The 71,573-nt window shown below is 42.1% G+C and overlaps 2 protein-coding genes across 11 annotated transcripts; one reads left to right on the top strand and one right to left on the bottom strand.

Moving 5' to 3' along the window:
* Positions 1–44,514: 44,514 nt before the first annotated feature.
* On the bottom strand, positions 44,515–60,074 carry HNRNPA2B1 (heterogeneous nuclear ribonucleoprotein A2/B1). 5 transcript variants are annotated; one of them, XR_007245767.1, is made up of 12 exons: positions 59,931–60,063; positions 54,719–54,829; positions 53,359–53,505; positions 52,415–52,625; positions 51,997–52,098; positions 51,603–51,683; positions 51,092–51,154; positions 50,489–50,608; positions 49,973–50,095; positions 49,025–49,108; positions 47,601–47,704; positions 44,515–45,334 (listed from the first exon to the last, which is right to left on the bottom strand). XR_007245767.1 is itself a non-coding variant. In XM_048511054.1 (11 exons), the coding sequence occupies exons 1-10, from the start codon at positions 59,967–59,969 to the stop codon at positions 49,047–49,049; spliced, it is 1,050 nt and encodes a 349-aa protein (XP_048367011.1). In that variant the 5' UTR covers positions 59,970–60,074; the 3' UTR covers positions 48,383–48,866; positions 49,025–49,046. The 5 variants fall into 5 exon arrangements, 3 of the variants coding, with proteins under 3 accessions (XP_048367011.1, XP_048367010.1, XP_048367012.1); XR_007245766.1 differs by lacking the exon at positions 44,515–45,334 and adding an exon at positions 46,696–46,979; XM_048511054.1 differs by lacking the exons at positions 44,515–45,334; positions 47,601–47,704 and adding an exon at positions 48,383–48,866 and having other exon boundaries at positions 59,940–60,074.
* CBX3 (chromobox 3) lies at positions 59,894–71,213 on the top strand. Of its 6 annotated transcripts, none has more exons than XM_048511057.1 (6): positions 60,172–60,310; positions 61,941–61,990; positions 64,907–65,049; positions 68,275–68,440; positions 69,130–69,224; positions 70,518–71,213. In XM_048511057.1, the coding sequence occupies exons 2-6, from the start codon at positions 61,967–61,969 to the stop codon at positions 70,642–70,644; spliced, it is 555 nt and encodes a 184-aa protein (XP_048367014.1). In that variant the 5' UTR covers positions 60,172–60,310; positions 61,941–61,966; the 3' UTR covers positions 70,645–71,213. The 6 variants fall into 6 exon arrangements, with proteins under 6 accessions (XP_048367013.1, XP_048367014.1, XP_048367017.1 ...); XM_048511060.1 differs by lacking the exon at positions 60,172–60,310 and adding an exon at positions 60,317–60,557; XM_048511059.1 differs by lacking the exon at positions 60,172–60,310 and adding an exon at positions 60,564–60,699.
* Positions 71,214–71,573: the final 360 nt, after the last annotated feature.

The following is a 71,573-nucleotide window of genomic DNA, read 5'->3' as shown; positions in this document are numbered from 1 at the left end:
AAAAAAGGAAGCAGGTAGCTTGTCTGGACTACGACTTGTTTGAGAGACACCAGATCTCCTGTGATCAATGGTCTACTCATATGTTTACATTGTTCAGACTCTGTAAATTATTTCTTGTGTTTAAATTGCACTTGTTTGCACTGAGATAGTAAATAGCCATAACACTTGCTGCACTATATTTAAGGTCATATTGAGTATTGTTGGTGTCCCGGTATAGTCGTTTTGAAATTTTCAGCTGCTGATCTTACTTATTTGTAGGAAGGAATCTTCAGCAAGCTTTGCTCAGATAAGCACAATTGTCAGTCCTGAACTGGGAAGGGCAGGATATAAATCGAAGTAAATAAATGGCAAAAAAGAGCAGTCCAGCTAGTTTGTGGGCCCCAGGTTATAAAGGGCTTTGTAAGTGATAATCAGTACTTTGAACTGTGCCTGATCAGTGAAGTGACTGCAGGATGGATGGGACACACATGTTCTGCCTGGTGCCTGCTAGTAACTAGGTTGTCATGTTCTGAGCCAACAGGAGTTTCTGAGTAGACTGTAAGAGGAGACCCATATAGAGTGCATTACAGTAATCTAGTCTCAAAGTAACAATAGCATGGATCCATGTGATCAGACAAGGTGGGGGACCATCAAGGTGGGGGACCATTTTCCAGGCTAAATGAAACTAGTAGAATGGGTTCCCCCCCACCCCAGAGTTGAAGTGTTTTCTAAATATGAATACTACTGAGTCTTATACTGAGATATTTGCTGCACACAATATATGTCCAGATCTTGATCACTTTAACCAAACTTAGTAACTGCACAAGTCTTTTAAGAACTTGAGTTATTAAACTGCAAAATTGCAATTCAGATTCACAGTCCGGCTAGCATAAATTTTATCAACAACTTTTCTTACTGTCATGCAAAGGTTCTTTCTTGATAGCATGTCTATCGGCTCCTCATAATTGTTCCAACCAAATATAACAAACTTCTAAATTGTGACTGCATAACAGTTCTATCATGACAAAAATTTACTTATTGGCCATTTGTGTGCTGTGGTCTGCTCCTCAGCAAAGGTACATTACCTTCAGATCTGGTTCTTGATTGTGCATGCTCCCTACTCCCAAACTCCCTGCACCACATATTAGAGAATCCACGTGGTTTCCAAAAGCAGAGGAAGTGTGACTTTTCCCCCTGCCTTCACAGGAAAAGTGGAGTAGATAATGTGTGTTACACTATCTTCTAGTGTGTGCTATACCATCGTCTGGTTTTCTCACTCCTCCTTGCCCTCCCCCACCCTAGTTCCACTATTTGAGATAGTTCAGAAGGGCTCCTTGTATTTTTTTTCAAGTCTAAAAGTCTATCAGTGCAGCAAATAACTGTGCCAGCAAAGTAATAAAGAAATTATTAAAAAGCAAAAATTAATCAGCAAACAAAAAGAAAAACAGAACATATGAGAAAAACAAGGAAGCCACACAGGCAGTAGTTCCACACTAAACATTATCAGTAAAGATCTGTCAATCTATCTTTAATCCAGGGAAATAATACTAGATCAAAGTTGGGAGGCATAAAAAGTGCCAAAAAGAGATTGCAAAAAAGCAAGCAAGATAGAGGCAGACAGGTAAAATGGTAGATTGACTCAGCTTGTCTAGGACGAATCCCAGCAGGAGACTTCCCTTTTGAATGGAAAACCATGAAGAAACCCCACAATAACCCTCTTCCCTGTCTGTGCTTTTATTGTTTCTATTTTGTGTGTTTCTATTTTTTGTTTGTTTTAAATATTTTATATTTTTGTATTTGAAATGTGTTTTAATGTCTGCGATATTTTTAATGGTCATTGCCTTGGCATAGAAATGTTTTCAATAAGTAATAAATATATCCTCATAATCTGCTAATGTTAAATCATTAGTCCAAATTTATATTTTTTTCACTTTTGTGGTTGCAGAATGTATATATCTCTGGAAATGCACTCTATACAACATGTAACATGAACATGATGATGTATCTGTGGTAAAGTTGCCTCAAGTGTCCTAGGCAACAGGGATGTGTAGCCTGTTTTGATCAGGACAAAAAGGAGGCCATAGAAGCTACACACTAGGCTTACTTGCTACACTAGTACTGTTCCAGCCCATTAGAAGGACTATAGGAAGAACACCTCAAGATGTTGGGGTTCAGTTTCCACTAATGAATGTTACAGGAACACTACAGGAACAGGAACACTTTGTACATGATTGGTATTGTTCTCGCAAAAATAAATTGGCCACAGATGTTATTATTTATTTGTTTGTTTGTTTGTTTATTTGATTGTTATCCTGCTCTCCCCCTCCACAGTGGGCTGAGAGTAGGTTGCAATAGTATAAAAACAATAAAATTATAATACATAAAATTGTAAGAATAATACACTAAAATATATAAAACATATAAAGATGGCATTTAGAAGATATTGGTCATTAATTTGTACTTCATGTTGGAGGTTTTTTTGTAATGCGCTGTAACTGTACAGTTTAGAAGACCTGTGAACACTGAACTCTCATATCCTGCCTCCTTTGGAAATGTTCAAGTATGCTGTTAAATAGCATGAAATACTGCCTCTAATTTTAACAATTTACTAGCTTCTCTGCATTCCCAGCTTTTTTTAAAAAAAAAAAGTGCAATAGCATTTACTATTAATATTTTACTGCATGTTAAAATGTGCTACAACATTCTGGCTGTGAAACTGTTATTCAAATAATTGTGCTTAAAATAGTTTTGTACAATCTGCTTTTTGGATGTTAATATGTAATACTGAGAACTTCAATAACAGTAGCAATCCTAAACAACTGGGTGCAGTACAAGAAGACAGGCCCTGTGCCCATGCTTACAATGTACATTTGCTCATTATATTTCCCCATGATATGGGCATGAATGATGACTGTGTCTGAAGCATAATCTTTTCCTTAAGCAGCCCTACATCTATGATAGGCTTTGCAAAAAGGCCTGACAGGAAAGGACAAGACTGTTTCCACCAGAGCTTACAAAACTGCTCCATATATATATTGTTAGAAGTGAAGGGCTTTGCACTCTCTCTTAGCCTCAGACTTTAGAGAGGATCTTGACTAGAGGGTAAGAGTGATGGAGGGGTCAAGGCACTGGGCATCCTTTCTCTACTGCTCTGACACTGTCCCTTTGATGTCCAGATTACTATTCTTCTCCTTGCTTCCTTCTTTTCACAACTCCACTCACATGCACACTCTTCTTCTCCATTTTGCAGCCATGAGGGCAAGACAAAGGTTTTGTATCTCCTTCCATCCTAGTAAGACTAGATTAGGCAACTATATTTATCTGATCCAGAAGTGGAGTTCCTATTAAAAAATACCCCAATATATGAGTTGGAATAAATAAAAGGTTCTGAGTAATATTGTACCTGGCACGTACACAGAGACTAGATGGGTTTTGCTGTGCACAATAGACTTTGTGAACTCTGCTAAATTATCATACAAATACATACACACACACACACACACAAATCTAACATCAATCAATAAAGTGTGGGAATAATCAAGGAATGTCCAGAGTGTCGACTCTTCAGCTTATTAGCTTCTGCAATGCTCAGTATGCCGGCACAGGAAGTATTCTTAGGAAAAATTCCACGCCTTTTGTCTGAAATGGAGGGAAGGGGCATCTTAATTGGGTTTTTTCCTCCAGTTTTTCCAGATGGTAGGCACCACATTGAGAACCACTGCACTATATCCACACTGTTGTGGACACTGGCATGTCTCAAACATTTTTGAGAAGATACAAGAAAAAACCCTCTCTCACTAAGGTCTTGGATAGACCCCTTGGTTCCCTGTCCCTGAATGTATCCTTCTAGACCAAGCCCTAGAGGAGAGGATTGGAACCCATGCAATAGGGGGGGCCTTGTGAATACCCAGCCAACTGTCAACTCTGCTGCACAAAAATTAAAAACTCTGCCCTCTTTAGGTGCCATTCTGATTACCAGGTTCAAATTCCCCATGTATTTCATGTATTCATGTCAGAGTTGAGTGTTAGAGTAAAATGTAAAATAACCATCCAAAATTCTTTGCCCTGTCATTACAAGGCTGCATTATAATGGATGAATATGTCATTAAGAATGCTGTACAATTAGAAAACAGCCCAGACTATCAATTCTCTGCTACAGATTCTGTAAAACTGTTGCAAAATTGATGCCTTCATCTGCTGTGGGGGTTTGCATTTAAGGCTTTATTTTACAGAAAGTTCTGCTTTTGCAGTCATGCCCTCTTTATTTGAGACAAAGGGTTGAATGGTCATTTGAAGTTCTCCTTTCTTCTTCACTGCACCCTGTGCCAAAGTTTCTGCCTTCTCAGCTGAAAAGAAAGGATATTATAATTTCTTTCAAAAACTATACTTGACATCAGGATTTAATATAGTGCTGTATTAAAATTGTATGCTTCAAAGCTTGAAAGAAAAATACTAAAAAAGACACAATACTTCTTTTCCAAATGTGATTCTCCCATTATTTAGTGACTTTGGGATTTTAAGTTACTGGGATTCTGGAAGAAGATAACTGGTAAAACTGCCTTTCACAAACTTGAGAGTGATGGTGGTGGTGGAAAGTGCCATCAAGTCATGGGCCCTTTCATACAGGATGGAATAAACATGGGGCAGCAAAAACACACCGTCTCTGGGGAAATGTTCACCAAATGTCCTGGCCACCCCAGGCGTGAGAGCTTTTAAAAGCTGTCTTCCCTCTGGAGTGAGTGCAGAACTTAGCACAGCTGGAGAAACATGTTCCCCTTCCCTCACTGTCATCCAGCGTCACTCACTGGAGGCTGGGGGGCTGTGCACCCACACTGCCCTCCTGACCTCAGGGGTCAGGTGTGACATCCCCTCAAACGAATGCCCTGAGACAGGACTGACAGTGGAGGCTGTGAAATTGCTTTCCATCTGAGGAGAAAGTTGGGGCTGCTCGCATGCACAATTCATGCCGGTGGAGGGGCGTTTCCGTGTGTGTGCGGAAACAGCCATGGACAACTAATGACAACCTTGTAGGATTGTCAAGGTAAGAGACAAACATAGATGGTTTGCCATTGACTGCCTCTGCATAGCAACCTTGGATTTCTTTGGTGGTCTCAATATTAACCAGAGCTACCCAGCTTAGCTTCCAAGATCTAACAAGATCCAGTTTCTTTAAGAATTTTTGAACCCAACTAACTTATGCCTAGCCAGTAAGTATTCTTTGCTGCTATTGGATGAAATGATAGGCCCATAATTGAGAAAGGAGCAGCAGTGGACAAGGCATCTGGGCCAGGAAGAACAGAGTGACTCTGGTGTTCATTTTGGAGGGCTTTTCTCAAAGCCACATCTTTTAAAACAGGTATGTGGGGTTTGCAGGGGTTATCTCTTTTTTTTCGCCCTTAAAAGGCTACTAGGAGCTGAGACTGCTGGAGGGTGGAGGCTTAATAGAAGAGTTGTGAGTTTTTCTTTGTCCTGGAGCTCTGCCAAAGGGTGGGGCTCCTGGGGTGAGTCATTCAGTCTTTGTAGTTCAGTCTCTGGAATAACTGTTCTTTCTTTTTCTTTTTTAAAATAAATAAATAAATTAATTAGTATGGGACATTTCTTGAGGGATAGTAGGTACAAGATAGCTCCAAGGGCACTGACTAAAAGTTTAATATCTAAATATCTAAACAAAGCAAGATATATGAAGTGGGAAGCCAGCAGAGGTGGGGGCTTGCCAGTGTTTTACACTGAGTGTCACATGTGTGACTATCTGCCATGGGCCAGAGTGGTGTGCCTGGCACCACTGACTCCCTGGCACTCAAGGAGGCGTGTCCGTTCTCTTGAAGCCAAGGTGTGAACCTGGAGAAACTGAGAGGCCAGGGGCAACAAAACAAGGCTTTCAGGGACCTAGCAGCGAGGTCCCACTCAGAGTGACATCTCTTCAATTACTGTGGAGAATGAGAGTCTGGGTGACAGGGTGCCAGTCTGAGGTGGGGAAGATGCTCCCTTAGATGGGATCCCCTTCCTTAACTGGTGATCAGCTATCCTCTGCAGCACTGAGGATACCCCTCGGGGAGGTGGGGGGGAGCTCCTTGTGAGTGGGTGATTAGATCATCAGAATATAGAGAGTTGGGTTTGTGACAGAGCGTGATGACATGACTTGCCTGCCTGGTGGGGATTCACCCGGATGTCCTTCACGTCTAGATAGGCTGTTGAACAGTGCTGGGGTGGAGTCAGTTGTGGGGTCCCACATTATGGTACCAATGACATTGGGAAATGCTTGGCAGGAGGGTTCTGGAAGCTAGAATTTAGGCTGCTAGGAAAAAGGTTAAAATCAGGACCCCAAAGGTGGCATTCTCTGAAATGCTACCTGTTCCTGCCAACAGAGCCGAGCTAGACAGCCCGAGATACAGGGTCTCAATGCGTGGATGAGAAGGTGGTGCAAGGCAGAGGGTTTCAAGATTTGTCAGGAACTGGGGAACCTTTTGGGATAAGGCAGGCCTGTACAAAGACGAGGCTTCATCTTAACCAAGGAGACAAGGCTGCTGGCTCAACATTAAAAAGGTGGCAGAATGGCTTTTAAACTTCCTGGGGAAGCAGACAGGAGCTGAGGTGACAGGTTGAATACAGAGTCCATGGGATGCAGACAGAGAAGGAGGTTTTTTTTAAATCAACCACATACAAGTGAGAAACATAGCAATGTGATAAGTGATAGTGTCTACAAAGGTAGAGACTAAAACATAAATCCCAGGTTAGGGACAGAGACAGAGTGCCACAAGTGTCTCTATGCTAATAGTAAGCTACGTTAGACCCTGGAAATGCAGGAGCTGGAGTACAAGAGTTTTGAAAGGGAGGACATTGATATAGTGGGCATCACAGAGACATGGTGGAATAGAGGAGAACCAGTGGGATGCTGTTATCCCAGGTTACAGAGCTCTACAGGAAGGATGGGACCCAGAGGCGTATTGGGGTGGGGTGGCCCTCTACATCAAAGAGAGCATAGTGTCACATAAAATAGACAATGCAGGAGCTGATTCCTCTTAGAAGCACTGTGGATATCAATACCAGGGGTGAAGCATAGTTTAACATTAGGAATATATTATCCCCTGACCAAAGCACAAGAGGATTCTGAGATGGAAAAAAAGAAATTAGAGAGACCAACAAAAGAAATAAAAAGTACTAAATTGGTAATGGGCGATTTTAACTATCCCCATATAAACTGGAAAAATGCATGTTCAGGTCATAGTAGGGAAAATTTATTCCTGGATATACTACAAATGACTGTGGCTTAGAGCAGATGGTTGTAGAACCAACCAGGAGATGTGATCTAGATCTAATTCTATGTGGGACCCAGGGCCTGAATGCTGAGGGAAGTCAGTGTTGTTGTTGTGATAGGGAACAGTGACCCTGTCTGTCAGATTGAGAGTATCTCTGCATGTGAACAAGTGACAACTACTAAGGGTGTTACATTAAGCCTTCAGAAAGGGGAAATTTCTCAAGATGGGGGATAGTCTTAAGGAAGCTGAAGAGGGAAAATCAAAGGAGTCAAAAATGTCAGATGCTTGGAGGTTATTTAAAACACAGTCTTAAAGCTCAACTGGAATGTGTTCCCACCCAATTTGGGAAAGGCAGCTGATCCAAAAGCCACCATGGTTAACAAAGGGCGTTGAGGAAATTATTAGGGAAAAAAAAGATGTCTTTTAGAAAATGGAAGTCCAACAACGTGCAAGAATACAGAGAACACAATGGTGTAAAGAAGCAAGTTAGCTGTAAGGGGAGGCAAAAAAAAGGATTATGAGACATGGCTGTGAACATCAAAACCAGCAACAAAACAGTTCTTCAAGTACATCCAAAAGCAGGAAGCAGCAAAGGGAAGCGGTAGGCCCGTTGGATGACAAGACAAGGGTGTGCTAAAGATGACAAGGAGTGCAAGAAAGCTGAATGAATTCTTTGCATCTGTCTTCACCCAAGAGGAGGTGAGGAAAATTCCTGCACACCTGAACCAAGCTTCTTGGGAGGCGAGATCGAGGAACTACTTGAAGATAGTGGTAAGACAAGGAAAGAAGTTCTGGCAGCCATTGATAAACTAAATGCTACCAATCCTAGCCCAGATTGCATTCACCCAAGAGTTCTTAAAGAGCTCAAACTGTAGAGAGTACTGATGTTCTCACTTTAATATACAACTTATCCTTGAAATCAGGCTCCATCCCTGAAGACAGGAGAGATGTGTCACACCAATCTTTAAGAAAGGATCTAGGGGGGACCCGGAAATTACAGAGCCAGTCAGTTTGACATCTGTTCCTGAGTAAATTAGTAGAATCTGTCATTAAAAGATAAGAATTATAAAACATGTAGAAAAAAGCTAAGACCTGCTGAGAAAGAGTCAGCATGGCTTTTTTGCAGAGGCAAATCCTGTCTTACAGCTTTACTAGAGTCCTTTGAGGGATGTAAATAGGCATGTGGATAGGGGAGACCAGTGGACATTGTCTACTTAGATTTCCAAAAAAGGCTTTTGACAAAGAGTTCCTCACCAGAGACTACCAAGATTGAAAACTCAACTTAATGAAGGGAATAGAGGGAGATCCTCCTATGGATTAAAAACTGGTTGAGAAACAGGAAGCAAGGAGGTGGGTGTAAATGGGGAAATTCTCACAATGGAGATGTGGGAGTGGTGTCCCCCCAAGGATCCCGTTTTGGGACCAGTGCTCTTTAACCTATTCATAAATGACCTGGAGGTAGGGGTGCTGGGTGGCGTGTGGTGTGGGATTTGCAGATGATACCAAATTATGTAGGGTGTAATTTGAGAACCACAAAGGATTGTGAAGGAGCTCCAAAGCGGACCTTGATAAGTGGAGTGAGTGGGCTAAGAAATGGCTGTGATACGGTTCAATGTAGCAAAATGCAAAGAGTGCACATAGGGGCAAAATTGGAAAGCTTCACATGCAAGCTACAGGGGTCCAGTGCTATCAGTCCACTGAACCAGGAAGGGGATTTGAAGTCTTAGTTGATAGTTCCATGCAATGTCAACTCAATGTATAACTTAGCTATTGAAAAGGCAAGAGCTCTATGCTGGGGATAATCAGGAAGGAATTGATAATAAGAACTGCAAAGATTGTCATGCCCTTATATAAAAGCCGTGGATGCGACCACACTTGAAGTACTGTGTTTCAGTTCTGGTCACCACATCAAAAAGGATATTGAAGAGATAGAAAAAGTGCAGAGAAGGCAACGAGGGATGATTGAGGGACTGGAGCACCTTCCCTTATGAGGAGGAAAGGTTGCAGCGTTTGGGACTTTCTTTAGTTTAGGAGAGGAGGCGTCTGAGGGGGGGGGGATATGATTGAAGTCCTATAAAATTATGCATGGGGTAGAAAATGTTGACAGAGAATTTTTCTCTCTTTCTCACAATACACACTAGAACCAGGGGCATTCATTGAAAATGCTGGGGAAGAATTAGAACTAATGAAAGGAAACACTTCTTCCATAGCACGTGTGATTGGTGTTTGGAATATGCTGCCACAGGAGGTGGTTGATGGCCCACTAACCTGGATAGCTTTAAAAGGGGCTTGGACAGATTTATGGGGAAAAGTCAATTTATGGCTACCAATCTTGATCCTCTTTGATCTGAGATTGCAAATGCCTTAACAGTCCAGGTGCTTGGGAGCAACAGCCGCAGAAGGCCATTGCTTTCACATCCTACATGTGAACTCCCAAAGGCACCTGGTGGGCCACTGCGAGTAGCAGAGAGCTGGACTAGATGGACTCTGGTCTGATCCAGCTGGCTTGTTCTTATGTTCTTATGTTCTTAATAACCCCACCCTCCAGTTAGGTTATGGTCTGCCTTGTTGTGTCAGGGTGAAGAGAAGATTTATGGGGTTATCTGATGTTTACATTTGCAGATTGATCATGACTGTAAAAGCAGATTACTGCAATGAAATCAGTGGAGCATGGGGGAAACCTAAAGGACTGACTCAGACAATATTTTCACCGTCCAGCATTACTGCCTTGAAAGGATATGGATCTCATCATTTCAAACTATGTTGTCAATGTTGATGTGGCCTTCACATGCAAAGCCTGTGGCAATTGCTTTCCCCTGCATTTCCTTCTAGACCAGACAATGGTAAATGGAAAGTATATAAGAGGTATCATTATAAATAGCTCTTATCAGCGTTCCACAAAAATTCTTTCTTCTTTCTCTGTGTCTACCTATAACCTATTAATTATTTTTTTTCATAGTCCTTGGTTAGCCACGTTTTGGGCAGGAATACATTGCTCCTCAAAAATTGTACTGCCTTCTGATTTGTCTGCATGTACAGGCCAAAGTCAGAGGTAAAACAATGTTGTTCACAGCTGCTATATGACCATGGGGAAAGTGAATCAGGTCTGGAAACACCATGTTAAACATATTGTATTGTTTGTTCCATAGCATTAGATCAACCAATAGCATTCTGGTTTGCCTCAAACAAAGAAGGCGCAGGATGGAATGGTGAGAGGAGGGATTTACAACCTTCACAAAGTGGTGGGGCAGGAAGTGAGGGAAAGGAATAAAGGTATCATCAAATGGCATAAGATTGCTATGGGTGAAAAGCTACACAAATGCCTCCAACACCAAAATAGTAGAGTAGGAATGCAGTGTACCTATAAAGGCATTTAGTTGTTTTTAAAAAAATATCATATTGTGTGTTTTGTATTGTATTTCAAGGTTTGTAGCCCACATGCACAGGCACTGCTGGGAAATAGAGCCTAAATAAAATAATGTGCATGAAAGGAAATGTCATTTATCTCTAGCAATGTCACAAATACCATTCAGATCATAGCTCCTAAATATCTAAAAATTACTATGGTGAGGGATTGGGAAATGGTGAGGGATTGGGAAATACTATTCAGAGGTGATCTTCTACAGCTACTAAATATCTAAACATTATAATGGTGAGGGATTGGGAAAGAAATGGCTTTTTCCAAATGTTTGAGTGCTGTGGTATCACTTCAAATAAAGGGCATTTGGATTGTTTTAACAAATGGAGATCTCCATGTTCCTATGAAGCTATTAATGGATCATCTAGAAAAACCATTAGATGATTGTAAAAATTATTTTCCCCTTTCACAGAGTAGAATTTGCAGTCTGAAGGCTCAGTGTTGCTTCATGTGTGAGAGGTAGTCAGCTTCTATGAAACGTTGATCAGTTCTTCATGTGTTAACCACTTTTAACAGGATATGATTTAAAAGCAGAGAATCTCCAGCAGAAGAGCCTTCTTTGATCTGCAGTTTAGGTTCTATTTCCATTAGATGGCAGTATTGCTAGGATTATGGGACACGTGGCAGTCACTCAGTGCTGAAAAGACTGGGTATGCAAGGGTTAACTACTGACTTCAAAAAGCTAATTTGGCATTCAGCTGAAGCCTTGATGTTTAGCCTATCATAGTTTGGGTTTAATCAAGATAACAAAAAATAGGGGGGGAAAGCAGAGTGCAATTTACCCGAGGGTCCCCCTCCACTGCACAAACTTCTATAACACCAAGTTGTAATACAAATGGGTACCTTGAAAATATACTTATTTTGAACTCACAGTTCTTCAGGCTTGGCTATTGCTGTGATACTGAAGATAAGCACCATTCAGATTTGTGTACAAATTTGTCCTGCTGTAGGCCAAAAGAAAGAATGCAACACATAGTGGAAAACAGGAGTGAGATTGCAGGTTTGAAGGTTGCAGAGTGATCTCTGCTTTTGTTCCTGTAAAGATAGCCTTTGTCTCAAATCTAGATAGCATCTTCCTGTTTGACCTTCACCCCATGCTTCAGGCATTGGATTGCCAGCTGTTGGGCAGGGAGGGGGGCGGGGGGGATAGCCTGTCTCTTTAATGGAGACTTAACATGTGGAAATAAGCAACTGTACTTTTTATGATATGGAGACAAATCACCTAGGAAATAACATAGAGAGCGACTGTGGTTTTGAGGTTAAGATGTCAGGCTAGGAACTGGGAAACCCAGTTTGAATCCCCACTTGTGCCATGGAAGCCGGCTGGATGACCTTGGTCTAGTCCAGGGGTCTGCAACCTGCGGCTCTCCAGATGTTCATGGACTACAATTCCCATCAGCCCCTGCCACCATGGTGGCAAGGGGCTGATGGGAATTGTAGTTCATGAACATCTGGAGAGCTGCAGGTTGCAGACCCCTGATCTAGTCACACACTCTCAGTCCTGTCACTGGCTAGTATTTGGATGGGAAATGTCCAAGGAATACCCGGGTAATGCTGAGGCAGGCAATGGTAAACCACCTTTGAAGGTCTCTTGCCTTGAGAACCCTATGGGATTGCCATGAGTCAGCTATGACTTGATGACAAAAAAGTAAATAATATTCTCCTATCATGTAGTTATTGAAGGGAGAGGGCTTTTTTTTTTCTCCTCCCAGGCAGTTAGCAGCTCAGCAGACCGGCTGCCACTTAGGGGCTGTAGTTGTTTTGTTTTTCCTTTCAAGTACTTGGTGCTGTCATGAGTCGCTCTCCAGTTCTCATGATTCCCTGTGTTAATTAAGCTCCCCAATTAGACTGGGAACAGACCAGCCAATAACAAAGCTCCACAGAAAGGGATAAGGGTTATCCTCCTCCAAGAGGGTTCACTTGATTCGCTTGATACCATTTGAAACTGGAAAACAGCACCTACCTGTATAAGGGGGTAGGACCATTAAGAATGATAAAACCTTGACGGAAACATTGGAGGAGGAAACTCTTTACAAAGAAGGCCAACATGGGCCAGGATCTGTAAGACTGCAAGCCAGGGAACCAGTTTATTCAGGATCTATTAACTTTTTGCAGTGCTTTATTTGTTCTGTTTTCTCCTATGTGTATGAAATCTTGCCATTGAATTTATTTCTCCCCTGCAAGTAGCTGCATTCACCTTCCATTTTTATTCTGTTTTCCCCAAATAAAATCCAAGTTCATTATTTAAATGAGCCTGTATTGTCCAAATCACTCAAGTGTAAAAAATAAATAAATCAGGTTCTATATCAACCAGCTCTTAAGTGAGCCAGGGTGAATGTATAAATGAATGAGGGTGTGTGTGATAGTGGGAGGCAGAAGTAGGCCTATCAGATTTTGTCTCAGATTTCAAACTCTACACAGAAAGGAAGCTGCACCAATATTGCTTGGCGTACACCAGTGTTGTTATTCAGACCATCATACATGCAGTTTTAGATAAGCACAAAGTTTCCAAAAAGTATAATTCTCCAATAGCTGGCAAACACAAACTGAATATGAAGTCTCCAACAAGAACTGAAACCAAATATACAGTATCAAGAACAAAGTAAGGGATTAAGCGAATGCTTAAAGGATGCTTCAAGGAGCCATGCTCACAGAATCCCAGTTTACAAGGCTATGAATAGTTAGCATTTTAAACAAGCTATCATTCTCCAGTGTAGAATGATTTTGTGCACACCTTCATACTGGCCTGAGTGAATTATTGTAAAAATAGCAAACTACAGAGAATCTTGCAGTGGTTCAAAATAAAAGGTTACTTACATTTCCCCATTTGGGTTGCAATTACACTTCCGGAACACACCTGCGGGTGCTGTTCCCGCTTTCCTACAAAGTGATATACTCATAAATACAACTGAAACAAGAAAGAAGTATAAACACCAATGGCACTCCTGTTATTAGTAATATACAGGCAAATAAGCCTCAAGGTCAGTTTATATACTGGGACTAATTCTCTCCAACAGGCTTCTCCACTCTGATCTAGTTCTCAAAGAAAGTGCCCACTAGCACTTTCTCCTCCAATGTATTCCTTACTGTGCCATGGATGAATTAGCACAATTGTACATTCAGGTGAGATTTCAAGCAGCAGTCCACATTTCTTATAAGAATCCAGAGGGGTCCAAGCTGGAACAGAGTCCATGAGGTATTAAGGAAATTAAGTCTGAATACCAATCTTGATTGCATCTGCAATGATTTCATTTAATATCACCAATCACCTCCTTGGGCTTCAATGACACTAATACTGTTACTTTGAAGGAATCCAGTTTGTGTTGGTTGGCTATGAAGTGCTCTACCCAGGATGCTTCCATCACTTGGTTCTTGATTCGAGAGATATGTTCCAAAACTCTGATCCGGAGCTTGCGTGAGGTTTGCCCAGTGTACAGTTTCCCACATTTACATATGACAAGGTAAGCCACATAACAGAAGTTACAACTGGTAAAACATGTAAGTTTTGTTGCAAAGCCAACAGAATCTATCCTGATCTCTTTGCACTCTAGTCACAAATGGAACAGTTGCCATATCTGTAGTGCCCCACAATGTTTGTTGTCTTTTGTACAGGTTTTTTTAATGTCTGTCTTGATCAAGCTTTTACCCAACGACCTGGTTTTCCTTAAGCCTAATAATGGGAGCAGTTGTCAGTCAGGTAACTTCTGTATTATGGGCCAACATTTAAAAATGATATTTCTGATTTTATCACTAATGCCAGAATATTTGAGGGACCCAAGGATTTGCTTCTGTGATGTGGGTCACTTGGGGATCAGTAATTGGGATCTATCAGCTAATTCCATCTTAGCTCTAGTTTTTAATTAATCCCCAAGGGCACCGGCGATTGAGTAAATTTACTTCCATCTTTCTGCCTGCCCTTTTAAAATCTTTTTTTGGATGTAGAATTCCTTTTGGCACCTAATAGAATGCCATAAGGCGAATTGCTCCTTAGATGGTAGGGATGAAAGGACTGAAAATGCAAATAGGAATTTCCAGTAGTGGGTTTGCTATACAGAACTATGTCAGTGGTGGTGTTGTGTTTGTGGATTTTCATCATTAGATTAAAAAAAAAAGAATCTGTTCATCACTCATATTGCTGGAAAATGTAAAACTCAGATCTCCAACTGGCAGGTGGTGGCAGTTTCCTGGTGAGTGTGGAGAGCCATTGTTTCAGGGACAAGTAATAGCCAAATGGACTTCAAGGAGGCTAGAGGTAGAGGGCTAACCACCTCTGAGATAATATTCCAAATATAGTGAATATCTGGTACTTTGGTCATTTCTACCTTTGAGCTTAATAGTATTCCTTACAAGTAAGCTAAATGAACAAATGGGGCCACTATCCTTTTCCTAACAACTAACTTGACACACAGTACAACTGATACAATGGATGCTAACATCTTAGATCAGTTTTTTCTAGTGCTCAGAACTTCCCAAAGCAAATTGACAAGCCAAGCTGATACTTACATTCAGAAATGGCTACTAATTCTGTCTGCCTGAATAAATAATAATCTTATGTATAATCTGAATTGGCTTGTCACCAGAGACGGAGCTACAAGGGGGCTGGTGTGTGTGCGTTGCACCGGGCACGCACCTGGGGGGCAGCAAAAATTTCAGGTTTGTTTTTTTGTATTTTTAAGTGTTTTTCCGTTTTTGGCCTACAGGGGGCACAGTTTTTAGGCTAGAAGCACCAGGGAGTTTTCGGGAGACTCTCCTGATAATACCTCCCAAGTTTGGTGCAGTTTGGTTCAGGGGGTCCAAAGTTATGGACTCCCAAAGGGGGTGCCCCATTCCCCCATTGTTTCCAATGGGAGCTAATAGGAAATGGGGGTATCGCAGTCAAAGCTGCGTGATTCAGTGGTGCTTTGCCCAGGGACCCAACATCCTCAAGAAGCAGATGTTTTGTACAGAAAGACTTGCTGCAATCAAGCTTGCCAAACACTCTTCATTTTAGCCATTGCTTATTTCCATAAATCTGCGGTATGGATTCTAAATCAGATTGCATCTCATTGGCATGAATGAAATAAATAACATTTATTTCTTGAGCCAAAATAAAACTGGCCATAGTGGCAGTCTGGGCTGTAACTTTATAGTCGATTATCAGCATTCTTGGCTAGACTGCAGTTAAATATTCTCAGCCTGTATTTATGACCAAGGACACTTCAGCATAATATATATAAAGGGACTTTTATTGATCAGGGAACATCTGCTGGCACTTAAGCATGGAGGCAACTAAACATGAACATAAGCTTTGCAAATCTGCAATTTTTTAATACTCATAAAATTAGAATTTATAATCAAGTACACCGGGTACTGTTTTCTTTATCACCTTCATAAAGATAAAGTAATGCAAGTGCAATTAAAAGACTGCAAAATCTTCTAATGCAATTAGAAGGCTGCAAAATCTGAAGACTTTTAAATAATTTATGGAAGAACAACTTCATTATTCTCCCCTTAAGCCTGATCCTTGTTAATTGATTTTGCCTGCTTAGATAGAATGGATTTGGGGAGCATGAGTTATTAAATCAGAAATGAAAATGGTATAAAACAGTGTGCATGATACAGCCCAAGGTGAGGGCCGTCCAGTTCCACAGATTTCAGTGGGACAAGTAAGCACGTGCTGAAACCTTGCCTGTTGGAATCAATTGGCCTTCAAAAGGATTACATTTAACTGTATCGTGCCCATTCCATGATATTCATTGTCAATAAGGTGATGATGCAGTTTTGACTTGATTTTATACAGATTTCAAACAATCCACCTTAAACTGAGCAGCCATCAATCAACTGCCACAGGTTTAGTGGTCTATTATTCCCCTTCCCTACCTATCTGCTCTTCTGTTTAGACAATGTCTGCTGATACACAGATGCGCATGTGATGCCTTAGTTGTGGTCAATGTTTCACTCCAAGAAAGTTCAAGTCCTACCTATTTACTTCTGTAATGATTACATTCAAATAGGGGCATATTGAATATGAATATTTTGAAGTTGATTAAATGTCCTGAAGCTGGCTGTTTTAGTTGTCAGACTACTCCCATGATCCTAAGGGGAAGTTATATAAGAGTGTCAACACCCCTCTACGTCTGTGGACAGTGCACACAATTCAACCCTTTGGTTCAACAAGGCACCAGCAGGGACAAAATTGAGTCTATATAGAAGAAAGATGGCATCTAAGGAAGGCTGACTCAGTTCTAATCTCATCATTCCTCCCTAGACCCTTAATAGAACGCAGCCTATAGAACAATGAGTCTTCTGCCAGACACAGTGCTGATGTCATCTTTCCCCTCTGAAAATAATGCTTAAATAGGGCTATTACTTAACATTCCTCAACCTCACCCATCCCTCAATAGGGAAGGCCATCAATATTTTGCCTCACCTTAAAACTATTTCCTAGGGAATTAGATCCACACCCAGTTGCTTAATGTGTCTTTTTGTTAAGACCAGAGACTACCATTCAGAATTCTCTGGGAACGCACTTTGATAATCTCATCAACACATTGTTCTCATGAGAAATGCTTATCTCCATTGCCTCAGGATACATTTCACCTAACACATTAGAAAGTAAATGGCACCTGCAAATGTGGTGGTTTTATCCATGCACCCAGAAGCATCTTTTTTCTCTTCACTCTGTTTATGAATTGCTAGTTGGACCTTGGTCTTCTGGTCAGCTAATGTATCACCCCGAACCAATTCCCTTTCTGCAACCCCCACACCACCCTTTATTTTCTTAGGCTCTGTATGATTGAAATTCCCTTGCTTGCTTGTAATATTTCCCTCTTTTCAATATAAAATCCTTTCTTTAGTCAAAGATGTCCTCATTATTTCTGGGTCTAGTCTCCTTAAGAAGAATCCTGGTAAAAACTGGTAGATAATGCCACTGTTACCTGCCTCTTGCTAAGCTGCCTTCTATCATCAAATTCTCCTAATTATTAGAAGACAGACTACTTATTTGGGCAACAGCAGACAGTGAGGGATGGAGGCACAAATCATAGGTCAGAAGCAGTCCAATATCAAGCACAATTCAGTCAGAGCCCAAGGCATCAACACGGGGGAGGACAGTCCAAGTCATGAGTCAAAGTCAGTCCAAGAAGTCAGGATACCTGGAATCCAAGATCTAACAAAGATATCAGGCCAATACATGGGGGTTGGGGAAAGATGAGTTGCTTCCACAACAGCCAAACATAACTGAAGGCTTCAATAAACTCTTAATCTTGCTGGGGTAGTATGCATCAACTCTGTAGTCACTGCTATAAGAAAGTGCTATATGCTGGGCTTGTTACCTGGCATTCTGGTTCCTTGAAGCATTTCTCATCAAACCTGACACTCCTCTGTTCCAGAGACTTTGGTGAGCCCTCCAGAGATGCTGTTTGTTGTGAGGTGTCAGGCCCAGCTGGAGTTCTTGATCCAGAAGGCTGCAGACATGGTGAGGCATCTGCTGGCATTGGTTGTTCCTCTGTTCTCAAATTTATACCTTCCATTTCTTCTTCATCTGAGGAGATCTCAGCAGGCTGACCAGTGACATTAAATGTGTTTTTCTTGCACCCTTTCTTGTGTTCCTTTTCTTCACTTTACCAAGCAGGAGACTTCCATCATCACAGACTGCATCTCAGAGGAATCTGATCAAGGCATGATCAGATCCAGCAGAAAGATTCTTGAGCTCTTATGACTCTTAACAGTAGCTATACAAACCCAAATATAAACATTTGTAGATTAATGTTAAGGCAAGTATGGAAAGTTTTAATTTGTCAAATGAAGTTTATATGGCGTCCCTCCACTTGCGCCTTCCTCCAGCGGCGGCTGTTTGACCTGTCAGGTATCCACCCCCCCCCCCCGGTCCCACTCTGCTTGGGGCCAGGACTGGGGCCCAGCGGCTGCCCTTCCGCATCTTGCCGGCTCACTTCCACGTTCTGCCCCCCTGTTTGCGCCTTCCTCCAGCGCCGGCCCCCTGGCTGTTTCGAGCGGCTCCGAGGTTTGGGGCATGCGCAGTGGACCCCAACCCTTCCGAGCATTTTTACCTGGCTCAGGTGAGTTTCCTGAGCCTTTTCAGTATGGGCAAACACGCTCAGATGGATGAGCAGCGTTCCCTGAAAATTTCAGGGCGTTTGCTCCAGCAGTTCCTGAGTTAGACCGTGACTAACAAAGTCATGGTTAGCTTTTTATATAGAGAGATGATAATGGTGTTGGCTCTTGTTCTGGTTTTTAGAAAGCATAACGCCACCAAATGGAAAACTCACAAGAAATGACCGTTCCTCAAGAGCACTGAGTATAGCCCATGGAAGCCTGGTCTTGGAAGCTAAACACAGTCAGCCCTGGTTAGTATTTGGATGGGAGACTACCAAAGAAGTCCAGGGTTGCTATGCAGAAGCAGGCCATGGCAAGCCACCTCTGAATGTCTCTTGCCATAAGTCAGTGGCGACTTGATGGGGAGGAAAAGAACATTGAGTCATTATTTATGTTAGTCCCAGTCTGATCCTAACCATGAAGCGGATTACATGGATCTGTCCCATCAGAAAAGTGGAACCATCAGATCCAACCCAATTGCTACCAGTCTCATAAACTTCAGGCCTATTTCCAAGTAAGTAAAGACTGCATCCTGCAGAGTTTTCACACTATTATACATTCATTTCTCCCTTTGTTTTCAGTGTCTGGTTATTTCTATTAGCATTTTCTGGTACTGCCAGCAAAAGCACACCCACTTCTTGTTTGAGAACAGGGTGTGCTAAGAAAACCAGATTTTCTACCATGTGGCTGAAATTGCATTTTTGAAAAACCTATGATTTACAGGAAAGGAGAGTTTGATTTGTAATGAGCTGATCTCTAAATGAACTAAAATCAAGTCCATTCAGTTACTGAAAATTATTTTTGCACATTTTACATTTCTCTAAAAGATTAACATAATTAGTATACATATTAATTTGTGCTTGTAACTATCAACATTCAGCCATGACGTTAACCTGAACTAGTAATTAAATGAATTGTTCTAGATCATAGGAGAATTGGATGGCAGTGCTTGAATATACAGAGCTGGTCTGCTTAACAGATGTTGAGGACTTTCAGTTTAAGCAGTTTTGTTATGCATGCTAATATTTTCAGGAATGGAACTGTATCTGGCAAAACTAAATGGACAAATCACAGGTTATGCACTTGTTCCAGACAATGTAGGGTGCTATTTATTAATTTATTAGACATACTAGCGAGTCCTTTCCCAACCAAAGGCTGAGCTCAGGGCATCTAATGCACATTATTAAATGAACAACAAAACATTATCATATTCAAGCAAATATCAACCATACCAAGCAATAAAACACTAAACAACAATTTCATCAATAATGGGGACTAATACATTTAGATCACTAATAGGGTATCAATAAGGGCCCTAACATAGCTTTAAAATTCTTTTATTCCCCACCACATTTTAATTTAATTTATAGCAACTGGTGGGGAAAGAGGGGGGTCAGATCAGGAGGCCAGCAAGTTGGAAAGGAGCATGGTTGCCTCAACTGAAGACCTGGTGGAACATCTGCAGGCCCTGGGGAACTAAGATCCTGAAGGATCCTGATGTCAGATGATAGGGAGTTCCACCAGGCTGGGGCCAGGGCAAAAAGGATTCTGGCCCTGGCTGAAGCTAGCAGGACATCATTGGAGCCAGGACTGGAGCCAGGACTACCAGGAAGTTATTACAGTGGAGCAAAATGCCCTCCTGGGTCAATATGAGGAGATGCGGTCCTAAAGATACAAAGGTTTAGACTGCTCATGGCCTTGAAGTTTAATACCAAAACCTTGAGCATGATCTAGAATTCAACTGGAAGCCAGTGCAGTTTGTGGAGCACAGGTCAAATCCTGGTAAGAACCCTCATAATTGCATTCTGGACCAGAGGCGTTCCTCCCATTGGGCAAAGTGGGCAGTTGCCCTGGGCGCCGCCTGGTGGTGGGCGCAAAAACTGCAGGTTCGTCTGTGGGATTTTTGGCCTGCAGATGGCGCAATTTTTAGGCTAGCAGCACCAAAATTTCAGGGATTTTTTGGGAGACTATCCAGATGATGTCACCCAAGTTTGGTGAGGTTTGGTTTAGGGAGTCCAAAGTTATGGACTCCCAAAGGGAGTGCCTCATCCCCCATTGTTTCCAATGGGAGCTAATAGAAGATGGGGGCTACACCTTTGAGGGTCGATAACTTTGGACCCCCTGAACCAAACTTCACCAAACCTGGTTGGTATCATGAGTAGGGTCTCATGAAGATACTTGGAAATTTTGGTGCTGCTATCTTAATAATTTCACCCCTGACAGCAGGCACCCCCTGACAGCAGGCATTTCCCCAGATTTTCCTTTTAAATCCACCCCCTTTCTGCCAATGCTTGTTTTCTTTATTTCTTTTATTCTCTCAATGCCTAATAAAGGTTATTATTACTATTTTGAAAGCATTTTGAAAATGCTTTCAAAAATATTTCTGCTGTGTTCAGATTTGTGAGTTGGGGCATGTTCTATAATGTGATGGTGACTTTGAAACGACCTGGTGGTAAAAAAAATTTTGTTTGGTCACGGTGGGGAAGGGTGGCTGCCCATGGGGGGTGGGGGCATCAAACGCAGGCTTTGCCCAGGGCTCCAGTTTGCCTAGGTACGCCACTGTTCTGGACCAGTTGTAATTTCTGAAGCAGTCCCAAGTGGAGTTACAATAATCCAGCCTGGAGATCACCGTTGCATAGATCACTGTGGCAAGGTCCAAACAGGATACCATAGGGGCCAACTGACTGGCCTGGAAGAGATGGAAAAAGGACATCATGGCCATATGCATGACCTGGACTTCCATAGAAAGGGAGGACTCCAGAACCATACCTAGGCTTTTGACAGAGGAGCCAGATGTTAAAGCCATTCCATCCAATTTTGGTAGTTAGACCCCTCCCCCCACTCCAGCCACTCCAAGATCTCCAACTTTGATTGATTAAGCTTCAGTGTGCTCTTTTTCAACCACACTGCTATGGCCTCTAGACACTTAGCCAAAGTATCAGGGACAGGGGCCAGCTCCATCAGCAGAAAAAGCTAGGTGTCATCAGCCCAAAGCTCCAGAGTAGCTGTGCCAGGAGTCACATATAGATTGTTAAATAACATTGGAGAGAGGATTGTCCCTTGTCGCACCCCACAAAGCAAACAGGTTTTCCAGTATTCATATGTGAGTGTTGTTGACATTCATTCAGCTTCAGCTTGTAATGTAGCTACCATGACATGGTAGGGCGGGACGGGGGCTCAATTCCATAATTAAAGTTGGGAATGTGATAAATTTAATACAGGTACATTCAGGATCTTTGGATAAGCCCTGTATTTGTTTGATTCAGCATAATGTGCCTAAATAACGTAATTCAATTCTTGCTCTTTTTAATGTTATTTGGGCTCTTTAACATAATTTGGTGGGCTATTACATTTGTTATGGCTGCTAGTTTTGCCCTCAATACTGATTCCACTTATGACCTTAGTCAGAACAAGATTTAAAATCTGAGATGATGTAAGTGAGTAAGGTTTATTAGATTTATTCATGGGGCAATTTAAATAAGAAACTGCCTGGCTTAGAGTAAGATCCAAATGAAAATGCATGTGATTTATGGACGTGTCTGTTTTAAAGATTTATACATAGTGTAGGATGATTAAGTAAGAGACAGACCTGATTATATGAAATATGTAATTTTTGTAATGCAATATTGGAAGCAAACTGCTAAACAGCACCTGCATAACAATGATTGGCCAAATATTTTTATTACAATATAATTGCACAGCTGGAATGCAGAGTTGTTTAAGTGCTGAGCGCAGGAGTCTCTGATCATTTTATTTCCCACTTCTAACAAATATAGAAGAATGCATTCATAGGGGAAACCCCACTTCACACAATAAGGTCTGTCTGTTGTCTCTCTCCAGGAGCCACAATAATTTATTTTTTATGTTTATTCCACTGTGCATAAATATACCTCAGTATAAAACCACATTTTTATATATGAATATTCAAAGTTTTATGCAATACATCTCCCAAACTGTAAACATACTCACACCGTTTGCACATAAATCCTTTTTAATTAATATTTTCTTCTTTAAAGGCAACTGGTATTCAATGTTCTGACCTTTACATTCTCAGTTAAAAGGGTGAGTGTCTATTTTATTGATGTCTACCGTGCAGTGACGTAGGTATAGATTTTTTATGGGGAGGGTTTGGGGGCGGGGCCACGCCCCCACCTGCCCCTGGACACAGACTCCTCCGCCCCCCCTCACTGACTGGGTTTCAAGCCAGCAGCAGGCAGTCCCTTCTGCCCTTCCCTCTGGGCAGAGGCGTAATTAAGGAAAACGGAGCCCGGTGCAAAGATCTGAGTTTTCTGACCCCCCCCCCCAATGGGCGGGCACTGTGATGTTGGAATCCACTCCCAAACAGCATCACTTTCAATGGTGTTTATACTAGGGAGCCCAGATTCTCTTTTAAATACACCTTAAAGGGAGAATCTGGGGTCCCCAGTTAAAACAACACTGAAAGTGATGCTGTTTTGGGGTGGCTTATCCCCCACCCTGAAACAGCATCACTTTCAGTGTTTAAACTGGGGACCTCAGATTGTCCCTTTAAATCCATGCCAAAGAAGGTGAGCCCTCCGGGGGAGGGCGGTATATAAATATAATAAAACAAACAAACAAACAAACAAACAAACAAATAAATAAATTTCAAAGGGGAATCTGGGGAAATTTGGGAGGTGCCTGCTGTCAGGGGTGCAATTGTTAAGCTAGCAGCACCAAACTTTCAGGGTACCTTAAGGAGACTCTGCTGATGATACCAGCCAGGTTTGGTGAAGTTTGGTTCAGGGGGCCAAAGGTATGGACCCTCAAAGGTGTAACCCCCATCTTTTATTAGCTCCCATTGGAAACAATGGGGGATGGAGCACCCCCTTTGGGAGTCCATAACTTTGGACCCCCTCAACCAAACCTCACCAAACTTGGGTGGTATCATCAGGAGAGTCTCCCAACAAAGCCCTGAAATATTGGTGTTGCTAGCCTAAAATCTGCGCCCCCTGCAGGCCAAAAAATGAAAAAATACAAAAAATACAAAAAACCCACAAAAGGAGGCGGAGCTTCAGACATGTAATGGGGGGGTTAACCCGAGAACCCCTCTTACCTACGTCCTTGCCACCATGCCTTTATTTCAGATGTTCGCAATTTGCTGGGGTGCTTTAATATGTATTATGCTTTTATTATTTCTGCACAGCCTTTTAAATGGAAAGGAATCCCACTGAAACTGTTGAACCGTTCTGATGCACAGACAGAATACCCAGCAGTTTCTGCATGGATTGTCTGTTGGAGGTTCTGTTTTGGCTTTCAGAAATTTTTTCCTCCCTCAAGCTGTATGATTATGAGCAAGTGCAAAGTGCCTTCCCTCCAGCAGGAAAACGGTTTGATGTATTGTTGAAGGCTTTCACAGCTGGAATCAACTGGCTGTTGTGGGTTTTCCAGGCTATGTGGCCATAGTCTTGACAGTTTTTGCTCCTAATGTTTCACTCCTAATGACACAGCACGGACAGAAACACATCTCATCGTGACATGCCTCTGAAGACGCCAGCCATAGTTGCGGGTGACACATTAGGAGCAAAAACTGCCAAACCACGGTCACACGGCCTGGAAAACCCACAACAGCCAACAAAATGGTTTGAGGTGCAATCTCTAATCCTGGCAACAAATCTGTAAGGGAAAATTCTGATCTTTTGATAACTCTAATTCAAAACAAAGCAACAAGATCGGCCAAGATCCAATTACTCGCCCAACAACAAGGGAAGGTGAGAAATCCAATATTGTTAAGGTGAATAACATGAAATAAAGTGCATCCTACATACATCAATGGAATAGTTCATTCACAAACTAAAGTGAATTAAGCATACATCAATGGGGATAGTTCGTTCATAAATATATAGAGTTTTACATTAGCGGTAATTCCATGCGGGTAAGTATAGTCCGAAGATGTGATGGTTCCGCAGTTGCTTCAGTATCATTCAGGTAAGTAATTTTTCAGGACTACACCACGTAATGAGCAACAAATAAGTAAGACACAAGCAAGAAAGTTCATAACAACAGCACGTAGCTGCAATGGTAACAGGTAACACGTAGCTGTATCAGCAGCAAGCAAGTACCCCGTAGCTGTATCAGCAGAACGCCTGCGCGCTGAGAATGCATTTTCAAGCTGCAAATCTTCTTCAGTGCTTATACAAATTCATGTTTCCAATTGCTTTCATTCTATAGTTCTTGGACTATTATACAATTTTGCCTGTGATATATATAAAATACTGTAAGTGCATGAGATCAATACCTGTCTATAATAAATGACAATAAATACATAATAATTTCATAAATATATTAAAACATCATGAAGTGTATATTATATAAAGATTAATCTAAAAAGAAACTGTTCTTACCCAACATATGCAAACCTGGTTCACAGAGAATCCCTTCTGTTTTCCTTAGTAGCCTTAGCATGCATGAAGTGTGAATCAGAGTGTTAGTCTCTAACATGAATAGATCACACCTGGGGATAATCACCTCACCTGTGAACCACTAAAGATAGCAACTAAAGTCTATATCCCTGTTTAGACCTTTTCTCCAACTGTCCAACCGAAATATCCAGCGTGATTCCTGCTGCAAAAGAATTCTTCTAACATTCACTGTTTCATTTTGTCTGGGGTGCAGAACATACAATACTATAAATTTGAAGTCTCTGGGAGAATGATTATGTGTTATGAAATGTTCTGTTAAAGGGGCCTCAACACGCTGAGTCTTAATGGAGCTGATATGCTCAGAAAGCCTGACACGTAAGGAGCGTGTGGTCATGCCTCTCTGCCATCTCTGGACGTGCAGCAGGGGAATGCACGTGGCCTCAACAATATATGGAATTTGTGCAAACATATGGGGCTATTCATTAGTGAGTGCGTGGTTCTCCCACTTTACTTAGGGGTAGTGGTGAACCACAAACATCCCTAATTTCCTTACCATTTCTTGGGGAAACTCCCACAGTTATAACATTGTAGCTTAATTGTTATATTGACTACAAAGAATTGATAGTGATGTTTGTCTTGCAAAAACAACTGTTACTTATAAATATGTTCATTATGTCTGTGCTGTGAACTATGGGAAGCAAACTGTCTTTCAAAACACTTTAAACTCTCTCAAAAATGATTGAGTGTTTCAATATATGGACAGAGCAGTCTTTCAAAGACATATTAATACCTGCCAAAGTGGTCAAGGCATGAGATTCTAGGTAACAAAACAAAGTCTATAAAGATAGGGGGTTGCAGCACAGATCCCTCCTCCATCCTCCTGGTACCCAAACATCTGGTAGCAAACAAAGTATCAGCATCCCATAAATCACAGCGGCACATCTGGTAAAAAATGTGTTCCAGTATCTGGTGCATTCCATTAGTACTATAAAAATAGCCACAGCATCAGTAGAATATACTACAATAAACTGCATTTTCCCTACCAACCAGTGAAAAGCGTTTGTGAGAGCCTAAAAAGCAAAATAGCTCTTTCACTAAACTTGAATGTGTTTGGCATCTAGGCACTTTGGTTACTGGAACTGACCAGCTGTAGCCTAAAACTCTGTTTGTCCCTTCAAAAGTACCAGTTAAGCAGGAGGTACAGTGCACCAATTGAAGCTTCTCTCGCACATTTCTGCCATGATCCACTTATTTAAATCCCACTCCTATCATTGGCCTTTTCAGCACGGGCCTTTTACACCGCCCTGGGGACAGCAAAAACGCCATCCCCAGGGAGCTGTTCGCAAGGGGGGCGCAGCTGCTTCGCAGCCGCGCCGCCCTCGCTCCTCCCCAGCGGCGCGAAGCCACAATTTTCCCACCTCGCTCCCTGAGCGAGGTTTTTGGAAAATGGCGGCTTCCAGCTGTTGCCATGCGAACGGCAGCGGCTGGAAAGCGCCATCCCTCCCCCCTGGCCCAATCAACTTACCGTCCCTGTGACCGTCCGGCACATTGCCGAGGCCTGGGGACACGCCCCCCCTGCTCTGCGACTCCAGAGCGGTTGCGCAGGGCAGGTGTGTGTGTCCCCTGGCTTCAGCGACACGCCGGACGGTTGCAGGGACGGTAAGTCGATTGGGCGATGGCACAGCGCGGCGCCGTCTTCCCGGTTGCATGAACGGTCCTGGGGGGGTTGAGTCGGCGTCATGTACGCCAACCCGACCCCCACCGTGGCCGTGCGGAAGCAGCCTAGGACTAGCTGACATATGGCACACCTAGAGCCCCAGTTGGTGTCAATAGTCCTTTCAGTAGTAGGCCAGAACCACTTTAAAAAACCTTTGATTACAGTACTGCAGTTCTGTACCGCATGGCTCTTGTATAAGATTATTTCTTATTGCAAACATAGTGTAGTGGTTAGAAGCAGTAAACTCTAATCTAGAGAACCAGGTTTGGCTCCCCACTCCTCCACATGAGTGGTGGACTCTTATCTGGTGAACTGGATTTGTTTCCCTGTTCCTACACATGAAACCTGCTGGGTGACCTTGGGCTAGTCATAATTCTTTGGAACTCTCTCATCCCCACCTACCTCACAAGGTGTCTGTTGTGGGGAGAGAAAGGGAAGGAGTTTGTAAGTCCCTTTGAGTCCTTTTATAGGAGAGAAAGGTGAAGTATAAATCCAAACTCTTCTTCTTCCTTAGATTTATTGAATGTCAGTTTTGTTTTATTTTTGTTTGCATCATGGAAATAGTGGTGGTCTAACTCACATGGTTACAGACAGTGAGAACAAGCAAAATATATATTGTGGCACAAAATAATTAGTAACCAGTGTGATTAAAGTCTTTCATATACAGGCAGAGCACTATTTTTTGTATGCCATGATTACAAGAGTTTCTATCCTCTTGGCATTATAAGTCCCTGCCAATAATCAGGTATGGAAGTTTTAGGACATTATAAGCAAAACAAATATACATCTGATGAGAAACCTTCCCAAATGTATTCCAAATCAAGGATCTTACCAGTAACACAATTTGCATGAAACAAAGTTGACCCAGAAAATTCTAATCTAAATCCCAACCTGATTTGTATAGGATAATTTAATTTCCTCCCTAGTAAACTACATGGATTTTATCAATTATACCAATTAAATTGTCAGGCAGATTTATTGTCCAGTCATTTCTAAGATACGTTCTTTGATATACTGTTTCAATGTCATCAAGTGGTTCTGCCTATTTAGTTTCAGATTTTTATATTCTTATGTGTACTGGAAAGCAGATAATCGTAACAGTTTTTAAAATTCTATTCTAATACATTAGCAAGGGACGTTTTAGGAAAAGAGTCTCATACTTCGCATTGATTTGTTGTGGCCTGCAGTTTGGGCATTAATGAATGACAAATGTGCCCACTCAAGTTTTAGGTTTAAATAGCTAAATAAAAAAATAGTTTTAGGTTTAAATAGCTAAATAAATACAAGTTATCTCTATCTATTTTCTATCAGCTACATTTCAACTTGACAATCAGGGACATGTAATTAGCTATGACCGCTCATGCCCGGGACACTGTTTAAAAAGACAACATTACCATTTCTATAGCCTTTGCCCAACATCATCCTAAGCTAAAACATCACTACTGTTACATTTGATTCCATTTCATGAAACATGATTGCATCAGTGAAGGTGTGCACAACTCTATCTCTTGACTTTGCACATGAGCAGTACCTCTTTGCCCTTTTGCAACTGACCTTCATGGACTACCATTTCTGCTTCTGCAGATCCAACACACATGAAGAATTCAGCGTCATTGAAACACCTAGTCATGCCATAAGCATTCTCCCACTTTCTTAAATTGGCACAGAATCTGACTGTCCTTTCCTTCTATTATTGGATACCATTTAGCCTTAGATGTTTGCCATCTTCTATTATATTGCAGAAGATAAAATAGCAACTGACAAGGGCTCCAAGACTAAAAGAAATCAATGAAACAATAAAACAATAAAACCATTTTGTGATGGCTAACTAAGACTTCTTTCTGATTTGCCCCATCAAAACACCCCGCCGCTGTGGGAGCGGCGGGGTGAACATTCACACACCCCTGTTCCCTCATTGCTATCACTATGCCCTAAGCCAGGGGTATCAAACATTCATTCATTCATTCATTCATTCATTCATTCATTCATTCATTCATTCATTCATTCAGTTTAATATACCGCCCACCCCTGGAGGGCTCTGGGCAGCTTATAATTGTGATGAAGTTGTTCTGTAACTGTATCTGTAACTGTATCAGGAAAGTCACACTAGCCTGACAAGGACTTTGATCTCCAGGTGAGGAACTGAATGGGTTCAGTAAATTACCCAAAAGGAAGCCAATAGTCAAATGGGCATACATCAAAGGGGCTAGCTGACCACATGGCAGGAAGGAAGATTTCCTGGGGACAAAGAAACAATTAAAAGTTGATTCTAATCCAGGCTGAGCTAGAGGCAGCATCTTTAAGCTCAGGGGGCTGAGACAAGCCTGCAGGAATTGTGCCTTTTAGCTGAGAAATATCTGTATTAGAATGTTTTATTGTTTTCTGTTTTCTTTTCAATAAATTTCTTGAAAACTCAGCTGGTTTCAGAGTATCCAGAGAAAAGAATCCAGGAATCTACAACGCAGGCATGGCTAAAACTGTAAATAGCAAAAAACAAATACCAACTTACAAAATATAAAATTATCAGATGTCGAAAATCGCAGTTCAACTTGCAGTCCATATCATTGGGGTGCTGTGTGGTTTCCGGGCTGTATGGTTGTGTTCTAGCAGCATTCTCTCCTGACGTTTCGCCTGCATCTGTGGCTGGCATCTTCAGAGAATCTGATAGTAGGAAAGGAAAGCAAGTGGAGTATATATACCTGCGAAATTGCTCAAGATCTCCTAACAGATGGTGGTAGAGAGTTCCAACGGGCTGGGGCCAAGGCACTGAAGGCCCTGGCCCAGGTGGAGACTAGCCGTATCATGGAGGAGCCAGGGGCCACCAGTAAATTGGCCTCTGCAGAGCGCAGAGGCCGAGTGGGGACAAGGGGGAAAAAGACGATCCCTAAGGTATGAGGGCCCCAGACAACGGAGTGCCTTGAAGGTTAAAACCAGTTCCTTGAAGGTGTTCCAGTATTCCATGGGGAGCCAGTGCAGCTGGCACAGCACAGGTGAGATATGGTCCCATATCGAACTACCTGTGAGTAGCTGCGCCACTGCATTCTGGACCAACTTTAGCCCCTGGATCAGCCACAAGGGAAGCCCCACATAGAGTGAGTTGCAATAGTCTAATCTGGAGGTGGCTGTAGCGTGGATCACAACATGTGGTTTGGGGGGGCAGATTCAGCCTCCTGTAGGCCAGCTGAGGCTAACCCTCCTTGCTCCCAGTCTAGCCTGGTGAGCCTGCTGCAGGCTCACCAGTCCAGGCACCCACCCACTCCACTCCTGATCTGACATGGCCTGACAAGCCCATTACGGACTGGCAAGTCCAGACACCCATCCCACCCCACTCCTGATCTGGCTTGGCAAGCCACTCCACCCCTGGCCCTCATAACAAATCAGTTTGACACCCCTGCCCTAAGCCCTGCTTTTCCGAACAACAAACAACAACAACAACAACAACCAACAACAACAACAACAACAACCATCATCATCATCATCATCATCATCATCATCATCATCATCATCATCATCATCATCTATGGCACAAACCAGCTGAGGTCGTCCCAGTGGTAATCGGCACGCTGGGCGCCATCCCAAAAACACTAGGGCAGCACTTGAAACATCTTCGAATTGACTAAATTAACATCTGTCAAATTCAGAAGGCAGCCCTGTGAAATCTATAACAACAACAACAACAACAACAACAACAACAACAACAACAACAACAACAATAATAATAATAATAATAATAATAATATGCAGTCATTGCATGGCTTCCCCTCTCTTTCCATACTTCTATCCCTTCTGAGTTATACTGTCATGCTATGGCACAGTTCAGCTGATAATGGGGTGGGGGGGGAGAGATCCTTCAAAAGTCTAAAAGGGGAGGAATGGCACAGTGCAACAAACTGCCTTGCACCATTTTGATAGTAGAGCTTAGTTGTGTCCCACCTCCCCATAATGGATACAGGTGAGGCATTCAGATGGACATTCCATCTTAGGATTGTCAGGTATCTGCCTCTGCTCTCGGTTGTCCACACTTGATCAAGTAAGTAGTGGGAGAAAATGGGGATGGGTGGGGGAAAAACAATGTCACAGATGCTAGCCATTTACGCACTTGTGGTCTCCTTAGCATACATTCCCTTCGGGTTGGATTCTCAGTTACGCACATTTTCCCCTCTTTAGCAGTAACTGCACTCTCAAATTAGAGAATCTCTATGGTTGATGAAAGCTCTGAAAGTGAGACTTTCCCCCTCCCTTTACAGGGGGAGCAAAGAGAAAAAGCATGTGTTTTAACCCACACAACAGCAGTTACTCCCACTCTTCTGGCTGCCACTTCTGAAGGATCAAAAAAGCTGTTTGCTTTTATTTGATGCTGAGGGTCTATCACTGGAGTGGTAGTCTGAAATTGACATAAAACTTACATGGTCTAGCAAATGAATGCTAGACAACAGACAGCATTCCCTCTACCCAAACAAGGTATCAGGAAACCTCTCCAGACAGAGGTTGGACAGAGAGAACAAAGAAGCAGGGGGTGGGCAAAATGGCAAATTGGCTCAGCAAGGGACACCACAGCAGGAGAATCCTGGGTATAAACAAGCAACCATGGGGAAAACCCAATGAGAAACAAGCAAGTAGTGCATGCGTGAAGGGCCACTGTGGTGTTCATTACCAGTGATTGTCGAAAGTAAGGTCACAGCATTTGTTATGCTTCCCCCTCCCAGGCTCTACCTCAAAAACTACAATTTGTGGGTGTGGGCCTGTCACCCCTTGGCCACTTACAGTCACCCTTAAAAACAGAGGAAAAGAGGCCATTTACCTCTACATTAAAGGAGAAGTCCTGAGCCGCAGCAATGAGTTATGGCTAGTACAGTAAAAGCACAACATCCATCATGTAGAAATTCCCCTTTAAGTCAGGAACTTCCTGTGTGAAAATAGACAAAGTGCTGACTCAGTTTGTATCTCTATCTGCACCATTGTTAAAACTGAATGTCATTCAGCTCCTTCTGGAGAATGTTGTAGCCTTCCTACTTCTGAGCCAACTTAATGATTCTTGGACCTTCCTACCAACCATTTCCCCAGATTAAATTATAGGGAAGGGAGGCCATCTAAAAACTGAGGTTTATTTATTTTACTTATAATTTAAACTTACTATACCGCCCACCCCCAAAGGGCTCTGGGCGGTGTACAATATTTCAGATAAAACATCATTAAAACATCACCATAAAACCAGAACAAACACATAATGTTAAAATAATTGCAAGATGGCAAAATAACTATATAAACCCCTTCACTATAGGGAATGGCACTAGAATATACCCTTCCCCGCTCAGCATTTAACTGTCCATAACACAAGCCCCCCCCCCCCACATTTATGACAAGAACATTCGGTTAGTGGGTGGCGGGAGGGGGGATTGGTTGGTTAAAATGTTGCACTGTGACAGTTGGTGACCGTTTTCTTGCAATTTCCTGCAAGTGAATGAGCGAGCGAGAAATCCCTCGCATGGTCATCCTCCATGACGAGGGGCAGTCCTTCAGATGGCAGCGGCACTCCCCCAACCCCCCCCCCCAAAGTGCAACATTGCTGCCAATGGGGCAAACAGGAGCGCCTACAACCTGTCTCCATTGCCTTTCCATGGTGGGAACTAAGAGAGGCGGCAGGCACAGCTGGAAGTGGAGATTGTGAAATACTTTTATTCAATATATATATATCAATGTCAGCTATGTGCTGGTGATTTGATGTTTCCTCAGACTGTAGAAGCCTATGATGTGTAGCTTTAAATAATAAAAAAATCCCTGTTGGGAAGGGCAGTATATAAGCCCCAAAATAAAAATAAATAAATAAATAGTCTTAACTTTTTTTTAAAAAAAAGTTGTGTTATGTCTTAGAATATGTCATATACCACTTTGAACCCTAGAGAATGTCCACTATCTTTTATTCTGATCTGCATTTTCACCACTTTGACAATACTAAGAAATGAAAAGTAAACCATCTGTCATTATATGTCCAAATTTACACAAAGAGGGGTTCAACTTAAAATTTAAAAAAGAATTTAGATTGACAAAATTTCAAAATCTTTGCTCTTGAAGTAGCATCCAACCACAGAATTCCAGTTTCTATTAATAGGTTTTTTCTAGCAGGAGTAAACCCTAAGATGGAATCATTTGAATATCAGTATGCAAAACATTAAATGGCTTGTTTCCCTTTAAGACAAGAATTCCATCCTGGTAATGATTCTGTGGCCTAGTGCTATCAAGAAAGCAGTGAACCCCCGCAGACAACAGTAAGGATCTTGTATACTCTGTGATTCCCAAAAACACACCCAAAAGGGACAGAGATGCTCATTGCCATTTAGGAACCACATACTAAGTATCTGTGTATCAGTAGGGGAGTGGGTCATAGACTAATTGAGTTCCCACCATTTTACAGTATCCTGGAGAGAGAAATTAAGGTTAACCCTAATTCTCCCTCTCCCCACTCCAGTAAGCTATACACTTTAAAGTGCCTTGACCTCCTTGAAGCTAAAGGAGTCCTTGTTAATTAGGATTGGAGGAACAGCATGTTTTCTGACCCTAATTAATTACCATCCTACTATTAAAAAGGAATTAAGCTTCAAAATAGTTAGGCCTGGGGATGCATGCAGTGAAGGCTGCATTTTTCAAGACCAAATTAAAGCAACAAACTTTCCTGAACAAGATTAGAAGAAGGAATTAAAAAATATGACCCTACTACATTGAATCACTTATATTTTTGTTTAATTAGTCTTGATGAGAGAGCCAGAGAAAAATGTCCTGTCTTTAATAGAGGTTTAATATGTAGAAATGGGTATTGAAGCTTTCCGAGGTATGAGGGTACAATATTTACTCCTGTGCAAGATGTAGTTTTTACCAGTTTCACAAAATAGGGGATCAGCTTACATTTACATACAACTTACAGTTACATACCATAAAAAAATAGCATATAGAATATTTTAGGGGACTCATCTAACATTCAAGATCACCTTCCTTTTAAATAATTACAGCAAACACTACCTTCCCAGGCCTTTCTTAACGGGGCAGGACATTTTTTCCACACATTTTGTGCTGACCCTGAACAATCAATGAAATTGAACTTTAGCAGTAGGCTTTTGAAGTCCACGGGTAAGTGAACAGTTTCTGCTCAGAAAGCACAAGTTACTTCACACATCCATCTAAGAGAAGCAAAATGACCCTAACCTTAGTGCTGAAATTAGTGCATTTTAAAAACCCTGCATGGTATTTAGGCTTGTAGTAGTATCTCCCAATTAAAGGCCCAAATGTTTATGATTGGAGAGTACATGAATCAGCAACCTCAGGTGGATGGATTCCAAAGACAGGACTTTCTCTGTAGCATTACTACTTGATTCCCACAACTATTAACTTAGTGCTTAGCTTGTTTAGTGACAGGGTTAAAACTCTTCTGGGAATTTAATTCAGGGAGGTAAAATATAGGGGGCAGTGGGGTTCTAGCCGTCATCTGGGATTTCTCTGAGGAGCAGTGCTCCCTCTGGGCTGTCAGATCCTTCCCTGAGATTTCCCAGCAGGGGCAATGGTGCTTGTAAACAGCCAGTTGTTAATTTGAATCCCACCACTGCCCACAGTTGCCAGGTACAGTCATGAACCTGCTCAGGCTGTCAGGTTCTCAAATACGATCACAGTTCCTAAGAGGCTCAGGACTGGTTTTGTTTGTTTGTTTTTGTAAAGATAAGAGTGGAAGGGACTTTTAGTTAATAGTACTGTCTGTGAAGAAACAGTAGAGAAAGAGCATGGAAGGGGGAAGGGAAAGCAGGAGGCCTCGGTGGTTGAATTGAAGAATCTATTTCCTGTAGTTTGCAACACTAACTTTGAAGTAAGTACAGATAGATTCGATACAGATAGATATAGTAGCATCTTAGAGAACAACATTTTGGGAGGTATAAGCTTTCAAAACACTCCCTTTGTTGATATCTGATGGAGGAAGCATTATTCTCAAACTCTTATAACCCAGAAATCTTGTTGCAGTCTCATCTCCTCCACCTGTACAGTGGCTGCCAACTCTGCTTATCTTTCTCTGGGACTTCGGAACATTTACTTGCCACATGGAAGCAACCCTCCACTGCCTTAGCAGTTTTTTCTTGAGATTTTTTGGAAGTTCTGCCTAAAGCCCCTACTTTCAACCTGCAGATCATTTAAACAGATAATGTACGAGAAGTAAAGGTCTTTTTGATATCCTGGGATTTGCAACTTTAATGAAAGAGGAATGGAAGAGATGGGAATATTTATGTCTTTGACCGTATATGTGCTTTTTCAGGGGGGGGGGGAGTGGTGCAGAGGGCTGTTTCTCAAATGCTGAATGTTAAGATGGTGGTGGTGTCCTGATACTTGCATCTTTAGAGGGGGGAAATGGAAGAGATGAGATTATTTCGTTCTTTAGCCTTTTTCTTCCTCTGCATCTGTACATGTGGGGGGGGGGGAGATAAAGCAAAAACTGGTTCCCAAAGTATGTAAAGTGAGGTAATTCTGGTTTCCTGGACCCTACTTCAAACAAACAAATGCTCATTTTCAAGTCAGGATACCTGAGAAGCTAGTATTTATTGTAGATTCTGAGGTGCATTTGGAAATTCGTACCGAGTATGCAACATGTGAGTGATATAATTGTTACAATGTCTAAGAGTACCCTTTTCAACAAAAAGAATTAAATAGAATTTAGTTCATCTGCCATGTGCTGGACCATGTTCGTTTTAGAACGTTCCGCTTAGGTCCTAGTGCTTACCTAGTTCTGTTAGGTAGGCACTAGGACCCAAGTGGAGCATTATAAAACAAAGGAGATGAAGATACAATTCTACTTAATTCTTTTTGCTGAAAAGGATATAGGAAGAGCAAAGTTCAAATCCCCACTTAGCCGCAAAGTTATGTGACCTTGGTCCAGTCACACACTCAGCCTAAGTTGGGAGGAAAACAGAGAGAGGGAGAAAGGATTTCTTTTCATACATGAAATATTTACTCAAATTGTCTCATGACATCTGAGTGAAAAAATTATATATTTAAAACCACATGATTAATTTATTGATGGGATATGGATTTTGTAACTATAAATATTGAAATAATATAATATAGATTACTAAGTATGGCTCTCAATCAGGTTCAACTTCCCTGCCCTGAAACGGAAAAGTTTCCTTAATTAAGTCCAATATTTGGATATTCTATATCAATGTTTGGCTGTAGTGTTGTTTTAACAAACTAATATTTTAATTAGGTTTAAGCAGGTTTCCTACTTGCAGAGCACTGTAACATAGTAGAGAATTCAAAAAAGGTGACTCCCCCGTCTGCAATCTGAAATGGTACAGTCCAGTCTATCACCCATTTCTCGTGCACGTGTACATCAGGCCTCAATTTGGGGGCAACAGTCCCCTCCTGGCTATGTTGTGGGTATCTTCGGGAGCGGATGTGGCTGCTGACTGCCAACCCAAACGTTTATCACGATGTTCATCTTGGCCAAGGAGCGCTGGAAATGAAATGAGATGAAGAGCCAGGAGCCTGAAGCCATTATGAACCCCACCTAGGATCATCTCCTGCCTCTTCTCTCGCTCTCCAGCCAGGTCTGCTGCTGCTCCGGCGCCTCCAATGCCAGATGCTTCTCCTCCAGCGCGAGTCGCACAACCCTCTCGTTTCTTTCCTTCCTTCCACTGAAGCATTCAGACGTAGCCGACGCGTTCGAGGGCACAGCTGCAAGCGAGCGCACGCTCCGCCCGCCTCGCCTCCTCCGCTCAAGGCAAAGAGCCGGCGCCGCAGCGACAGCGGGTGCGCAAACACTCGAACCAAGGAAGGACTCCAGCGGCGCGGGCACTTCCTGGGCGCGCAGAAAAAGGGGCGCGGCGGGCGCTGCTTCCCACGAGTAGCTTCAACCTGGAGGCAAGCATTAAAAGTCCGAGCTGCCGCTGTTCCCGTCAAGGCCTTCTTGCAGGAAAAGCTCCTGCGCAGCCTGGCGAGACTCCAGCTAGACTGGGACCTCTCCCCGCCGCTGGTTCTTGTTCAGCAGGAGAGAGTCGGCAGCGCCCTCCTAGCGGCGTGGGGACACTTCAGCAGACCAGTGGCCTTTTGGCTGGTGCAAGATCGGGCAGGGGACTCAGCGCCAGGCACGCCGCTCACCGAGGCCGCCTTCTCGGGTAGGTGCAGCGGGAAGCAACGGGAGAGGAGCGGCGGAAGCGGAGAGTGGGAGAAAGTGGCCGGGACCCCAGGCAAGAGGGGGGGGGGGGGCTGTATGTGGACTGGCCTTTTTCAAACAGAGGGGTACCCATTTTTCCAGTTACCCTCGATGGCCGCTGGAACTCGGGGGTACAGTTAAGTCAGAAGGACCCAATCGCTATTGAATGAACGCGAGCCTGTGGGAAACCCCGCGTATCCCTCAGGCCATTCAGAAGCAGCCAATATAATTCAATGGCCATTGATTGGATGCTATTATTTTCAACACGCCCCCCCCCCCCCCGAAGGAGGGCAGAAAGGCGGGGTATAAACTTTGTAACTGTATGTGTATTCCACGGGGCTTTTGGGAAGTTGATATGAAACGCCATCTTGACTCTCTTAAATAGGAAGTGCCCAGGCTCAACAATTAATATGCTGTGGTTTTTAAATACCGTATATATGTAGGCTGGCGGTTATCTTCGTGGGTTTAGAGGACACTCGTCTTGCTTCGCAGTATTTAGGTGTGAACCCTAGGACTGAAAAGATAGGCATTAAATCTGTGTATTATGTGTGTTGTGTGGAAACCCCCAGGATTTCAATTTAATAATAAAATCTTGAACATTAAACAGATTTATCTCCAACCCCACAATTTTGTGGATGGAATGAGGGGAGGGAGTTAGGTAGTGATCCTTTATGCTCCTAGAACATTCCTTGCACATCCTCTTGCCCCATCCTATTACTGTTACTTTGGAGGAAGCATGAATCCAAATTTGTCTCTCCAGCCCTATACTGTATGTATTTATTCCTGCTTGCTCCCAAATAAAAGGGCAGCTTTCAGCTGCAGCAACTACATAGTTGTCCTAGATGACAAACTTCCAAGCTAGTATTGTTTACTGGAATATGCAGTTCTGTGAGACTAAGATATTGTACTGTCCTTTACATCTGGGAATGTCTCACTGAAGTGCAGCAAATTATGTAGATGCCAAGCCAATACTTGGACACGCCCAGAAAACAGCAGGGCTAATCTACTCGTTTGGATAGGTAACACTCATGCATGCCTCCCTTACTGGAAAATTAGGAGACAAGACAAGAGGGTAATTTAAAAACTGCAGAATTTTCTGCCAAAAACAATCGATTTCCTTCACTTCTATATGTAGTTAGTATTGTTCAGCTATTTTATTTATGTATTAGATTCATTATGCTGCCCTTTCCTAACACCAGGCTCAGGACAGCTTACAGACATTTTAAGACAACATACCATTATAATAAACATTACAAAACCAGCTAGTTGATTGTAACAATAATTTATATGGTGGTAATAAAATCAAAGCCTAAAAGTCTAGAGTCTCTCATCCCAACATCCCCTCAAACTCCAATATACGAGACTGGGAAGGGGTGGCATCAAGCCTTCACAAGATCAGGAAGGTTCAAACTAAAAATTGGGCAAAAACTAAAGTTTGACGATTGGGAGACCAGCAAGATGAATTGGACGTGTGGGTTGCTGTAACCACACAGACACACACACACACCCTTCATGTCATTCTTTCAAGGTCTTCTATCTACCAGGAGCAGCATTTCATAGAAAACTGCAAGCTGTTAGGGAGGGTCTGTTCTGCTGACATGTACATTGCAATCCCAAACAGAGTAATTCTAAACCAGTGGTTCTCAACCTTCCTAATGCCGCAACCCTTTAATTTGGGTCCCTTCTGCACATGCAAAATAATGCGTTTTCAAACCACTTTCACAACTGTTTGTAAGTGGATTTTGCCATTCCGCACAGCTTAAAAGAGCACTGAAAGCAGTTTGAAAGTGCATTATTTTGCATGTGCGGAATGAGCCACAGTTCCTCATGTTGTGGTGACCCCCAATCCTAACATTTATCCATTTTACAGATGGAGAACACTGATGAAGAGAGTCTTAGGCGACCCCTGTGAAAGGGTCGTTCGAGCCCCAAAGGGGTCCCAACCCCCAGGTTGAGAACCACTGTTCTAAATAATCCTAAACGCATCTAAATCAACTGAAATTGGGTTTAGAAAGGTATACATCTTTTGGGGATTGCACTGTTAGGCTGGATTCAACCCATTGTTCCCACACTTATCTGCAGCTGCCTGAAAAATCATACTATTTAGTTTGACTGAGTTATTAATTTGGCTGCTGCATGGCTCCTGGTAGTCTCAGTAAACTACTAGAATGTGCTGTCTAAGGAGATTCAAAATAAAGGCTCCATGGGCAAAGGTTAACTTGTTTTATGGTTTTACTTTGGCTTTTACAAATGTTATTGTTATCCCTGTTGAGCATGTATTACTCCTTTCCACAACTAAGAAAGCCTCAAGCAATGAAGAATATTTCATCTCCCCTTTCACCTGCATAGGTCTAAATACAACTTACCTTGGCTCTGGTTTCATGCCTATTTAAATGTGTGCTTGACTCTCTTTTTTTTTGGTCAGAATCCCAGAAGCTCATGGATTCTTCTCTTGCCTAGGAAGATTATTTTCTACTAGCATTACAGACTGAGAACACGCTGCAAGCAAGTATGAAATGAAAATTTGCATATGTGTAAATTACCATCCCCCCAAGTGAATGTAAAATTTTACGAAACCATTTAAATAGCTTAGAAATAAAATTAACTTGTAAAGTTCTACTAACCCATTTAAATAGCTTGGAAAGCATCTGGATTTTTTTCAGAAGGGGGGTAATCATGTTACAAAAATAAGCAGGGGTCTTGTGGCACGTTAAAGGCTAACAACTTTTTATTTTAACACAAGCTTCCATATGCTACAACCCATTTCTTAAGATGCAGAGTTTTTATAACTCCTCCCGGTGGTGTTCAAAGAGATTCCTATTAAAATTCATCACTCCCCTTTACTTACCAGAATAGAGTATGGGTCTGCAGCTGACAAACTTTAGATGTGATTTCTCTATACCATAATACAGTGATGGCGAACCTTTTCAAGACCAAGTGCCCAAAGTGCAATCTAAAACCCACTTATTTATCGCAAAGTGCCAACACCGCAATTTAACCTGAATACTGAGGTTTTAGTTTAGAAAAAAACGGTTGGCTCCGAGGGGCGCGTTACTCAGGAGTAAGCTTGGTGGTAGTCAATGGCTTTGCTTTGAAGCAACCATGCAACACTTCAAATGGATGAATGACAACCCTAAGAGGGTTTACTCAGAAGCAAGCCCCAACAGGAACAGAAAAATAAAAGCAGTTCTAGCAAAGACCTTGGTGTGCTTTGTAAAAAAATCCTAAATGCATCTTGGTTCCTCCTCCCTAGGCTTGATCTGCCCAGGCGATCGGCAAAAAACTTGGGTCTGAGTGTTTCCCCGGTGTTTGGAAAAGCACACGTTTTGTTTGTTCAACCCTTCAAGCAGCAGCAGCCAGTCTGCTCCAGCCTCCAGCAGGTCCTGTGTACATCCGCCACTCTGCCCTGTGCTGCTCTAGTGCAGGGGTAGGGAACCTGCGGCTCTCCAGATGTTCAGGAACTACAATTCCCATCAGCCTCTGTCAGCATGGCCAATTGGCCATGCTGGTAGGGGCTGATGGGAATTGTAGTTCCTGAACATCTGGAGAGCCGCAGGTTCCCTACCCCTGCTCTAGTGCCTCTGCCCCACTCCCTCGAGCAGGGGCCAGTCTGTTGTAGCGTCCAGCAAGTCCCACGTGCGCCGCTCTACACCTCTCTACCTCTCTTGCATCTCTGCCTCCTCTGTCTCTGCCCCCTCCCTCGGGAAGCAGCCACCCAGAGCACAGGCACCAGACCTGCCAGCTGAGTCCTTCCTGCTCACTGCGGTGCATGCACGCAGTGCCCAGTGGCCCAGACCAGATGTTTGCGTGTGCACATGATGAGCTCTGTGCGTGCGTGCCCACAGAGAGAGCTCTGAGTGCGACTTCTGGCACCCGTGCCATAGGTTCGCCACCACCGCCATAATAGCATAATGACCAATGACTTCTCATGCTGAAAATAATGGATAATTTCCTTTTAGATTTGAATGTCCCATCATTGCATTTCAACCTGTACTTGCTTTATTTCATGGCCTCTTGGCCATGCTGTCTGGTTAGTGATGATCCAAACTTGCATCCTTGTTGGGTGATCTTGGGCTAGTCACAGTTCTCTCATAACTCTCTCAGCTCCACCTACCTCTCAAGGTGTCTGTTGTAGGAAGAGGAAGGGAATGCAATTGTAAGGGAATTCCTTAAAGGTAGATAAAAGCAGGATATGACAACCAACTCTTCTAGGTGGCTGTGAGTGGTGAACTGTATGTAACCTCCAAGGCCTTTGGACAGTTCAGCACCTTGAACCTGTTCAGTGGACAGACACAAGACATTGGATTTAAAATCCATTAATCCCCTCCGCTACATCAAGATGTGTGAAAGCAGGCTTTCTGTGCATGGACTGTCTTGCTGGATCCACACTTGATGTGGTAGATATGGAACACCCTACCCCTTTCCAGTTCTCTATTAGCTTATCTAGGCTAATGTCTATTTTGGGGCCAGTAAGAGCCCTTGCCTGACCGGCAACATGATGCTCTAGTACTTCCAAGATTGTGTGAGTATAGGAATTGTGTATTGCCAATAAGGCAACAGTAGCTGATTTTACATCCCTCAAACACAACCTACTAGTTTGGAAGGGGGGGGGGGAGGATCATAGCCATTGGGCTATCATCTGGATTGCCCTAACCTCAGATGTTACCTAAAATCTTAGACTGGTTATAATAAAAATATTTGCTATGTATTTTGGGTATAACAGACTCAAACCAGATTTGTTGTTGACTTGCTATGGCATAGCTTGACTTCTGATAATCATGGATTATTCATAGAGTTGTGAGCACCTATTAAGAAAATTATGGCATTTTATAGATCAAGAGCAGTAAAATTCATTCTTAAACTGTGTTGACTGTTTTATTAGTTGCAATTATTGACATAACAGCAACCCAGCATCTTGCATTTGTTTGCAGATATTCATTTCCTTGCATGAGGTAGTTATCAAGCTTACTAAAAAAAATACCAGAGGTAGAACTTGGAATCTCGTTACCGTAGGTCCATGATGGCAAACCTATGGCATGGGTGCCCAAGGTGGCACTCAGAGCCGTCTCTGTGGGCACGCATGCCGTCATCTCCCCCTCCCCTTTCCCCCCTTGCCCAGCCAGAGGCAGCTGCCATCAAACGCATTGGGAGTCATACTGCATAGGCTGGCTGTGCACAAGGCGCTCTACCTGCTGGGGCTGAGCTTCAGGGAGGTCCTTGAGTCGACCTTATTTGCTGTAAGTACCATCTACCACCCCACAAGTACCCCCCTCCCCCACAAAGCTTGGGAGACTGGAGGCTGGCATGCTTTTCTTGGCATGTAACTTTTGGGACCAAACTAAAACTTTGGAGAATAGGATTAAATATGCAGCAGTCTAGGTGAGGAGCTTCCATTGAGGGGAGTGTGTCTGCCAAGAGCAGGGCAGGCACAGTGGTGGGATTCAGGCGCTTGCCCCGATTGGAGTGAACTGTTTGTTAAGGTCCCCCCTCCCCTGAGAGAGAGAGTGTTGGGGCTTTTAGTGCCTGGGAGCCCAGGGCAGGGAGGCGAGATCTTGCAAGGTCCCCAGGCTCGCTTGCATTTCACACGGCTAAAGAATTGAGCTAAACCAGGCCCCAACCAAGTAGCAAAAAAAGGGAGAGGAGCACCCCTTACCGCCCTGAGCATCCCTTTCCCACCCCCTTGTCAGAATTAGGGCCATTCTGACAGAGGCAAATATGGGACAGAGAGGTCAATTTCAAAATATTCTCCATGCTTTTATTTTTCTGTTCCTGTTGCATTTTTGTGGGAAGTCAAGTGCTGTGATGACATGTGAAGGAAAAACCACAGTTCAGATGGCTGCTCCACAAGTTATCCTACCCTTCGCACAGCATTCTTGCTTAGGATTGCTTTCCTTTTTTTACTTCTATTTTGTGGTGGGGAGTTTATTTGGTTTCAGAAAGTGAAAGTTTTACTTCCCTCTCCCCCGCGCACCCCTCTCCCTTCCCCTCCCCCCCCCCCGTGTAATAATAGTGTAATTATTTCAGGAAATTAGCATTAAACTTCAGACCTTGGAGCCAACCGTTTTTTCTAAACGAAAACCTCAGTATTCAGGTTAAATTGCTGTGTTGGCACTTTGCGATACAAAAGTGAGTTTTGGGTTGCAGTTTGGGCACTTGGCCTCGAAAAGGTTCACCATCACTGCCAAAGGTAATGCAAAACTAATCCTATACACTTCTATGTCCCATGCATTTCTTGAATAAGAGGCAGAAAGGGCACTTCCACACATTTCTCATGGCTGTCTTCCATACTGGATGGTTTTTGATCCATAGGGATCTTCCACTATCACTTTTCAGGCACTCATAAATAGCTGGCAGAAGGCAAGGCAGAAAAGATCCATCTTTATTAGTACCTTCCATTATAATTATGTAGGATTCAGTTCATTTCCTTGACTCATATTCTTACTTTGTGCAGAAATGTAGTTTGGTCAGGACTCAGATGCTGGGTTTCCTTGCTTGTGGTGTCATTTGTCTTCTGCTCAATTAAGCTGTGCATTTCACCCTAGTGTCCAAGCTCCCTAACAAAGTGATGAGTGAAGATAGACTAGCCCCATGCTTGCTTGATTTCTAGCCAGTCAGATTGCATGTCAGTGCCACTAAGAGAGAGTTTGAAAAAAGGGTAGTAATGGGCCGCTTCAAAAGGCATGAAATAGTAAAGTCTGAAAACTGCTGGTATGAGCTTTCCAGAATTTAATCTGCCTCCTGAACAAGCAACATGTAAAACAAAACCATGCCATCTTAAAATCTTCAGAAATATAAACCAAATGCTTTGGTCGGGTAAATCGGTCGACTTTTCAAATTTCGGTGCATGATGGATAGGTAGTAGTCTCTAGCTTCTTTGATGCTCTTTACTTCAATTTATTAGTAATTCAGAGAAGGAATTAGGAGATGCAGGCTTGTTAGGGTTCTGTCCCAACCTATTCCACTAAGTAATGATACTAGCCTGGGATATATTTATTTCTGATACTTGTTACAACAAATGGACAAATCAGGATTTGTTCTTTGGTCTGGATGAAAACAGCTTTGATGAAATATCACACATTGTTAACCATGAAGGAAGATCTTATTCCCATTGAAATTTCTTCATAATCAAAGCAATTCTAACTTGTCACACATGTTGACTTGGGATAGTGATGTCAAATCTGCAACTTGTGGCACTGCAGAAGCTGTTGGAGGTTATTGATAATATAACAGATTCTGCCATATGGACTTTCAAAGTAACAGTGGCCATTGTGCAGAATCTATTGTAGGTGTTTCACAGTCATAAATATAATCTGTTCCCACATCAGTTATTATCTGTTACAGCACCATCTCCTATGGCCAGAGGAATGCAGTAAAGCCAAAAGTAGAAGTATAGAAGTCAAAGCTTTGATGGATACTGTGTGAAAGCTGAGGATTCCTTTCTAAAAATATTGCAACTTTGTCTATTGATTTAACATGCTGTCAAATAATTGACATATAATTAGGTATTGTTTATTTGTGACATAAGGCACAGAGGGGGAGGTTACTGCTCAAAATTGCCATAACTATATAATAAAAATGAAATTATAACCCTGGAATCACCTTCAGGGCAAAGTCTGAAGAAGGCATACACATCAATTAGCCTTATCAAAAGAAAATGCAAGTCATTGGAATATTATCGGACAATTAACCTGTTGGCCCAAGCCAATACATTCTTCACTGCTGTAGAAATGGCAGTGTTCTTGTGCCTTGAAAAATAGTCCAATTAGAGCCCAAAGGAACAAAAGAAAAATAGTGAAGAATAAAAAGTACTGGCCAAATATGTAGAATGCACAATGCACCTTGAAAGAAAAGCCAAGCAACAGCATAGCACAACCTTGCTTAGCCACAACAGGCAAGTTTTTCCATTTATCTTCATTAATGCCATTTTCAAACTAAACATTTCACATCCTGATTTTTCAAACATTACAGTCAGGTGCACTGAAATGCAGGTAGCCCTGCACTAGCAGTACAATTGTAAACAGAATTACACCGTCTAAACCCCACTGATGTGCGGTATAACTTGTTAGGATTGTACTGTTGATATTTGGAATACAGGATTTGATCTACAGGTTTATCATCACAAATACTAAAGTAATTCTGCATTCATGTGTTAAACCCCTCCCACATTATTGTATAAACATAAGATTCAGCGTGCACACTTTGAAATATCAGATTTGATATCTAGCTACTAGCACTGCAACCATGTACAATTCCATCTTCCTTCCACTGCTTGGACCATTCTCAACGGCTGACTTGATGGTAGAGTGCCTGCAGGTGGGACAATGAAATGGTGGCTTGGATGTCAATCCAGTGTTTCTGCAGATGCATTTCCGCTGACGGTTTTGTTGGAGCTGTCACTACCCCCACCCCTGGAAAAATTCCGTTCCCCGGGGTGTCCTCTCTCCTGTGCAGGGAGAACCCCAGGTATGTAGAAAATCACTTTGTAAATTCTGGCAATTGAACCTAAAGTAAGGGGAGAAATAACATTGGGATGGGGGATACCAACCTAGCCTTTATTGAACTGGAAGGAAAGAGATCTGAGTATAAAAGTTTGCCAATCTGCCATCCCCACTCCTCATGAACTCTCAGGTTTTCATGGGCTTATCCCCGAGTTGTCTCCTGAAGAGACAAACCAAATAATTGTGTTTATTGGTGGATGCAGAAGGAAGTTATGAAAACCCTGCAAGCCACTGGAGGCATACTGTGCAACCCGTGTTTGTGGCATATGACATCTATGTTGTCAGAACGTTATTTTGTACGCTTTTCATTTCTGGGTGCTGTGTGGTTTCCGGGCTGTATGGCCGTGTTCTAGCAGCATTCTCTCCTGACGTTTCGCCTGCATCTGTGGCTGGCATCTTCAGAGGAGAGAATGCTGCTAGAACACGCCACACAGCCCGGAAACCACACAGCACCCAGGTGATTCCGGCCGTGAAAGCCTTCGATAATACTTTTCATTTCTGTTTTAATGGTACAACTTGTAGAGATAATTAAAATATTTAAGCAGTGTAAACTTTAATACCATGGTTTGGGAGACATTGAAACACTTGATGCAGCATAAAAAGCTGCAAAAAAGGAGGGGAAAAAACACCTATTCACTCACAAGATGCCAGTCAGCAGTCTCTCACTGCACTGTAAAGGCTGCCTAAGCAGGTTTGTGGATAAAATAATTCATGCTCCTATCTTCTCTAGCCTTCTAACTCACAGGTCATGCATTGTGTAAAAACCCTCTTGCAATCACACATCAGGCTTTTGGTAAACTTTTACTCATGCAAGCAACCAATATAACAAGATGTACAGAAAGTTATACTTCTTTCCCCAATACTGTATCATAAGGTATTTAAGAAACAGAAAACTTAACTGGACTAAGCACTACAGTTAGCTCCAACACCAACACCCCCCCCCCCCCAAAAAAAAAGGATTCTAGGAAACCAAGACGTATTTTTCCACCATTTTTCTTGGGGTGGATTGACTTATGTTCAAAAAAATCTTTCTTAAGACAACCAGAACTTCTTGTTACTTGTACCTCTTAAACAGTGTATATTTCAAAACAAGACCTGCACCATGGTGTCAAAGCATTAGGATTTATATTTTAACTGGCACGAAATATTAAAATGTTATCAGACTAGAAATTTTTGTATAAAAGTTTATTATGCCATATAAAAATATATTGTGACACAATAATTGCTGTCAACATTATTCTTGATTTCCTTTTGACTCAGCTCTACACAATTATTGCTAAAAGTTGGTAATTTTTTCTTTAAAAATACAACAAGCGGCTGCAGTAATTTACCCTAAAATGTTTTTTTAATAAAACCAGCAAAGCCAATTGTTTTGTGGTAACAGAAATTTCTTAAATCTTGAAGTTTCTGTGGGTGACCACTTCTTCATTAGTTACCTGCAGCCTGGCACCTTCCTGCCAAAGAAAAAGAAAGCATCTGAAGAGGTTTATCATATCTCTTCACAGCACCCACAGGAAATTTCCAGCAAATGGCTATGAGCCACTGAGGAGGTAAATCCAGGCTTTTTAGTGTGCCATCTGTACCAACAGTGAAACGTTTAAAGGCAAAATTCAGAGCAAAACGAAACTGATGATATCCTTTTTAGTACCAAGCAAATGCTACTCTGCCTAAAATGTTTGTTTCAACTGTATAGTAGTAGAAAAGTAACAAGCATTACTTACGGGGGATAGATCTGACATTAACAAAATATACAAGACATCACCATTGTAGTCAACCTGCATACATGGATTAAATTGTGCCCCAGGTTCTACCTAAAGATCAATTCATCCCTCCAACATAACTGCTATACAGTGCTATCAACAAGAGTGTGTAGAAGAAACTAATAAAAAAATTATTTCTAAGTTCTACAACAGGAACATATTTTTAAAAAGTAGGAGACATTTTCTATAGCTGCAATACTATTCACACATAGAGGTGCAGTTTTTTTTTTTACACATTGTTAAGCAGGATTTCAGAAAAATTGAGACTGAAGACAAAAACATAAATTATATCATTTAAATTAACTGTTAACGTACCATTTTAACTAACCAGAGAAGGGATGGAACCCTTGCAAAGCATTAACGGACACTTGGCCGGTTCATTGCTCAGCAGGTCTATTGCTTGTCCATGGTGTATAATGCTAGATTCCAGTAGGGGAAAAAATAGGTTAAGTAACTGAAGTTAAAATAAATGAAATAAAAATATAATAACCCGAAAGAAATGAAAAACAAAAACAAAACAGTATTTTAAAAATATTCAGTGCACAATTGTTAACTCAGTTCATTGCTATGTTAAACTAAATAACATAACCACTATACTGATACAGTACACTGTCATATAGTATTAGTTTCTTGTTTTGGAATATTAAGAAAGGAAAAGTAAATGAGATCTTACCTAAAGAAGTTTAACTGAAGCTTAGAACTATTTTGCTCTACACCCTCAGCTTTCGTTGGCATCCTTATAAACTACTGTAGTTAAAGCTCTGCAGAAGTACAGCACAGCTTTTTAAGACTGGCTGAACTTAGTGCCGTTCTCAAGAGTTCTCTTGCACTAGACCTGTGTCCCTGGAAGAGTACCTCGCTGGGGATATTTCCTTTCCTTGCCATTGAAGAAGCAGCATCTAAAAGATCTAAAAAGGTGTTTCTCCTTGCAGAGATATCCCTTATGTTATCTAGATATTTAAACCTGGTGATTTACAGAAAACATTATCTGACCAGCATTTAACATTTACAACAATATAGTATTCGTGGGACCTTCTACTACCCACTCCTTGCCTTAATTTACAAAGTATTTTAAATAAATCTATAATTACACAACATTTCCTTTAGAATTATTTTATTAAATCATAAATGTACAACAGCTTCTTAACTCTACACACGCACTTAAAGTTTTAAAAGGAAAACGTTATGTCTTATTACACCATGATCCTGGCTAATAGCTTTTCAAAACTTTGAGAAAATTTTTTAAAAAGGTTTCACATGTCACCTGAAACTTACAAATTTAACATTATCAAAGGAATGCTTCTACACTCTTACAAAGACCACTAGAAAGAAACAACAATTAAAAAGCTAAGAAACTGTCTCCAAAGGCATTTTTACAATCCTTCCTCCACAGTAAGGTATGTTATTAAATAATCCAATCCATTCACAAAATGGCTCTCTGCATCTGCTCTGGTGTCTTCTGCCATATCACTGCATATTTATGCATGACTGAGATAAGTGTTTCCTTAACAATGTTATTTCGAAAACCTGAAGCTGTTCTGTTACCTCTGGGCTCATCCTCTCCTATTTATACAGTGAAGCCTGTTTCAACAGAAGTAAAGAGTAAAAAAATAGGTTATGAAGTTATCCATCTAACCAGTTTCTTTTTAAAGGAAAGATAACAAGATCCTAAAAACTTTTACCCCTGCAGCTAAATCCAGAAATAGTACAATTTCAGCACTTTTAAAAAGCACACTCACCCATTAAAAGCTTAACAGAAGCTCAATAGCGACTCCTCCCTCCATATCCCCCACTTCCTCCACTTCCTCCAGGACCATAATTTCCTGAGTGGAAAAAACAAAAACAAAATTAATGAACAGGCAGAACTTAACACATTCCATATTAAACATAGTCAATACCCCCTTGTTCCTACAACCCACTAGGCAAAGACTGCAGAATATCTAACACTGAACATTATCTCCTTTAACATCTTTTCTTTTTTTCTCAAAATGTTACAGGCCTCCACATTTCTACAAGCATCACCTCAGATCTTGATTTGAATCCTTCAATTTCTATCATAGCTAAACTCTTAATCCTATCTATTCCTATGCTTTACAGTGCTAGTGTAACACTGATTTTTCTAGTATACCCAAACTCTCAGGAAGGTGGCAGATAATTAGTGACATATTTTATATACAAAAGCCAGTTCAGTTTCTTATGAACAAGAAACAGCAGTAGCGTTGATCCTTAGTGGCTTAGCTGCTTTAACAGTGGGCCTACTCTTTATGTGCACGTATAATATGAATGCATCTCCAAGGGGAACAGAAAAGCACTGTGTTTAGCTATAACGAAATTGAAAACCATCAGTGATCCTATTTCTGACACCAGATTTGGGATTTTGGATGAAAAGGATGACACACCTGTGTTTTAAGAAGGGGTGTGTGTTCTTTGCTTCTTTATCAGGTCCTTAAGGCTGTAATTGGCTTGGTGTAAAAGGACAGGATGAGGTTTGGAAAAGCAGTGGCAGGAACCATTGGAATGATAAAAGGCAGGTAGAAGTTAAATGAAACTTTAGTGGGCAGAATAAGTAGTAGGGTCAGATTACATCTTTTATACCTGATGACCATTTAGCTTTTTAAACTGATATAAACCTCTTCATGATGGACTACAAGTGCACAAAAGACAAACCACTTCATTCCGCTTATTACCTCCACCATATGGTCCCCCCATGTTCCTGCTTCCACCAAAATTTCCACTCTTCATAGGACCATAGTTTGAGGGCTGTTGGTTGTAGTTTCCAAAATCATTGTAATTTCCTCCTCCGTAATTGCCTGAATTGATGAAAAAGAAGTTTTGTGCAGAATGCTCCAGTATGGTACAATGAACTGGGTGCTCAGCTTTGTATGTCAGTAGTCACAGGTTCAAATCCTTGCACATATATGAAGATCGATGTGTGCCCTCATCTAAGCCAATCTACTGCACGATGCAGTTGGGAAAGGAAATGGAAGGATGTTCACATAGCATTTTCCCCACAAAGCATATATAGAAGCAGCCCAGAAAATAACATTTAATTTGTAGAACAAAAAGTGTAATGAAAACAATGCAAATATGCTAAAAGCTATAACAAAATTTAAAAAAATCCAGGTAATTTTTTTAATTCCCCATTTCAAGCCCACATCCCAGGTAAGACTAGTTGTACAAGGTTTCCCTCTTTGAAATATTACCTCCTCCATAGTTGTCATAACCACCTCCGTAGCCCCCACCCTGATTGCCATATCCAGGTCCTCCACCACCATATCCTCCTCTTCCTCCTCCATAACCAGGACTACCACCAAAATTGCCACCTATTATAAAATAAAACAAATATGCTGCTCACATCAAACTTCAAAGGATCTAATTACAGAACTTATGATGGCCGCAGCCCAGTCAACTTTAAGGTATTTAAGATCTGTGCATCGAGTAGACTTTAACTCTTTCTAGAAACCCATCTACGCATTATACTATAAACTTTTACCCAACCAGTACATTCTATGTATAACCATAAAAACTGACTCATGGAAATAAGTATGGTTCCACCAAGATATACACTAGGGATTTGGCTTATAGAGCATCCCAGCCATAAGTGATTGTAATTATAGAATCCAAAATTCACAAGCTTGATGATTTACTATTTTTCAACCTAATCAGTAAAAACTGCAGTAATATGGATAGCAAGAACAGAATGGTTACAGGAATTATACCATTTGAAGGAAGCATGACAAATGCACAGCTTTCACTAAGAAAAAATGTGCTGTACCTTCTGAAATGTGAGAATGTAAGAGACTAACCTCCTGGTCCTCCACCATATCCATTGTATCCATCACCAAATCCACGACCACCTCCATAGCCATCTATTGGCAAGAAAAGAGTTTGTTAGTTACCTAGAGTAAAAGAATGAACCACTCACTTTCAAGATAGAGTACACATGTTCATATAACCAAAGCAGAAACATATTTTGCAATAATGTTTCTCCTCATCAGTGGAACCTAACTGCCAATTTTAGAGATCAGCAAAATGAGTCATGGAACTGGGCTTGTTTCTAATAATTATCCTTATTTCAGTAAAATAAATTTAAATAAATAAATGTATTTCAGTTGCACCACAACTGTTCTTTCAGTGACGATCAAAAGCAAAACATAATTCCTTTTTCCTCCATTTCATCCTTACAAACATGTAAGGTAGGTTAGATTAAGATGTGTGAATGGCCCCAGGTAATTGAGCAGGGTGCCATGGCACAGTGGGGATTTAAATATGAGTCTCCCAAATCCTAGTCTAACACTGAACACCACACTGACTTACCAGATCCACCTCTGAAATTGCTTCCTGGTCCTGGACCAAAGTTTCCACCACCTCCACGTGAATCTCCAAAGCCAAAATTACCTAAAGTATGTCAGAATAATTCAGGTTATGTACAGTATTACTTTACCAATAATATTCGATATGTGTTTAATACAGAAGTCTGTTGAAATCTTTGGAATTCTGATTTAATAGTGTGTGTAAATCCAGAAAATGGCCACCACAGGAGGGGGAGAAATCCACACAAACAAAGTAAGCCAAAATTCAGGGGAATAATGTAAAAAATACACTGCTGCTGCAGATACATTTTTAAATGAACACAGCCCACTAATTTTTTAAAAACACCTGGCAGGCATCATGGTTGGGGGACACCGAGCTAATATAAATCGTAACATACCTCCTCTTCCACTCCTTGAGCTCTGAACCTCTTGCATTTCTTGTCTAGATAAAGCTTTTCTTACTTCTGCATTATGACCATTGATAGTGTGGTATTTCTGCACTGTAATGACAAAAAAATAAAAACACTAAAGTTAAGGTACATCTTCAAACTGATCCTCAGAAATCCCTCTTCAAAATTATTCTAGAGAAAACAGTGGAGATTACAATACAAGGATTTAAGTTACCATCTTTATTTAAGTAATAAACGAACTGTGACTAAATTATAAAACTAGCCTATGAATAATGACATCAGTAAAATAGATAACGTAGACTGCTCTTGAGCTAGATGAGGAATATTTTAAATGATAAATGTGAAGGAAAGCATATCTTAGGAAACAAACAGCAATTTGTTATATACAATGCTAATGTTTACTTACACACAATTTTATCCACAGGATCATGGTCATCAAAGGTAACAAATCCAAACCCCCTCTTTTTACCAGATTGCCTATCTGTAATTATTTCAATTGTGTCAATTTTTCCATATTCTGAAAAGTAGTCTCTAAGGTGATGTTCCTCAGTATCTTCTTTGATTCCACCAACAAATAATTTTTTCACAGTAACATGAGCCCCAGGCTTTCCAGATTCCTTGAAAAAAGTTATCAAAATTGAAGGATTAGATGCTGGCTCCAAAATTTCCACTTGCTATTGTTAGGGTCACAAACATATGAAATCTAGCAACCCTGCTATTCCTTAAGGCAAACTCCATCATAAATATTTTAACACATAGCGAAACTACAGAAAAGCTGATCAATGTATTTTTATTTTAGCAATGGTGTTTCTGTTCTTCTCATGGTTCATGTTTTTTACCATAACATGTAATATTGTTAAAAATACATGTAGAATTCTAAAACATTTCTAACACACAATTCATAAAACAGCCCTGTCAGACTCTTGCAGATTAGCTTCCCTAAATTCCCCCGTCAGTTCACAGCAGGTATTAAATTTGGATCAGGTTTTCTGATCTACAGCGACCACTGAAATCCTAAACATTTATGCCCGTTGAGTCTATTATCTCAGGACTTCATTGCTCGGCATCTTAGCTCCTGCAATACACCAACTCTTAACTGCCAATCACCATGTTAAACCTGCATATACTGGGACACACCTTATGTGTTCAGCCTTCAAAAGACAGAAATCACTCTACATGTACAACTACCCTCATGCAGGTTAATGATGAACTGAGGAGAGAGATGACTTGATAGCTATGCTTCACTTCAAAGGTATAATATACTATACCCAGCAACAACAAAATCTGTGCTGTTTTAAAAGCACATAAAGAAAAACAGAAGAGTGGTACCTCTCAAGAGAAGCATCTTACCTCCCTGGCTACCGCTCTCTTGGGTTCAACCACCCTACCATCAATTGAATGAGGCCTGGCAGCCATTGCTGCATCAACTTCAGCCATAGATGAGAATGTTACAAAGCCAAATCCTCGTGAGCGTTTGCTTGCAGGATCTCTCATTACCTTTAAAAAAATACAGCCACACGTACAGTAAATATACAGCAAGATCAAATTTATTTGCTACTGAAACTTCAACAGGTATAAAAAAGCACACACTGGGGTTCTGAATAGTCAGACCTGTTGCTATTTGGTTGCTTTTCTTCTTTACACAGAATAGATAACAGGAAGAACACAATTTCCTTTTCCATTGTAAAACTCTATCCCCTAAACAACTCATACTGTATACTTCGTGCTTTTCATTAACTGCAAGTCATGCTCTATATTGCTCACCAAAAGTCCATACAGTCTCATTTATTATTCATGATGATATGAACATATTGTCTTAATGATCTACATAATGCACCCAAGTATCCATTTCATATCATCATGAGTAATATTTAAAGTTATACAGCCGGTATACTGATCATTCAGCATTTAAACTATAGCAGTTATTTTTCCAACCAGTTCGTAAAACGATATACCACTTCGTACCAGGGAAAGACGTGTGAGAACACAATTCTAACCAAATAACTGAGTAAGGCGACAATCCAGTAACGACTTATAGTCAAAGGTCACCAAGGCAAAAATCTCAAGATTAGTAGTAGACCACTATACACCACTATCTATAACATGGTGTTCTTGCATAAACTATTTCTCAGTCATAGATCAGAACAGTGGCAGGACCAAAACATAAGAAGGTATAAAGGAAAGAGAAATGGGGAAATTTAAAAAAAATCTTCATTTTTCCTGATGTTCGCAGTGGGGGTTATTTTGAAAAAGAAATGCTGTCACTTGTGTAATATTTTCACACTCTTAAATCCTAAATGAAATTTTTTTCCAAATATTATGAAAATTTGGTGAAGTACTGCAATTTGGGAGCATTCCTAAACAATACCCCCTTAAGTTTTCCATCTAGTCTCATGGTTTCAAGACATCTAATGTTTCTAATAACGCCATGCATATTTGATGACAGGAGTAGACTCTGCCACATATCTTGCTCAATAAGCAACAATGACAATATAACACATGGGTATGTCCAGCACAATCCCCAATATCTGGTAACCTTGCCATTAAGTATCACTGTGTCTCCTCAGAGAAAATTTTAGCCAAATTGCATGACAGGATAGTGATACTTCACAGAAAACCAGCTCAGAACAAGCTATTTGATCATCTTACCTAAACCATTTTAAGTATTTTAACAAAATACAGACAAGTGAGATTAACACTCAAAACTTACCACACAATCTGTTAGCTTTCCCCATTGCTCGTAGTAGTTTCTCAAGCTTTCTTCTGTTGTTTCAAAGCTCAAACCACCAATGAATAGTTTGCGGAACTGCTCCTTCTCCCTCTAATTCAAAGAAAAAGATGAAAGATAATTATGTAACATGCTAAAACGGAATATTCTTCCATAATACTTGATTATCTCCAATACACTGGAAACAACATATTCTTTGATAATAGTCTAACAAGCTGATAGTTGGGTGCCAAAATATAAAAACCATATATAAAGTGATAAATGTTCACAGGGAAAGTTCAGAGAACATGTTTACAACTTGATGCTAAGTCTAGAAAAGCAAATATTCACTTAAATGAAAAAATGTTTTACAAAAAAAAGACTTGAACATTTTTATGTTCTCATGGTATAGTACACCTTGAAATCTTTCCTTTTTAGTTAACTGCTTGAATTACCAATACAGCTGCAACATACATTCTCATATAATCATAAGGAAACTAAATGGATAACTGTAAATACAATTACTTTTACTTACAGCTACAAGACTCAATTGCATTCTGCAGGATGTGGACCTCAGTTTCTGACATGTAATTTAGAAACTGAGGCTGCAAAGGCGCTTAATCGTAAGTGTACACAGAAGACTGAGATCCATATTCTGACTCTTGATAGGTAACTTTTCAGCCTATGGTATCTTACAGTCTTGTTGATAGGTGAAGGAGGGGGAACAATATATGCTGCCATGAACTCCTTGGAAGAACAGCATGTTAAAATGTACTGAATAAAAAGTATTGAAGCCTAGGTTTCTATCCAGTAGTTCTTACAAGTACTTGCAAGAGACTACTTGAATCATCACCAGAGAAAAGAGCTGCCAAAGAAAAAGCAACTAGGGGTCAGATTCGCACGGCCGCTTTTATCGCTACGTCTGGCGCTACCAAAAAGCCCCAGGTCGCTGCAGCCACAGATGACAGGCCGCTGGAGCTGCAACGCTGCTACGGCGCATCTGGAGGCTCTTCCTCCTTCCAGGGCGCCAAGTCGCTTCTAAACAACAACCCTTGGGTTGTTGTTGAGGGGATGGTTTTCCTGGCGATGCGCTAACCGCCACCAGCTGAAGATGCTTCGCCTTCGCCTCATTGCCGCCTGGCGTCAAAGAGTCACCACACCGTCCTCCCACTCCCAGGGGTCGGAGGGCAGCGCATGGGCTGCGACGCTCCGCAGGCTTACTCCAGGGGGACACGGTAAGGGCGAGTGGTGCAGAGTATGCTCCTGCGGCAGAGCCGCCTGCCTTCTGTCGCCTCAGTTGGCTCTGCTCGCGACGCCCGCAGGAAGAAGCTCGGCCTCATCGCCAAGCAACTCATGGGGGCCAGTACGGCAGAAACGGCCTTGGGTCGTATCTGCACGGTCAAGCACGACGGCTCATGCCAAAAAAAGGTTTCAGGCCGCTGTTCGCAGATATATACGCTTGCCGCAACGCAGCAGCGCCACCTGAGGCTCCTTCCTCCCCTGTGGGCGGCGCCAAGCCGCTTCTAAACAACAACCCTTAAAGGGTTGTTGTTGAGGGATTGTCTTCTGCGCTGGGTGCTAACCGGCTGGAAGATTTTCTCGCCTTCACTTATTGTAATTGCCGCTGTGGAAGCCGCGAGTTCGCCCTCACCACTGTCCTCCCCACCTCCAGGGTCGGAGGGCAGCGCATGGGCTAAGCACGACTAGCAGGCGACGGGAGGGGACACCGGCAGCAAGGCGGTGAGGTGCAGAGTCTGCCCGCAGAGTCACTTCCTGCCTTCTGCCGTCTTCCTGTTGCCCGCTGCTCGCACGTCATGAGCCTGCCTCCACGCCGGCTAAACTCTCGCCGCCGGGAATAGGTACGCGTGCAGAAACGGCCTCCTATGACCAGATCATGTTTTCTTTTCTCCGTCAAAGACCCTTGTTAATTTCACCCAAGTAGGCAACCAAACAGCTAACTCTCTTCTATGCAACTACCATGGATGTGAGAGAAGTAGTATTCTTTTTTTACAGTATAGACTGAAAACCTCAATATGCAAAGTTACACAGGCCAACATTTATTAATTTCCAGATGTATCTCAATCCAGTCTCCAGATACTTTTTGGGAGCAGATGCGTCTCTCCTAACAAGATCAGAAATTACTTTGAAAAGACATTGGAACTCTGTAAACTGATTGTGTTCCAAACACTGCTACTCAGGTGTTTGCCCTACCAAAATCAATAAAACAATCTATTCTGAAGATCCTCTGAAGATGCCAGCCTCAGATGCAGGCGAAACATCAGGGAGAAAATGCTACTAGAACACAGCCATACAGCCTGGAAACCACTTAACACCCCAGTGATTCCGGCTATGAAAGCCTTCAACAATACATCAATCTATTGATTCCTTGACAAGTTAAAAAAAACACGCCTGATATCTTCAAGTTAATAAAATGAATACTTCTATAAATTTACTAAGAACCCACAGAGAACTTGCAAGGAGGGACATCCCATTCTCCCAAGCTTTGCTGCCTCACCGTTCTCTGTCACTCATCCCTACTTTCTCCACTCATGCCCTGTCATTCTTCCTTTCCTCATTCTTTTATCCCACTATGGGGAAAAGGCAGGGGTCCCATGCCTTCTCATCTGTCACCCCACATGCGGAGCAATGGATTTTTGTTTCCCCCCCCCCACCACCCTTTTCCTGCTCAAATACCCCCTTGACTTCCTTGGTTGGAGATTCTTTCGTACATCCTCTCCCCCTTCACTTGCGGGATTTTGCCAGCAAAGCTGGATCCCCCAGGTTTGTAGAAAAATTTCCTCTCTACTAGGCCCTAATTTGCAAATTTAAAATCCGCAGATGGGACAAGTTTGACAATTAGGGATACTAATGATATTTTTATGTTAGATGTTGCAGCAACTACTATGTGAATATTCTAATGTAATGAAAAAAGGCAACACCCTGTGTTAACAGAACTCCATAAGACATAGACTTGAGGATAAGCAGTATTATTATACAGAAACCTGTTCCTTTCAACAGCTAATTCGTCCAAATATTTTAGAGGTAAGAAAGCACGTAGTTCAGTTGTATCTAGTACAAATTTTCAAAGTAAGATCCCTAGAAGGTGTCAGTTTACTTGTAGAGGAAGAGTGATTTTAAAAAAAAAACCTTAGGTGTTTGCCCTACCAAGGTCAATAAAGCTGTGTTCTAAAATAATATTTATCTTGTTTTAATCTACCAACATAGTGGAATACCGCTGAGTATCAGTGTCAGGAGGAAATACTAGTGAAAGGCTGTTGTTGGCACTCCAGAGTAACTGTGCAGCTGTTTTGACAGGTTAATGGGCTGAACGGACTTGGTTGTCTGATCTAGCATGCCTTTTCTTATGTTTTTAATATCAGTCTGGAAAGACTGTTCATAACTTCCAGAAAATCCATTACATAGTTCAGACCTCAAAATTTTACAGCATGTTAAGTAATGAAATAAGCCAATATCACCATAGAACTAAACAATCCATGACACATCACTTTCACAAATGTTTAAACACACACATTTGTAACTCCATCGTCAATGGCTAAAATACACTACAAATTACATCAGCCCTATTTCTAAAGGCGGCAAATGTGCCACGATGGGGGCAGTTCCTCGTGGTGAACATGCCATGGAGACCCGGTATCTTCTATTGTATAAAAATCTTCTATTACATAAAATGTGGCTTTAGAGATTTTAACATATTAACCTCGGGAAAACTTAAGACAGTGAGTTTCTAAAGACGACTGAGCTATGAAGTGAGTGGAAACCGCTGCTGGGGGATGCCTTCCCGGTGAAGACGGCTCCGCCATGTGACGACTCTGAGAGGCACTCAGCAGGCTGGGAGAGAAAATGGCGCCGAGAACCAGCAAGAAAGATTCACTCCCAGAAGGCGAAGGAAGGGCGCTCTCCCCCCCCCCCCCCGCGCTTTTCTCCTCACTGTATTACGTAGGCGGGAAACAGTCATCTAACCGAATTACTCTCTAATGAGACGAAGGCTCGTTCCGCCCAACAGATTTACAATGAGTTGCCATCACTGTAAACGAATTCTTTTCTTTCTTTATAAACGATGGCAACTCGCTATAAATATGCTGTGCGGACTGAGCCTAGATGACTCGGCCGTTGGTTCTCGTCCTTTTTCCACCCCCTCTCTTCTGTCCCAAGCGGCTCATCGCCCACCAATCAAGGCAAGCCACCGACCTCCATCGCTCCCCCAGCGCCTGGCTGGGCTCCAGAACCCTCCCCCGTCTAACCGCTGCCAGCCCTTCCAGAATGTTCCTCCGCCTCTCTAACGTCTTCAGCAGATGAAAGCGCAAAGTTCCGCCAATTGCGCCCCCAAGTGTTTCAACTAACGGGCTCTGCGTCATATCACATCTCCGCAAATTGCGTACTATGCCGCATTTCGTTCTCACGCTAACTCAAGACTACTGTAATAGCGAATAATGTAAAGACTCCAGCTTGGTTTACGCTGCTAGCGTAGCAGGCGCCACATGCTTAGCGTAAACCTTTTTTAGAATACGGGCCACTCGTTGTCGTAATGGCGGCCGAAGCTGATGCGTACTTTAAATTTTAACCCTCACATATCGCCCAATTTATTGAAATCGATATATCAAAGTAACATGGACAGAAAAACAATAAACGGAGCGTCCGATTTCATATTATTATCGTTGGACCACCACAAAAGCCTGTCTTATGCTTTCTCCGGAAATTTGCCACAGCGATGCGAGAAATAATAAAGGCGCCAAAGGGAAGGGGCTAATATGGCGGCCGATATGACCCCCTTTGACAAGAGGAACTATGGCGTGTCTCGATGGGGGAGAGGTAGAAAACCGGCACTTATTTTCCAAAATGTCCCCTTAATTTAGCAGCCCAACCACCTTCAGTCTCGTGAAAAATCGCAAAAAAATATTAACGCTTTCCGCCTGAGAACCTCGCAGGGGCAAAGGAGAGCGAGCAAATCTTTATCGAGCGTGCAGCAAGCCGCCATTACTGTCCTACCAGCGCGGCGCGTTTTTCCCCCTCCCCGGTTCGTAGCCTCTTCAAAGAAGCCAAATCCTCAAAAAAACGAATTTAAACCCTCCTCCTCACCCCGCCCGCCATTTTGTCGCTAAGCCCATGTTCGGTCCTCCTAGTGATGCCGAAACCCGATAGAGACACAATGGGGGGGGGAGGGAGTCGGCCATTATGGCGCCGCGCCGTCCGTTACCTCACTCACCCAGTCGCTCTCCCGGTCTCCACGAGGCATCTCGATTCGCTGAAGAAACGGAGAAGGAAAGCGAGTGGGTTCTGGGTGGCCTCGGTCGTTCCGGCAGCTGCCCGGCTCTGGACGCGGGTGAAGCGGCTCCGACGAGTGTCGCGGCGGGCGGCGGCGGCGGCGCAGCGAAGGGCGGGAACGAAAGAGGGCGGCGCTTGCGGCGGCCTCGCCCTGCCCAGCCCCCTCTCGGCTCTCGGCCTTGCTGCAGCTGCCGCGGCCTCCCCTTCTCTCCCCGCCCCCTCAGATGCTGCTGCTGCCGCTGCTGCCGCCTCAGACCGCGCCGGGAGCCAGGAGGAGACTGCGGGGGAGTCAGGCCGCCGGGCGCCGTTGAAGTCCGTATCTTTTTTTCCCCCCTCTCTTTCCCCGCTTCCAGCGTAGCATATATAAAGGCAGGAGGCCGGGCCCCATTTTGAAAACGCGCTGTACGTTTTATGTAACTCCAGGAAACGATCAGGCGTGGCCTTTTTCTCCTCCTCCGTTTTCTCCCCCCCCCCTCCTCCTCCTTGTTCGAGGCTGGCGTTTCTTCGCTCCTCGAGGGTCTGCAAAAAAGGGCTGTTGTGTCGCAGGACTGCCTTTAAGGTGATTCCCAACTAGTCTTTGGGAAGCCGTTTGCTTGCGGCCTAGCGCGGGGGCGGAGGGGGGGGGCAGCGACCGCGCAGACAGGCAGTGTGGAGCAGCGGCTGCTCAGCAGCCCCAACCCTCGCCTCGTCCTTCCTGAGAAGTAAGTCTAGAGGACATTTATGGGGCTTGTTCCCAACTTAAATGCTTTAGCCATTTGCGGACGGGAGAAGATATGGCGGGGTATCCAACGTGGGAGTGGAGGCGGCGGCCTGGGCCGCGGTCAGAGCAGAGCCCCTAGAGGCGTGGACGGGTCTTGTTTTTGAAAATCCGTTGGAGCTTTAAGCGCTGGGGAGGGGTGGCGGTGGCCTTGCCGGTGGGGTAAAAGGGGACGAGGCCCGGCCGGGGAGGGGGGGGGGAGGCATCCGTGGTGGGAAGGTTGCGATTCGTCCTGTGCAACGTTATAAGTGGCCTGGAGTTTTTCATGCACGCCAGGGACGCGGTTTTCCTCCTGCCCTCTTGGGAAATGGGACGCCCCTTTAAGGCTCACTCTCCTTCGCATGCTTTATTTTGCTCTCCCCCCCCCCCCCCCGTTATCCTGCTCATCCGCCTCGTTGTTAAGCGTTTAGTTCTTTGCAACAGGCCTATGTTGCGCGGTTTGGTTCCACTTCTAAGTGGAGGCGCAATGAGCGATTTGCATGGCCTACAAGCTGCAGTATTGCATCTCCTGCAGAGAGACGGGAACCAGGTGGAATTGCTCAGTCCAAGAGGGTTTCAGGGTCTTGCTTTTTTTTCTTCCTCGCTTTTCTCATTCTCGTGGCTCACGCTCCTTATTGGTTGCCAAGAAACCACAGTGCGGATGAGCTGTAGTGGGCTTTAGAGTCAGGCCTTCTGTCCCTTTTTAGAAGATTTGTATCCTGCCTTTAAAAAGCAAATTGGTGAAATAATTCTTTAAGATACAAATATTAGATATGTTTGATTTTCCAGGTACATAGGTAGCCTATTTTGCCATGTAGTCAGACTATAATCCTGAATTCTCATAACTAATCACAGCGATTGATCTGAGCCTAGTAGTCTTAAGAATATTAAGTCAAACTTTAGTACTGAAGGTTTTATTGCATTATTGTCTGCTCTGTATGTTTTTGACCAATACGACCAGGCTGTAGACTTTTGTGAATGCCAGATCAGATACAGAAAAGAAGTGGCCTACGTGTAATAAGTTCTAGTAATATCAGCTTAACTTAGGTATAATATCAAGGTTTGTTATTTGTATTTGAAATATAGATCATTTTCACTGCTTGGAATAATGCATTGATCGCTTGGGGGATAGAACAAGGACCATACTTGTATTGAGATGCCTTTCTCTGAGTAATGCAACATTCCTTTTGTCATGCATTTTTCTAGTAAAAGCTCAGCAAGTCTGCAATAAAATGGCCACCAATAAATCTACATTGGTAAGTTCATGAACACCTAAATATTTAAGGATTTTACCACCGTGTTTCTTCAAATTTATAAGTTGGCATCTCTGTATAAAAAGATACATCCACATCTCCCCTCCCCAGCATTATTTTTCCAAAATATTAGATCCTGAAATTGAGGCTACTAGAAAAAATGCAAACTGCTTTCACTCCCATTTGCCACTTTCAGTACATTCTCTCTTTTTTTTGGCAGCAATTAATTGTTGAAACCTGCTCTATTCGGTGCCTGGTACTGAGCATCTATATGAAGCATACAGAGAAGAGGGGGGAATTACATCTAGTCATATGTATTAGTTTAACCTGAGCATTTTTTCCCAAACTTTTGGTACCTGACCAGAGTCAGTCTCTTTCTGTTCCCCCACCTCTCTGCCAGATAACTTTAGAGGAACACTGCATTGCAAATATCCATCTATATTGCTTCCCAATCAGAACAATGGAAAAGGTGTTGTAGTTGTAAATAGTCTGTTAAATGTTGCATTTGCCAACTAAGGCCAGTCAGTAAAGGATGAGAGTGTGCTTTCTATTGGTGGTGAAACTTCTGAGATCTCCCCACGCTTGTCAATAGTAATATGGTTGGAATCAGAGACCATGGTACATATTCATAATCTCCGTTGGCATGATCCCATTTCCTGTATATTTGTGGAGAGAAAGAGATCTCTACATGCATCCTTACTTCCCACAAGTAATAGAGCAGTGGATACTTTACATTGGTGACTTGGTTTTTCAAGGTATCCAGTGTGGGAACTGCCAAACCAGTGATGCTATCAAGGGCCAGTGAAGAGACAGAAATAATCAGTTGGCAGTGCAGGTTTTCAACTTTGTTGCTCCCAGAAGAACTCACACCTTGTAGTTTTATACAAAAGTGTGGTTTTATACATAAATATTAATAATTAAATGATGACTGGCAATCTTATTATAAATGGAAGGAAGATCAATCAACTGCTGAGCTTTTAACTGAGGGTGCAGTTTGAACATGGAGAGCTTGTATCAATGCATCGTTCCTATGAAAAGGAGCATGAATTCTGCATTCTACACATTGTACCAAGAGCTGCAAATATTGTGTATACATCTGTTTGACATCCTGCTATGTTCAAAGCTTCCCGCCACCTAACACACATGCAAGATTGGGCATGCATGGCAACTGCACATCTCTGGGTGAAAATAAATTTCCCAATAATGACTGGGAAAAAATGTGGGTGGGTGGTGTTCTACAAAGGCTTACACTGCAATCCTGAGAGCGCTTTTCTTGAAGTAAGCCCTTTTAAATAAACTTGAGTATGACTCTAAGTATACCTGTTTAGGCTTACTTTTAATCTGTAAAGTGCCTTTTACCCAACATAGTTAGGGAAAAATATTTTCCAAGCGTCTTCACTTTTGTCTCAGTTTACATTTGTAGCTCAAAATACTTGGTTCTTTCCTGTTTTATTTTAAGTTTCTAGTGTAGATTATAGTGTATCCACAAATGAATAGATTTGTATTGTCAAAGGCTTTCACGGCCGGAATCATTTGGTGTGTGGGAGCCTGGATCAGGGCGGTTAGTTCCCAGCATTCTCTCCTCTGAAGATGCCAGCCACAGATGCAGGCGAAACGTCAGGAGAGAATGCTGCTAGAACACGGCCATACAGCCCGGAAACCACACAGCACCCAAATGAATAGATTTGTTTTAGATGTTTGTGTCAGTTCCTATTATTAAAGTTAATCTCTACACACTTTACCTTTTTCATTTGGGTTGGTTGTTAGTAGCGGGTAACCAACAAAATGAGAAATTTATCTGGATTGTATTTTAGTAAAATGGGACACGACACGAAAGACTGCTTAAACTTGTGCAAGGTCCTGTTCTAGTACAGTGGATTTTATTTCTTCTGAACATATGTTCCCTATAGCATACCACAAAGCGCTATTGAAACTCTGGGTGGGGGGCTGCAGTTGATGAAACTAAGTCTGGGACATTATAGGAGTCATAATTTGATACTGACCAGTGTTGAAATCAATATTAAGCCCTGCAGTGTAGGATCCTGTGGCAAAAATAACATGTCTTCCTCTCATTTTCTATTTCTAATTCTACTTCTCACAAGGAGAGCATCCAAACAGTGTTCACAGCATTTTCAGCATGACCCTAACATATTGGTTTTAAGGCAATTCACAGGGAAATTACATAAAAATAACATATCCTGTCAGACAGATTTACATGATATTGAGATTGGAATGCCACGAGGATGATGTGGATGTAATATCTGACTTAATTTCTGAATAATGTTTGGATGTTAAGTGTGTTTTATGGAGATGTTTGAAGCACTTTTCAATCTTATGTTAAACCACGTAAACTTTATTATAAAAGCTTCATCAGGGCCAATTTCACTGATGTATTGGAGTTGATTCCGTTGAAAAAGTCTGAATTTAAGTAATCATCTCTGAAGCTTTTGGACATGTGCATTCTAGGTTTCCTAATGAAATCAGAAATGATGCATGGGTATTACTGGTAGAAATGTCTGAAACTCTGCAAAGTATGCATTCCATTGCTGCCTTTGGAGCTTTGTTATATAACTTCCAACTTTCATACAAATTGCTTTCAAAATAAGCCAACTGGTGTTTTAAAAAAGAAGGTAACTGTCTCTCAATAGATTTATTCTCTCCAAATTAACACTCTTCAATTTAATTGTTGCTTTTCTGTAAAGTCTCCTACGGTGAATTGTAAGAATGACAAAAACCTTTATGGAGATAACATAGGTAGAGATGGCACTGGCTACGCTGGGCCTAAAAGCGCCTCTGTGAAACGAATTTCAGGTTTGAGAGAACTGAGTAGGTTAGATGTGGACCCAAGTCCTACTAACAATGGAGTAGAATAGTGGTGTAACTATTAAGGTTTTTTTTTCTAATGATTTTGTTTTGTAGCACAAAATGGGGAAGAAGCAGAATGGCAAAGGCAAAAAAGTTGAAGAAGCAGAACCTGAAGAATTTGTGGTGGAGAAAGTCTTGGATCGGCGTGTGGTTAATGGAAAGGTGGAATACTTCTTGAAATGGAAGGGATTTACTGAGTAAGGAACTTAATTCTTTTCAATATATCACCTGTAATAATACTTAGAAGCAAGCTACTGTTTTCCACAGGCATAAATCAGATGTAGGAAGGCACACTGGAAACATTGTGAAAGGTTTTTTGCATCCAGTCACCCAGCAGAATGAAAAATATGCTTATCTCAAAAAGTTTGGCTTGGTCAGTTTAGTGTATGGTTGGCAACATCTGAAAAAGTTTACATCTGTTATGGGGATATCCACAAACTAAAGTGTGCGAGCAGGGCAGCATTTCATGTTACTGGGTCTAGTATATGCTTCAGGAATACTAGAAGTGGGCTGTCTTCAACTAACTGCAATGACTAAGATCTGTCAGTAACAGAAATAACTGCTGACTCTTTTTGGAATGATCATGGAATTCCAGATGATGGTTATTTAAATTGTGGGGGTAAATACCCTGATGGTCTCATCCAAAGATGAAGCCATTAAAAACAAAAACTCAGATTATCTGGTAATAAACCATAGTTAGAGGTGCACATGTGCAGTAGAGCTTGGAAACATTTGTTCATCTTCGGTTTTCAGTGCATCCCCATATTTAGCAGGTTTCTTCAAGCCCCTAGCACAGCAGAGGATGCCCTCCTCTCCAGACCATGACACAATGTCTCCTTCCCTCTCAAACCATCATGTGGTTGGGGGGGGGGGGGTTGCCCCTTTTCCCTCCGTTTGTTTTTTGCTGCTGTTTCACAGAGATGTCTGTCATGTAGTTACATGAATGTTTTTTCCTTTTGTGCCTTTTATGAGGCTTTCATCGTCTTGTGGCAGCTTTTGCTAACCTAGCCTCCCCCTATGCTACTACTTCACTGAGGGTAGTTCGCTTGTCATGGTATCCAAACTGGGGTTCCAGAAGTACTCCCAGTGTTCTGCCAAAATAACGCAGAGCGATGAAAACAATTGTTGCCATTTATGTTTGGGGGAGTTGCACAATGTCCAGACCTGCCAGATTTGCCAGGCTTTCATCCCCAAAGCCTGCTTAGATAAAGCGGTCTATCTCAAAGCGGCACTTTGCGAGATGACTTTATCCATGGTCACACCCCTGGACAGTTCCAGTAGCCCTGGTGCTTCTTCCTCCCACACAGCACCGCCTCTGAGGGCCTTGTCTGTTCCACCTTCCAACTCAATGCAAGCAGCTCGCTCAGTTCCATTGAATCTGTCCTCTGTTCCATCCAAGTGCGCACATTCAGCTGATGTGGTCGAGATCTTGTCTAAGCACTCCGTTCCATCTTGCACTGCGGAACTGATCACAAAGAAGAAGGTCAAGAAGGATAAATACAGATCCAAAAACACAGGGATCCCGTGGTTTAGCTTCAGCTTTCTACTCCAGATGAAACCTTCATTCCTCCAAAGACGCCATCCCTGAGATCTGAGTCTAGATGACTCGGCCGTTGGCAGGAGCTAATGGGAATTGTAGTCCATAACATCTGGAGTGCCAGAGGTTCACCACCACTGACCTAGAGACTTTCAGGGCAACCAGGGTGAATTTTCCTTCCCACTTACTCATCCTTCTACAGTTGGTTCTGATACAGAGGATGGAGAAGTTGAGGACTCCCCTGGCTTAGCAAGTCTGCCTGAAAATGACCTAGGTGGCCCTGATCCTGTTTCCTATAGCAGAGACCTGAAACTCTACAGTGTACAAATGATCATGATAGCCAGGACCCTGGACACTGACATTGCCACGTCTGACACCAGACCTAGGAACAAGTTCCGGAGTAGATTGCATTCTAAATCTCCTGGTGTCGAAATCTCTTCTATTCTAGAGAGCCTTTCAGACTTCACATCACCTTGATGGTTGAGACCCTTTTCCACTCTTGCTGCCTATCGTAAGGCAGAGTCAAGTTAGACTCCTGTGCCTTCCTTTTATCCGCTTGCCCGCTTCCTCCATCATGGCTGAGGAACTCCAGACCAAATAGTTCGGGCAACATTCCACACCACCAGACAAGGAACGCCGCAGAATTGACATCTTGGGCAGGAAGGCTTATTCTTCTGCCGCACTTAACTTCAGGATTGCCAACCACCAAACCATCATGGGTGGATATTACTTTCATCTGTGGGAGGCCATTTCCCCACACTTACATCTCCTACCTGACGAAGCCTGTGCTGAAGTGGCTGCCAGCCAAACAGGTTATATGCCTCTCCAGGCAGGAGATAAATGCTGGGAAGCATGCTGCTGAAGCCTCTGCTTGCTCCTTGGCTACTGCCACGCCTGAGGTGCCACGCCTGGCTCTATAACACTGCATTGAGACATGGGCTAAAGTGGAGGATCTCCCTTTTGAGGGCACCTTTCTCCTCTCCTCCAACACTGATGAGGTCCTCGCCAGCATCAAAAAGAACAGCCTTGCCACGAAATCCTTTGGTGGTGTACCATTTACAGCACCACAGAAATCACGTTTCACACCCACCCGACAGCAAGGTTTTGCTACACATTTTTACAAAGCACAATCCTCATTCCAAGCTCCTCCTTACCCACAGTATCCTGCATACAAGCAGTACCCTCAATACCAGCAAACCCAGTTTAATAAGAGGATGCCCCCCAAAGGCCAGACAGGGCAGTAGGGGCCTACATTCTACTACCAAGGAAGCTTCTCAGCCCCCTCAAAAATCTGACAATCGACTTGCCCCTTGTGGGGAGGCAGGTTCCTGAATAGACTTGCTCGTTTCCACCCTGCTTGGGAGGCTATCAAGACTCTTGGGTGCTTGCAGCAGTTCAAAGGGGCTATAGTTTGCAGTTCACCTCCCTTCCATAGTGTTTTCACTTTACTGCAGCCAGAGACAATCCCTTCCCCATACTGGCTACCCAGATTGAGGAGCTTCTCACAAAGGGGGCTATACAGGAGATCCACCCTAAGTCTGACACCTGGGGTTTATTTTCTAAGGTTTTTGTGGTTGAAAAGAAGGATGGAGGAATTAGACCTATCTTAAAGAGAGGTTATTGTGCAGCCCTTTGTTATTTTTGGTGATGTATGCAATTTTAAAAACTGAAATCTTGCTTCTAATGTGCCTGTTAACTTATGTGTGGTATAACAGTTTTGAAATAATTATGTAGTACATTTAACAATACTTACTAGTTGTGGTCAGTATAATTTGGCAGTCCTTGACAGTTTTCGTAGACTATGCCATAATGTCTTTTTGAACTTAATCTTTCTGCTTTAGATTTTTAATTTCTTCAATTAATTTGTGAATTTGGTGTTTTTCAGTGCTGACAATACTTGGGAACCTGAAGAGAATTTGGATTGTCCAGAGTTAATAGAAGCTTTTCTGAACTCTCAGAAAGCTGGTAAAGAAAAGCCAGATGGTGGCAAAAGAAAATCTCTCTCAGACAATGAATCTGATGACAATAAAGCAAAGAAAAAGAGGGATTCTGTAAGTTAGTTGTTGCTGTTTTCTAAATCATCTGTGGTATACTAGGTGACTGATTAAGAGTTTATGAGGCAACATTTTTGTATAGTGTCCTTTTTGGGGTACAGCTGCTAGGAACTTAGTCAGTCTGAAAAGTTTCCAGGATGGCTTGTGGTACATTTGCAAGAAGTATGTGGACTGGAATCATTGACTGGTGCAAGGCAGTTGAAGGGCTAGACTCATGGAATTGCATGTGTGGATTCTCCTCCCAAGCAGCCCCCCCCCCCCAAGTTTTGGGAGTCAAGAGACCTGTAGACAAAAAGTCACAGGAAGTTGCAGTAAGGAAGGAAAATCAGGCACAATCCCCTCTTTCACTGGCAGCCCTTCTATTGGCCTAAGAGGTAGAGAGAAGCAGCTTGGACCACATTCTCTCTTTTCATTACTGGAGCCCATTGGCACCCACAAAGATTCCAACAACCCATGTGCGTAAGAGCATGGTGCCTTTATGGTGCCTCCTTACCCTTTGAACTCTGACTGTGGGCTTTCATTTTAAACGTGTTTATTATGGAGCTAAAGCTTGTCCAGTTTTTTTTTTATTCTCATTTCTTGAAGCTATGGAAATGGTTTATGGAGGATTTTATTCTGTGTGGTGATTTATACAATGGTTGGAGGATACATAAACTAAATGTGTTTTACTTTAAATATTCTAACAGATTGATAAACCAAGAGGATTTGCAAGAGGTCTTGATCCTGAGCGAATAATTGGAGCCACAGACAGTAGCGGGGAACTAATGTTTCTTATGAAGTGGTACGTGATAGAATGAAAACTGCAGTAGTAATTCCGAATACATGTTAAATATTGATTTGTTATGAAAGAGGTATAGATTTTTTTCCCTACTAGTATACACAGATCAGTGGGAGAGTATTGAGTACTCTAGTGGAGGGAGGTGGTCTTACTGATAAATATTATTGCTTTACTACTGATAAGAGTTTAGGAAACGTCAGGGGAGTATAAGAAATAATTCCAGAGTAATAGCCACATTTGGTCCATTGTGGCACAAGTAAGCAGGAGTCAGTGTAAGACTGAACTTTTTTAAAAAAAATGTCTACTGACAGATCAATAGCTGGATCTTACACTTAAGTTTTTGGAGTTCAGGAAATTCTGCTGTGACTTACAATTGGTAGTTACCCTGGAAAACCTTCCCTGTAAGTGTCTGTCAGCTTGTTTACTGATAGCATAAGCTACATTAATTGGTGAATTACACTCTAGTAATAGCTAAAGGTTTTGGTCATGTAATAAGAAGACCAGAGTCACTGGAGAACACAATAATGCTAGGAATGAATGAAGGCCACAGGGAAAGAAGAAGACCCAACGTGAGATGGATTGATCCTGTGAAGAAAGCCAGGGCCCTCAGTCTGGAGGACCTGAGCAAAGCTGTTAATGATTGGACAGTTTGAAGGACATTGATTCATAGGGTCGCTTTGAGTCAGAAGCGACTTGATGGCACTTAACACACACAAACACAATAGTTATAAATAGGACTGACAGACACCCCCATCCTTGGCTACTCTAATAAGCATTTGCAATTTCTAAATTAATTCCTATTTTGGGAGGAGAGCCAGTATGGTGTAGTGGTTAAAAGCAGGTGGATTCTAGTTTGGAGAACCGGGTTTAATTCTCCACTCCTCCACCTGAGTGGTTAGGCTTATCTGGTGAACCAGGTGTGTTTCTGTACTCCTACATTCCTGCTGGGTGATCTTGGGCTAGTCACAGTTCTTCGGACCTCTCTCCGCCCCACCTACCTCACAAGGTGTCTGTTGTGGGGAGAGGAAGGGAAAGGAGCTTTTAAGCCACCTTGAGTCTCCTTACAGGAAAGGTGGGGTATAAAGCCAAACTACTTTTATGGCTCTTTTCTAATGATGAATGTAGATGTATAATTCTAGTCTAATTTGCCTGCATATAACTGTCATTGACTATGAAATAATACTTTCCAAATAAGCACGCAAAGATAATTTGAGTATCTCTGGAAAAATCTGGTAGTGAGTGCTGATTGTATGTTATCCTAAACATTGTTTAAGATTTTTTTTTTTTTTGCAACAGGAAGGACTCAGATGAAGCAGACTTAGTTCTGGCCAAAGAAGCTAATGTGAAATGTCCCCAAATTGTAATTGCTTTTTATGAAGAGCGACTAACTTGGCACTCGTGCCCAGAAGATGAGGCACAATAATTGTTTGACTTTTCCTTTTTATATATGTGTAAAAAGATTAACAGCTGTTGGTTTTGACTTACCAAAAATGTGGAAAATGTCTACATTCTAATAAGATGAGTTTGATTATTTTTGAAGTTTTGTGTTTTGCATAAACAGAAAGGAAAAAGGGTTGTGCTATTTGCTGTGTTTATTACAGGAGAGCATTTGATACTGCTTTCTGCATATTAGGTAAAGTGTTTTATAAAGTTAATAGTTAATGGTGATTCTTAATGGCAGTATGAACAAACTCACAGGTGTTTTTGTAGTCCTCTATTTGATTGACATGCATGCATCTTATTCCCAACTGAATCCTTTTACCAGTGCAAGTGAAGCCATCCTTTTCTAATGCCATCGAATGGTCTCAGAAGAGTAGCTCTGTTCAGCATCGCACGGTGAGTCTATGCGGTTGTTCCTTTTAGTATTTGTGGCCACCTGGTTCTGAGGGGACCAGCTGAACCCTTTGTAGTAAGTTGAAGGTGCAGACTGTATATTGTTTATTTTATTGTAAATACTGGTGACGGTGATCAATAAAATAATTTTATATTCTTGCTCCTTTTTTGCCCAACAATGGGAAATTACCATATATGCTCGTGTATAAGTCGACCCGCATAAGTCGAGATACCTAATTTTACCACAAAAAACTGGGAAAACTTATTGATTTGCGCATAAGCCAAGGGTGGGAAATGCAGCAGCTACTGGTAAATTTCAAAAATAAAAATAGATACCAATAAAATTACATTAATTGAGGCATCAGTAGGTTAAATGTTTTTGAATATTTATTTCAAAGAAAAACAGTAAGCTAGCTTCAAGGCCTGATCTCCCTTTAAATCCACTCAGGTGTGTGTGGGGGGTGATTTAAAGGGAGAATCTGGGGGAAATTTGAGGGTGCCTGTCAGGTGAGGAATGTT

The sequence above is a fragment of the Sphaerodactylus townsendi genome, linkage group LG11 (assembly GCF_021028975.2).
Source record: "Sphaerodactylus townsendi isolate TG3544 linkage group LG11, MPM_Stown_v2.3, whole genome shotgun sequence".
NCBI classification, from domain to species: Eukaryota; Metazoa; Chordata; class Lepidosauria; order Squamata; family Sphaerodactylidae; genus Sphaerodactylus; species Sphaerodactylus townsendi.
This window is presented reverse-complemented; position numbering and strand designations above follow the sequence as displayed.

What these genes read in the sequence shown, in the direction of transcription:
- CBX3 (XM_048511056.1), top strand. Translation starts at nt 59,909, where the DNA reads ATGGCGCCGCGCCGTCCGTTACCTCACTCACCCAGTCGCTCTCCCGGT. An exon ending in AAATGGAAGGGATTTACTGA is followed by an intron (nt 65,050 to 68,274) that starts GTAAGGAACTTA and finishes GGTGTTTTTCAG; the next exon opens with TGCTGACAATACTTGGGAAC. An exon ending in CAAAGAAAAAGAGGGATTCT is followed by an intron (nt 68,441 to 69,129) that starts GTAAGTTAGTTG and finishes ATATTCTAACAG; the next exon opens with ATTGATAAACCAAGAGGATT.
- HNRNPA2B1 (XM_048511053.1), bottom strand. Translation starts at nt 59,969, where the DNA reads ATGCCTCGTGGAGACCGGGAGAGCGACTGGGTGAGTGAG. An exon ending in AGAGAGCGGTAGCCAGGGAG is followed by an intron (nt 52,626 to 53,358) that starts GTAAGATGCTTC and finishes ACTTTTTTCAAG; the next exon opens with GAATCTGGAAAGCCTGGGGC. An exon ending in TCCTGTGGATAAAATTGTGT is followed by an intron (nt 52,099 to 52,414) that starts GTAAGTAAACAT and finishes TTGTCATTACAG; the next exon opens with TGCAGAAATACCACACTATC.